Here is a 72,089-nt window from a genome sequence, read left to right on the forward strand (position 1 = left end):
TGAAGGAGGGGATGAGGAAGCTTCCGTGGGTCTGCAAGCCCAGACCAAGGCTGACTCGTCAAGGGTGTTAGAGGTCAGGACTGTGGTTACCCCGGGGGTGGGGTTACACAGAGCCATTCCCATTCTGAAAAAGTATCCATTCTGCTCTTGTTTGTATGTTTACCCCCCTCCCCCAAATCTTTTAAAAACAGATTCTCTTGGCTGCTGGGAGCACACACGGGGAAGTTGTGTGTGAGAGGGTGCAGTCCAGGGGACAGGGAGGATAAGACCCCCACCCTTAGCGCCAGGAGTGGCTCAGCTTTGTGAGCTAAGGATGGCCCGCGAGGTCCCAGAGAGAAGGGTCCCTACTCCGTCCCTGCTCCGTGCACCCCATTCCCAGCCTGAGAAGCCTAGAGCCACCCCCCACACACACACACCAGGGAGGAGAGCCAGTCACCCTGGCTCACAGGCTGCGGCTCCAAGACTCCTGGCACTAGGAGCTCAGCTTTCATGCCCTAGGACAGGGCCAGAGCTGTTGTCTCCGGAAACTCTCTGTCTCTCGCCCGCCCTCCCTCCCCCCCTCCTCCGCCTCTTCCCCTCCCGCTCCAGCTGGCCTGCCCTCCACCCTGCATTTCTACACAGGATGGCTCACAGACAGCTGCTCCCTGTGTCCACCCACCACCATTCGATGGATGTCAAAGCAAGCCCTGGGGACTTCCCTGGAGGTCCAGCGATTAAGACTCCGAGTTTCCACTGCAGGGGGCGCAGTTTTGATCCCTGGGCAGGGAAATAAAATCCCACATGCCGCACAGCACGGCCAAAAAAATAAATGAATAAAAAATAAAGTTATAGTGATGAAACAGCCCTAGTGGTGCTAGGATGGGACATATAGCTCTATGGTATAGAATAAAGGTCCAGAAACAGATATATGAGAACTTGATATGACAGAAAGTGGGGAAATTAAGGAGTTTTCAATAAATGGCATTAGGACAATTGCATATCCATGTGGGAAAAAGTAAATTAGAAAAAATAAAAGCAAGCCCTGGTCAGGTGTGACCTTGGGCCCAGGGCCATTGGCACACGTTGTCGTGTGGGATGTTCTTCCTTAGACTCCTCCCTCCCTCCTGTGCCACTTTCCCCGCCAGGTAAAGAACTCTGCCTGGTCAATAAGACCCTAGAGGTCCTTGGCCATTGCTATTGCAGTTGGAATTGTTACTGTGTTTACATAGGGTGACCAACACCCGCCTGCAGTTTGCCCAGGACCGCTCAGGTTTGAGCGCTGGAACTGTGGGGAAACCCTCATTCCCGGGGAACCCCAGAAGGCTGGTCAGCCTATTTAGGACGGATCTCTCACTTGATCTCCCAACCCCCGAGAGCCAGAAAGGGAATCTCGCCCCTCCTTCCATTGTAACCTTCATTCATTCATCCACTCATCCCTTTATTCAACTCCTTTATTCAGCAAGTATTTATGAAGCATCTACTACACATCAGACACTCTTCTAGGTGCTGGGGACAGTAAACTGAGAAGGTGTGATTTATTACATAGGGATGATGTCTCGGAGACCACTGCAGGGCAGGGGAGCTGGGAAAGGGAAGGGGCAGTTCTAAATGCAGGCTCTGACGGGATTGGGGCAGACCTTGCCCTGGGACAGGCTGGTTGCTTCAACACAGCTGTCCTCACCCAGGGCCATCCTGCCCCCGCCTCACCCAGTTCTTTGGTCATGTCTGGGGAAAATCTGTGGTGGTCACAACTGGGTGGGAGGGGCCCCTGGAATCAAATGGGTGGGGCCAGGGATGCTGCTGAACCCCACACAGTGCCCAGAAGAGGCCCCCAGCAGAGGATGACCCGCCCCAAATAACCCCAGTGCTGTGGGGGAGACCCTGCACTGATATTATTCAGACCCGCTGGTGCCCCTAGATTCCTGCACAGGCAGGGACTCTAACCAGGTCATCTCTGTATCACGAGGTGACCTAGAGTGGGGCAGCCAGGAGGGCTGAGTATCGGGGGTGAAATGACAAATCTCTGTGCCCACTCTCCCCGCCGCACCCCAGGGTCGATGGCCTCTATCTCCTCCCTGTGCAGGTAGCTTTTCCCTGAGCCATTTCTTCTTGTCAAGGTCCCTGTCGCAGGTTGGGTTCCCCAAAGATGACGTTGAGAGCAAGGATTGGAGTGCAGGTGGTTGATGTGAGACGTGCAGACAACAGATACAGCTGCCATAGGGTCCCGCAATTCCACTCCTGGGCATAGATCCGGAAAAAACTCTAATTCAAAAATATACGTACACCCCTGGGATTTCCCTGGTGGTCCAGTGGTTAAGACTCCGTGCTTCCAGTGCAGGGAGCATGGGTTCCATCTCTGGCCAGGGAACTAAGATCCCACATGCCGTGCGACAAAAAAAAAAAGAAAGAAAGAAAGAGAGAAAGAAAGAAAAAGAAAGAGAGAAAGAAAGAAAAGATACATGCACCCTAATGTTCATTGCAGCACTATTTACAATAGCCAAGATGGGGAAGCTACCTAAATGTTCACTGATGGATGAATGGATAAAGAAGATATGGTACATATATACAATGGAATATTATTCAGCCATAAAAAGAATGAAATAATGCTATTTGCAGCAATGTCGTGGATGGACCTCGAGATTATCATACTAAGCACTGTGAAGTGCCTGGGGCAGCCACTCAGAGCAAAGCGGCCACCAACCCTGCTGCAGCTGCCCAAAGAGAGAGTGGAGGGCGAGGGAAAAATACGTTGGCTTCTCCCATCCCCCTGCCCTCCAACCTCTGGCCAATGTTTTCCACTGGCTGAACCTACCTGGAAAAGAGTTGGCGAGGAAATCTGGGCGATGGGGTTTGCAGGATCAGCCCTGTGACACGGAGCAGAGCAGTGGAAAGACAGGGAGCTGGTCTGAGGCAAACAGGCCAATGGCAGCGCAGTACCCACTTCTCCCTACCTCTCCTGTGCCACTGAGTGGAACCATCTTCATGCGCGACCTTTCTCTTCCCTCATCTCCAACATCTACCCATCCATCCTCTCAGGAGCTCATCCATTCCTCTCTCTTCCTCACAGCCTCCGCCATCACTCACTATCGTTACTGCAGCAAGCACCGCTCTGCCTTCTCCTGTCTCCAGACTCCCTCTTCTAATCAGTCACTACACTCCAGCCAGAAGGATTTTTCTCAAATGCCTATCCTACGTCACTCTGCTGCTTCGAGTCCTACAATGGCTGGCCCGTTGTGCTTAGGATCCAGTCCACATTCCATGGCAGGACTTCATCACATCTCCAGTCTCTCCTCCCCTGACATACGCTTCCATCCTCCACACTCCCACATCCTGAACCTCAGGCCCCTGAATTTCCTGGGGCGGCTCTCAAGTCAGGGCCTTCACACGTGCTATTCGCTGTCTTCACAGAGCCCTCCCCTATCCTGCACCTCTTCTGACTTAAGCCCTCTCATGTTGGCCTCAATGGCAGTACTTCTAGGAAGACGTCCCTGGTCCTCCTCACCTGTGTTCCCTTGCACCCAAGACTTTCCCCGGTGGTAGGGGTATCAGATTTAACAAATAAACCATGCAAGTTTAACCGGGTGTCCTGTATTTTTATCTGCAACCCTACCTGATAGGCACTTGTTCCAGAGTATGACAATTGCATGTTGACATTTTAATTTCCCTACTAGGCTCCAAATCGCTTAAGGATAATGATCTTGTCAATACGATTCCCCATTTTGCTAACTAACTAGGTAAGGTTGGATGAATGGATCAGTGACTTGTGGATGGGAGTTTTTACTTGAAATCGTATAGAACTAGACTTCAGCCCTCAACAGGAGAGATGCTTAAGAGACTCAAGGGAGGCTAATGACAATTACTCACCCAAGTGGAGGCTCCTAGGTTGGTTCTGGGCCAGCCTCTCAGGGTGTAAGAGAAGAACTTGGAGGTGGAAACTGTACACTAAAGGGAAGTGACCAGAAGGTATGACTGGCAATGATTATGTAAAGCTTTCAGGCTGCACAAAGCTAACAGACTAACTTCAGCTGGTTTGGGGATTGCTCTGGCTCACACAGCTGGAAAGTTTATGCTCCTGCTGCTGGGGTTAAAACAGTGGAAAAGGCCAGAAGGGTGATGCCAAGGATCATCGTACTCTTTTGACCTCGCGATGGTTTTCTAATAGAAAGCTGAAATCTTGCTATTTTCAGACCTGGTACCCAAGGGCAAGTACGTCACAAATATGAAAAAAGTGAGAAAGGTGGAAGAAAGGCAAATTAGAGCCCACCATCTAAAGAGGCAGCCTCTACTGGCTGCAGACAAACCTCCATGCTGCAACGCAGGCCCAAATTTTCTCCCCCTTCAAGAAAAGACAGGAATCAAGATGTTAATGCTTCATCTCATGATTTTTTTTAACATGCCCATTAAGTCAATAAGTATTAAATGGTTCAAAAAGAACACAACTATAAGTTTATTACTCCGTGCGGGCTTCCAACCCTTTACGTGGAATCAACATGTGTCTCCAGGCTGAGATTCCCCTCAACTTGCAAACCTCAGGCAGATGCTGATTCAAATCCCAGAAGCCTCTAGTTGAAAATCAATGTCTGAGATGCTCTGCGGAATCTAGGGAAGCATTTGCTAATTTGCTCTGGGGCGAAATCTTCTATCAATATCAATCAAGCATGAATGTAGATAATTTTCCCACGCTACCAATATAGTCATCTATATGTTTAGTCAACATTTACTGACTATCGCATGGGGAGGTTTGGTGGTCAGTAAACAGTGGAAAGAGGCCCAGAAAAAAGGGGGTACACTCAGGCTTGAAATCCACCAGGTACACGCCTCTGCTGCCATACCAGTTATTTATATACTTATCTACTACTTCCATCCTAGTTGGTTAACAGTCTCTGCCCCAGCCCTAGCCCTGTGGGCCTCAGACCCCAGCAGTGGGCCACTCATCTGTGGCCACCTACGGCAAGGTGGTGCTTTCCTGGAGTCATCCTCCTTTGGCCACTTGTAATTTGGCCCTCTTTAGGGTACCATACTAGTTGTTCAATATTTTGAGCATCACACACCAACTCTCCAAAGAGAAAGTAAAGTGATAAAGGTTCCCCCAAATGCTCACGTGGCTTTTGTCTCTCCCTAACCTCTTTTCTTGATTAACTCCTGCGCAACCATTCAGATCTCAACTCAAATGTCACTTCCCATTTCGCCGTCTGGACCGTGTCTCCCTGACATTTATTCTCAGAGCTCTGTTCTTTCACTTCATAGCTTGTATCCATTTGCTTATTTGTTTGTCTGCCTCCCTGATGAAGCTGTAAACTCCATAAGGGCAACAAAAAGCAGAACTTATTTGGCAAACTGCACAGGCTTCTATATGGTTTACGTGGGACTGGCCACCTACCCAGCTCCAAAGATGGGTCCTGTTGTATTCCAGCCAGTTAGCATGTCCCTTCCTCCAGGTCCTACTCATTGGCACAGGAATGAGAACCTGATCTAAGGCAGCCCAAGCAGAGTGAGGCTGGACACTCTGGCGAGGAAAGCAGAGCTACAGACCCGTTCTGAAGAGGCAATGTCACCAATGTGGTTATCATGAAGCATGACACAAAGGAGGACAAAGACGCAGAGTCCCAGAAAGGTGGCTCCAAAGGATACACAACATGGGCCTCTCGAGTAAACCAGATCTGGGCTGGCCCTTGTGTTTGGACTGTTCAGTTACATCAACCAATAATTTTTTTCTTTTCTTTTTTTTGCTTTAGCCAGTTGGGACCAAGGTTTCTATGTATTGTGACCAACAAAATCCTAACTGATATATCTTGTCCCTGTATCCACAAGAACCTTGCTCATGGAAGACACCATATCTTGAACAATATGCCATTGGGAGAACTGGAGATGGTTTAATGGGGGAGGTGACTGGGTAACATCAGCTGGAGCCTTAATTTGAACATAGTTCTTTAGAAAATATGTTAGACTGCCCAAGATTTAAATTCATCAGAAATTCAGGAGTATTTGCCCCGGTGTGTTTTACAGCAGAATTGTTCCTACCTGAGGTTACTAACCTGCTCACCTGTCATTTCCTAAGAACTCCTAAAGATTTCTGCTTCAAATCCTGGACTTTCAACCTAAAGAACCTATGGTTTTAAATTGGGGGAAGGGAACAGGAAAGAATGATTCAGCCTCTAGCCGCTTTTTACTCTGCTGGATAAGATCATTAATTTTTTCCCCCAGAATGACCTGTGACTTCCTACATTTCTTACATTTCAACTTCAAGTTTCATTTCTCGGGATGCCTACAGCTTTTCACCTGGCTAGATGGAAGCCAAGATTTTACTTTTCTCTTGGGGGCTATTCTGCTGGGCTAGAGTCATTAGAAGCAACTTTAACTTCAGGTTATTATAAATATCACATCTTTTAAAGCATAATCAGGCTATGTGGTTCATGATCTGGTTCTTAGATTAAAGGTCTGTGTGGCCAAAGGGCTGTACTTCTACAACTACTGAGAAATAAACAACCTTGACTAGTCAGGGAAGGAAAAGTCTGCAAGTCGGTCCCCATAGCCTGATCAGGGGATTCTTTTCCTCCTTCCCTGATTCACCAGAAAGCACACTTGCTCATACTGTTCACATTCTCAAAATATGTTTGTTACTCTCAGAGCTCCTGGAATACATATCCTCCAATGGTTGCCTTTTGTCAATGAACTGTTCTGCACAGCTCCACTGCTTATATTTTAGCATTTTTTTTCCTTTGGGAGAGAGAAGAGTGGCTTGTAAAACTACTAGTGGAAAATAAGCATTAAGAATCACTTCACCTTCTTCATCAAATAAATCCACCTGAATTACTGGTTCTGTGAACCAGTATGTAATTCAAAAGTTTGATGAAGAACAGAATACTTTGAGTCTCAAAATATCTCTCCATAAATTACTTATTAACTACAAAGGGACAAATAATAACTTCACAGTGGAGAAAGTGCGGGGGCACCACCTTAACCAAGATGCTAATGAGACAGATGACCATCAAGGGGCTCCTGTAAGGATGCACAGAGAGACACACCGTCACCTCTGTGGAACCCCATCCAAAGCACAGAACATGAAAGAACCATGAGGAAACAGGACAAACCCAGAATCAGGATCATTCTACACAACAACCAGCCTATACTCGTCACAAACTCTCACAATATGAGGAACAAAGAGGCTGAAGAATTATTTCATACTTAGACCAAAGTGACATGAGAACTAAGTGCAATGCATGATTGTAGACTGGTTCCTGGCCTGAAAAATTTAGCCATTAAGGATGTTACTGGAATAACTGGCAAAATTTGAATATGCATGGTAGATCAGTCAACAGTATCAATGTTAAATTTCTGACTTAGACCACTGTGCTGTGGTTTGGTAAGAAAATGTTGTTTCGCTTAGGAAGTAATCACTATTTCCAGGGAAAAGGGCAAAATGTGTCCTTACCCTTAAGGGGTTCAGGAGAAAAAAACATGTATATATGGAAAAGACAGTGAATGCCAAAGCAAATAAAGCTAAATATTAATAATTGGTGAATCTAGGTAAAGCACATACAAGAGTTCTTTGTACTAATCTTGCAACTTTTCTTTAAGTTTGAAATTATATCTATAACTATATATCTACATCTATATAGATATATAAAAATCAACACACACAATTCAAAATAAAATGCATCAACCTAAAATCCAGCCTATTCTTCAGGTATTGTTGGCAATCTCAAGAGAAACAAAGGCTAGGATACCAAAAGGGATTGGGTCAGTAGATTCATTCATTAGGACCCTGAGTACATTTCTACTAACTTAAATTATGCTTTCATTTGAATCAAACATTTTGGACTGCCTTCAGCTTAGTGCCAATTACTTATACATTTAAACACTCAAAGGATGAATTCCATACTTTTCCCCAAGCGAGGCACAAGGCTGTCAGTATTCTCGTGCGCTAACAAGGAAGCAAGGCCAATTTCTATAACCTAACTATAGGACTTCTGGGTACGTAAACTTTTTCTCATATGCCCAGTTCCCTATTTTCTTAGAAAGTCCAATTTGCTCTGGGATTTCAAATACCACAGGCTCTTGTTTTTGTCACAACAAATGAACTATTTTATTCTGTAGATTCTTAAAAAGAAATTCAATGAATCTTTGCTCACTGCTAGCTTTTCGAGATCTCTCCCAATATCTCTTTGATCAAGCTTTTCCACCCACTCTGGAATAATCCAGGGGTAATTAGAACTTCTTACCTTCTTTAGCCCAAAAGGAGCCAATTCATCACAAGCTGTCATGGATTCTGATTCTAAATTACCAAGAGCCCCATTACTAACAGAGGCAGGGAATCTTCTTTGCAATTAAAGTGATTGATTTCTTTGCAGACGCAGTAGCATTTCACTTCTTAATTATGTTCATTCGGATCAAATGTGAGAAAATTCTTCCTCATTTTGTTTTCCATCCAAAGGACACGATACAACAAACATTAATCCCAGAGTGATACAAGGCCAGACCTGCAAGGGCCTTAGGCAGAGCTGGACATCTATCAATGGGTCTTGTCCATTTTACAGGGTCTTCGTGGCTCCTTAAGCTCTAAAGGGGAGAAAAGGGGCTAATTATTTGTTCCATCACATACTTCACCTAAGCGCTGGCCAAACCTTCCAGCATCCGCTAAGTTGTGATGAGACAGCATTAGACGTTTAGATAAACATAGACTAGCGCCGAACAGAACAACTTTGTTCCTCGTGCAGGCAAAGAACAGAGCCACCGTGCTGGGGATGAAGCAGTGTGTGCAGGGAAACATAAGCAACGAGGGAACAAATCTGTTTTTTCTCACTTAGGTGGTATTAACATGGTTATGTGTTGTCAAATTTTGAAAGAGAAAAATAAACAAAAACAGTTTGGGAGAAGGAGGAGGACACTCCGGAGGATCTGAAGGAACGTGAGGCCACCAAGGCTTACACAGATTTCCCGAGGCCTGAAAGACACCTGCCTGTCCACTTTGCTTTTAACCTTAAAGACTGGCCAGTTGTGGCTCCCGCAGCCTGTAGACCCGGGGCCTGCATCCTTAGCTCCCCTTCCCCACTCTCCACGTGGTCAGCAGACTGGCGTCCGTTCACTCACTTGAGACATTCAAAGGTCAAGGTTTTCGCTCAATGAGTATCTTCCAGCGATCTGTGCTCCAGACAACAGTGACTACCCTTTGTCCTGGTATGAATGCAGTTGCTCGCCGTTTTCCAAACACTTTCACACATATGTAAAGAAGAGTCTGGGAGCCCTCCAAGATTTTAAATTTTAGTTTAAAATGAAATTATATAGTAAGCTTTTGAAAAATTAAAACATCCACATATGTGAGATTGTACCTCTGCCTTTACTGCAGGCTGTTTGCAAAATTCAGGAAGCCCTGCCTTTCCATTCATTAAACACATAGTCGTTGAGCACCTCCTAAGGGCAAGGCAGGATGCCAGGTGATGGAGGTGGAGAAACAGGGCTTGTTCCTTGCTCCGATGGGGAAGGCACGTAAGCAGACACCCTCGGCACAGGAAAACACAGAATGGAGGTGCTGTGATGGGATAAAAGGGTCACGCTTATAAGAACAAAGGAAAAGCGCATCCTTCCAATGCAGGAGACACAAACAAGCTCAGGAGGTTGGCAGGTGTCTTGAAGGAACATCAGTCTTGCTGAGGGGGGGCAGAAACTCCAGGCTTACCCGACGTAGCACGGGCATATATGCTCGCCACATTCCAAGAACCAGAAACACAAGAAAGAAGAAGCCAGACCAGACACCACAAAGCTGTGACCGTTGGGCTCAGAAGTCTGGGATTTTTATGAACCAAGGAGGAGCATGAAGGGGAAGTGACGGTCCAACTGGCTGTGCTGGTAGGGGCAGGTGGGGGTAGATGAGGCTGCTGAAATGATCCACTGGGGGCTGACAGAGCTGGCTGTGGCAATGGGAATGGAAAGAAGTGGAGATTCAAGAGATTTGGGGCCGGTACAAACCACAGGGACTTGGAACCATCATATGAATGGATGAGGAAGTAGGCAAAATAGACTCTGAGCACTATTATATGTGAACACTTGGATGGCGCCCATGGACTGGCCGGCTTTTGCTGTTGAAACATTTCCTGTGTTTAAACAGTCACATCCTGCACTGAGCCCTTGTTTTAAGCTCTTCAAACATCCCTGAGAGAAGTGGGGGAGTTATTTCAATCCTCCTTTTTACAGATGAGAGAACCATGACTGGCAAGGTTTAGCCCTAAGCAGGAAACCCAACTAACCCAACTGATCGGTGCAGAGCTGGGACGAAAGAACAGTGTAGTCCTCATTACACAATCCAGCGAAACACAAAGATGGCTCAAAACTGTCCTAGTGGCATGTTTCCAGCCTAAGTGGGACAAAGTTCATACAACTTTATACCGTGAGCTGTGTTGTAAGGTGGTCTGTTGATAATGTCCATTCCAAAAGCCAACGGAAAGCTACCAGTACGCTGAATCATTAAAAACATGGAGGTACAGGACTCAAGTCTTACACGGTTCTGAAAAAAATACCCTTCACAGATGCTATCTTTAGACTCAAGTTTTCCCAGCATAAAGTTTTTAAAAGAACAATCCAAAGAAATTCATTGACAAAGGTTTAGATGTTTTAGGACTTTAATGTCCTTCACACGGTCAACATAAAACACTGACAATGGATGAACAATAGGGGAAAAGACTATTCAGCAAAGATCTTCCTTCTTCGGCATCACTGGTCAAACACCAGAAGGAGAACAATCACGTGAAGCAACAGTAAGGGAATTTAACACAGATTTTTAGTTTAACAGCATAACTGAAAAACAAAACCAACCAACCAACCAACCAACCGATCTTCTACCCACTGAAAGGAAAGGAAAAGTGAATCAGGGAGCTTCCAAATCTTGTGAAGCAGCTTAAAAAGGGAGAGGGGAGGGGGAAGGGAAGGCACACGACTGTTGAGAACCTAACACTCTAATGCACAAGGTCAAGGATCCTAACAAATTCTCAAAGTCTCAACATATACCAACAAGAACCGTATTATTAGAAATATAAAGGCACAGAGATATAAATGCATAGATATATAAACTATTTGGTAGTAAAAACAGACCTTGCTATACAAACATATAGTAAGTCACTTCTATCGCTTTATGAGAACAACCGTATAAAGAAAGGATCCAGAAGACCTCACTGCTGTCATCTTGCAAAGGATCAAAATTCAGCACCTAGAGGGCCCCACCCACCCTCCATGCTGTGTGTCTGTGTGTCTCTAAAAATAATAACCTGCAATTGGCATATAATTAAACCCATAGGCAGCTTTGAATATGAGATCTAGGCAGCAAAGACAGCAAAGACAACAGTAGCTGGAATTTGGTAGAAAAGTAAGAGAAGACTTTTTAAAAGCTTCCAGTTCAAGTCAGAATTAAGGTTAAGTTTCAACAGCTTGGCATAGCTGTGGATGCTTTTCTGTTCTCTGAAAAAAGAAGAAAATCTATCATAAGTATGTTCATTCGAAAAAAATACTGTGTTTCTTAGCCATGCCCAGGTGACTTTCAATTTTGTACACTGTTCAAGGGCAGAGTGTATATTAGTTAGGATGTGCTCATAGCTGGTGCATCTCCAAAAAATGCTTCATGAAGGCTGCCAGCTTCTGACATCTTCGATGGTGACAGCATTACACAGAGAGGCCTGAATGCCTCCCACGGACCCAGAAGAACCACCGATGCAGCCGTTAAGAACAGGAGCATCTGGTTGAGCATCAGGATGACCCTCCTTCCCGTCACCAGCTCCTGCGAGAGTCACGGCACCTGAGGCCGTCGTGTCCAACCTCCCACCTGAAAGCCCCTGCAGGTGGCCAGGAGCGTCACACATCTCAGTCATTAGAAAATTCCTTTCCAACGGCAGTGAAGGACGGTCATGCTCACAGGTAACCTAGGTTAGCTCAACTCTTCAATGAGCCTGCTGTGCAGGGGGCAGGGAGCGGGCAGCTATTCTCATGCGTGAAAACATACATCTTCCATGGAGCTCACAGAATTAACTACTCTCTCTGATGTTCAGGGGAGCAACAGTGTCTGTTCTTACACTGAACAGGCTTGTGCCAGCTGCACTACAGACGGGATGGCACCCTTTGTGCTGTCAGAGAAGAGACTTTCAAAGGAAATTTTGACCAAAGCTCCTAGAAGGTGTGCCCCCCCCCGCCCCATGCTCTCGGCCATGGAATCGTGCTATGGGGCCTGTAAGCAGCAGCAGGAGCACCCCCGTAACAAACGGTCTTTCCCAACTAGTTACAATACCTGCTACTCCAGGATGGACAGGGTCCTAGATGTGTTTCCTTCAGCGTCTGAAAACTAAACCAAGTCTCTGACAAGCTTCTGGATGGGACACGTACTCACCACCTATGCCCTTTCAGGGAGACCATACTGAGTTCAAGAGCTTTGTCGAGAAATCTTTTTTCTAAAGCATCATCTCCTTTGGTGTTGCCAATGCAGAATGGAATATTCATCTTGCTTCTATCCTGGGCCTGCACTGGACATCTGAAAAACATGTTTTTTCTTCCAGCTATTTTTCTGCAATGTGCAACTGCCATTAACAAAGCAACAGAAAAGTTTTAAAAACCATTTTCCAGATGCAAACAAGGGATGAAAAAAAAGATCTGTGCCAGGACATTTATCATTTACTTAGGGAGATCACTCTTGCATATGGAACAGTGAGTTAACATTCTCTTATACGACTCATACTTAATTTCCAAGAGCCTCAGTTTCCTCATCTGAATATTAGCAATAATAATAATATCTCCATTTCATACTAGTTATGACAGTTCAGTGGTACAACATAGATGAAGCTTTCAACCCATGGCAGCCACCCAGCAATGTGAATGACCCTTTCTCTACAAGGCTGCAGAGAAAAAAAATAAGTTGGTCCGAATAGTGGCGGTAAGATTTAAAAATAATGAGCAGCAGCTTTCAAAGCACTTAAAACACTGTATTGTCCCAAGCTGTGTGACCTTGAACAAGTTACTAAATCTCTCTGTTGTGCCTCTCTGATGTGAGGACTAAATGGCCACAAATTCTCTGCAGCCCTCTCAGCAAGAGGTGGGGTCTAGTGCTCCGCACCTTTTGAATCTGGGCTGGCCGTGTGGACTTGCTTTGACCAAGAGACTGCAACAAGAGTGATGCTGTGCAACTTCCAAGCTGAGGCCTCAAGGGGCATGAGGCTTCTATACCTGCCCTCTTAAAACATCACTGCCATGGAAGCAAGCCCGAGCTAGCCTGCTGGAAATAACAGGCCCAGCCCACAGTCAGCACCAGCTGCCAGACAGATGAGGGGGGCCATTTAGCCTCTAGGTGGATCACCAGATGACTTTGGTTGAATAAGTGATCTCAGATGAGACCAGCAGAAGAAACCACCCCACTGAGCCCAGCCCCACCTGCTGACTGAAAAGAATCCTGAGCAAAAGAAATGGCTGTGGTTTTCAGTCACAGTCTTGAAGTGTTCTATGATGCAAAAGTAGATAACTGATAGAATTTAGAACAGCATCTGGAACACATTCAATGCTATGTAAATATCGATTGAAGTCAACAGAGCTGTCTTTTCATTCTCCGCACCTTGCACAGGGATCATACAGACTCTCAAAAATGAATGGGTCAAGTTTCATCTAGGATACGTTAGTATTGGACTTCAGTTTCTGATTTGGAGAGTGAGCAAGCCAAAATTATCTTCCGCTGACAACCAAAGGAGACAAACAGAAGAAGAGCTGACATGCTATTCTGGATTACAAGGAAAATATGTCATAACTCTCTCAATTTTCTCAAGCACATCCTATTTTATTCTTCCACTTCTACAGGGTGGGATTCATTAAAAGTAAACAGCAAAGAAAAGCAGTGTGAGGAAGCCCCCATTAAAAGCTATGCTCGGCCCTCAGGGCACACACATAATTCCTGTTAAAGTTAATAGGAGTCAAGTGCACGTCGACAGACAGAAGAGACGCAAGCAGGGAAACCAAGTATCTGGTAACAGGCTTTGAGCCTGAATTCTGGGCCCCCCTTTGCACAGGTAGTAGGTATCCTGGTTGACGTTGACATTAAAAATGTAGTGTCTACCCTCTTTGATATTCTGCTGCCTCAGGCTCCCCAGGTGACAGTCCAATTATAGAGCTGGAGCAGCAAAAAGGACACGTGATTTAAGGGGAAAAAATATTAAAAGGGGGAAGAATTAAGAACCTGGATTTACAAAGAATCTGTATTTACAGTCGTCCCCCACACATTTACCCATCCTACTGTGAACGTAGGTGGTATCCTGACAGCAACAATGTCATAACAACTAGAAATTGAAGATTAAATTTGCACGGTGCCTGAGAGTGTCCCTGCTGTGGGGCTGAGGGAAGGAAGAAAAAGATGAAGGGGAATCAGCTGCTCCCAACCTAGCAAGACGGCTGTGGAGGGAATTCAGATTCCACAGGATAAGCGCTGTGGAAGCACAGAACTGAGCAAGTACCTCTGCCCAAGGGCAGGTTGAAGGTTTCAGCGGAAGGGAGGTGAGAAGGGTCAGGACACGGGGAGACGAAGGAAGGGCATCTGGCAGAGAGCTGTCTCTGCCAAGGCACAGGGGACCTCAGCAAGTTCTCTGCAGCACCTGGGGCGCTGGGTGTCTGGCTGGGGGCAGGACTGCAGACCGCAGAGGGCCCTGCAGACACGCTCTCCTGGGAACTGGATCCATCGGATCCTGGAGCATGAGGAGCAATCAGGTCTGCACAACAAGGAGTTCTGCGTTGTAGAAAAAGCACTATGACACAGGGGCTGGAGGGTGGGGACACTGGGGGAGAGGCCTGCTAGAAAGCTCCCACAAAGAACTTTCTAGGTCAACAGAATTAGGGCTCGTGATCAAGACAGGGACACTGGGGAGTTTCAAGCATGGACAGTAAATGAAAATGCCAATAAGGACCCAACAGTCATATAAATGAGTATAACAGGCCGAACATGACAGACTCAGCACAAACCCCCTACGTTACCTGTTAACTGTGAGGGCCCGTTCTTTACTTCCACAGAGAAACAGTCTCCCTTTTACTTGAAACATACGGCCCTCCCAGTCTGTTTCTCCCACTTTCAGAGACACGGGGATTATGAAATAAGACATCTGGATTTAAATCATCTTCCCATGTTCCAGTAAGGGCTCAAATTGTGTGTTTTAAACCCTGTGAGCCACACCGAGCACTGCCGTGGGCTGTGCTGGGCCACCGCTCCCAGGAGTTATCACTAAATCCCACAGCAGGGGCAGGGCCTGTGGTCGAATGAGTTGGGGGCAGGGAGAAGGTGCCAGGCTGACAGAGCGCTAGCAGGGGGCCGGGTGGGTGTGGAAGCAGCAGGTAATCCTGGGACTACAAAGCTTCCAGGACAGTCTGAGCAGCACTCCCCAGGGAGTCTAGGACGGAAGCTGATAAGGATGGTTGTGACTGGAAAAGCGGTGCCACAGTCAGTCATAGAAATTTAGGAAATCCTGAATTAACAGGGCTACACGTGTTTCTTGACTCAACTTCCTAGAGCGTCTCAAGAGCTCCGGTGAATCGTGAACTCCCAAGAGGATAATTCATACAGGAACAGAGTTTTCCCCAAATGCATGTGGCTGAAAAACCCACTGCATCTCTGGGATGAGTATTCTAGAATGCCCACTGAGAAACCCCTGGACTTCCCAAGGTACCAGAGGGGTGTGTGTGAGGGGAAAGGCACCACCTCAGCGCGAAACAGCATCTCACAAAGGTGGTGACGGTTAGTAGGGCGCAAGAAAACCGCAGGCAGCTGGCAAGTGATGACAAGATGCTCGTTTCAGTGGTGTCTGCTCCAAAAGACAAACCAGAAACAAGAAGGGCACGAAGACTGCATCCTGAGGTGAGAGAAGCCCACAAAACAGTCACTAGGCCTCTCCTGACTGCCTAACTTTTAAATAAAAAATTAACTCTAAATTTGCACACAATTAGGAAAACTAGAGTAAAAATATAAAGATCTATTCCCTTCCATAGAGGTGGCTGCCAATAACAGTCTTTTGTGCATTCTCAGGATCAGATACACAAATGTGTATACGTGTATATATGCGTGTTTCCGTATGTACATATATACATATATAGTATTTACAAATACAAACACTGTGGGTTTCTAAGTGGAATCATAGAAATGTCCTTTTCTACACCTGCTCTTTTTCCTTTTGACCTCATGACATATCAGGTCATCTTCCCAGTTTGCTCACAGACCTTCCCCGTTCTCCACACACACGTTACTCCATACCACGGATGGATCCTCATTTCCTTCATCAGACCCCTCCTGAAGGACATCCGGGTTGTCTCTACATTTTCCCCATTATGTAAGTATCCCTCATTGGACTTGCGGGTGCCTGATTTTATGCACACTTCTGTGCAAGGCAGAGTACTGGCAGAGGGCAGGTGCCTAGAAGTCAAAGTCTTTGGTCAAAGAGCAAGGGAGTTTTGAACTTTGATGGACGCTGCAAACCTCGCTCCAAAATTGAACACATTTATTATACTTAACATAGGCAAAGTGTGTTTGTTCCCTCGTCTACACCAGATGTTATCAGTCTTTAGAATTTCTGCCCATCAGAGGGGAAGAAAATCCCATGGTTTTAATCTGCATTTCCTAAAGAAGTTGGCCCCTCTTCAACTGTCTAGTAGCCAGCTGTGTTTCTTCTGAGTTGTTTGCTCATACAGGTAGAAACCACCCCCTGCCTTTTTAAAATTTGCTTATCCTTTTTCATTTATTTGTGGGTTCTTCTCTATATCAACAGTAACCTTTATATGTTAATACACTACCCAACTTTGGTGTCTGTCATTTTGTTTTGTTTACGTCTTGAACTGTAGAAAAGTTTTAAATTTTCATGGAATTAAATATCTTTTACTTTATGGCTTCTGAGTTTTATGGCTTACTTAGGAAGGCTTCTGTACTCCCTACACTTACACAGAAATTCTCTCCTGTATTTTATATTTGCTTCTTGCATCTAGTTGCCTTTGCATCTTTTCGACTGACTAGAAGTTGTGTATGCTATGATGCAAATATCTAATTTCTGTTTAAATGAATTATCAATGCTTCAATCAATCAATTAGACAAAAAGTCAAGTTAGACTGTAAAATTGTCTAAGTTAAAATACAACTCTCAAGTAAACAGGGACCTGTTTCTGGACTTCTCTTCCGATCTCTGTTTCCCTCTGCCAGTGGCTTTATATGTTAATAGATCGTATGTTAACATTACATTTTATTAATGTTAACATATATGTTTAAAATGTTTCATCTATCCTTTTGCACTAACTTTTTCAGGAGAACACTGAACTGGCTTCTAGATATTTACTAATTTTTGTGACTATTGCAAATGGGATCTTTCCTTGTTTTTCAGTGTTATTTCTGGCTGATGGGAAAGTAACTGACTTCTACATACTTAGACACAACTGATCACAATTCTGAACATGATCATTTCTAGTTTTTCCACTGATTCCTGCATTTTGAAAAAACAGTCATTATCATCTGTGATTTTTGTTGTTTCCTTAGTAAAGGCTCTGGAAACAGCCCCCCCCACCAATCTCCCCATGTTCTTATCCTGCCTGATCCCACTTCCCCACTGCACCTGACCCTAACCTGTCTGCACTGCTGTAAAACACTGTCTGTTCACAGGGTTCTGATGACAATAAAAGGTATTCATATCTGTAAAGTGCCAAGGGCTCTGCCTACTTTATTTTATTTTGGGGTTGTCAACAGACACATCACATGCTTCCCTCTTTCCTAAGGCCTGGACCCCACATGAAAGGGAGAAAAGGTGACCTCGTATCTGGATATGGATTTTGTCACTTCAAGAGCTTTATCATATTAAAATTAATATCTAATAAATATTAAACACTATGTGTCAGGAACATCCTAGGTACGTTCCATAAGAACCACAAATAATATTAACAGCTAACCGTTAAGGAAGTAATTAACTGTTAAGGAATAACCATTAAAGCTGTTTTAATTTTAGCACACCAGAAAATATAAGGGGTATAAATTCTAGTAGCATTAAAAAAAAGAAAGAGGGCCTCCATGGTGGCGCAGTGGTTGAGAGTCCGCCTGCCGATGCAGGGGACACGGGTTTGTGCCCCGGTCCGGGAGGATCCCACATGCCGCGGAGCTGCTGGGCTGGTGAGCCATGGCCGCTGAGCCTGTGCATCCGGAGCCTGTGCTCCACAACAGTAAGAGGCCTGCGTACCGCAAAAAAAAAAAAAAAAAAAAAAAAGTTACCAATTCTAATAGTAGCTTTTCCTTTTCGACCACTTTCCAAAATTATAGTTCTCTTTTTCTGTCTAGAAGCTTTGGATGGTTCCTTCACCGATGGAGAAGTTATCCATTGGTACTGAGAGAGAAATGATAAATATGCCATTTAAGTTACAGGTAATTTAGGAGGGTTTGATCTTCATTAGAAATTAAGTTATTTTAAGTTAATAAAAGGTCTTCAATCTGCATTTCTGGGAAGCTAAATTAAAGCATCACACAACATTTTCAAAAACAGAAAAGCCATTTCATTTGACTAAAAACTTAGTTTTAAGATGGCAGAAAGTACCTTGATAATTTTCTTTTAAGAAGGAAAGAAAAACAAGCCATTAAAGAGAAATTCTTCCGAGAGAATTAAAACATGTTATATACCTCTGACTTGGCACTCCTTCCATTCTGGAGACCTTTTTTGGTAACTGCTTTCAGCACAGAATGATTTAAAGTAAAATAAATTGAAATTAGAGTAATTATTTCCCAATGAGTGGCTATTTCCATTTAAAACCAAAAGCCAACTAATTATTGCTTTTCCCATAAAATTAAATATGAAATCTACATTATGTAATTATACACTTATTTCCCCCTTTGTGTATTCTAATTTCTTCCTCAAAAACCTAAGATGCCATCTTGCAGACTGCCCCCAGTGGCTACTATTTTGGCAGCAGCAAAGGTCAGCTTTAAACATTTTGCATCTAAAGTGGCTTTAGATACCTTTGGATAGAAAGTACAGTCTGAGTACCATCCAGACGCTTAGATACCTAAAGGGCATCCAAGATAACAAACCAAAGTCCTGATAGTCCCTCAAAAGCTGCTCCTCCCATCAGCCCCCTTCTTCTAAGTGATACCACCCAGTTGCACACATAATCATCAACGACTTGTCTCCTTGTTACTATTTCCTTCATACCCCACATCTAATCTATCTGCAGGTCTTGATAGCTACACCCTCAAAACACAACCTGAATTCAACCACTTTTCACTTGCTCCAAACTTCCAACCTAACCTAGGCCATAAACATCTCTTATTTGGAGCACTGTGACAGTCTCCTAACTGGTCTCCCTGTTTCTCTTCTTTATCCTCCCAAGTCCATTCTCTATACCAGGTCACCTTATTGAGATACTATTTGGATCATGCCTTTTTCCAGTTCAAACCCCTCTACTCATTTAGAATAATCCACATCTTTACGCTGGCCTTCAAGACTTTACAAGAGCAGACCCCTGGCTAGCTCCTTGACCTCATGTCATACGACACTCTTCTTCACTCGGTACTCTGGCCATGTTGGCCTCCTTGCTTTTCCTTAAATACCCCACCCACCTACATGCCTGCATACTCATTGCCTCCTTGTCCTGGAATGTGCTTACTCCAGTTCTTCCATGGCTTGCTCCTCTCTTCATTCAGGTCTCTGTTCAAATGCCACTTCTCCAGTGAAGCTGTCCCCTAACAAACCTATCCAATGGAGTCCTACCTGCTCTCCCTCACTCTCCTTACTTTAAGATATTTTTGCACTTCCTACCCTCTAAAATTATATTACTTATCTGTTTACTCATTTCTATCTGAACTCCCTCACTCTCCTTACTTTAAGATATTTTTGCACTTCCTACTCTCTAAAATTATATTACTTATCTGTTTACTCATTTCTATCTGAACTCCTTCACTAGAATGTAAGCTCCACGAGGGCAAGACTTTTGTCTGTCTGGTTCACTGCTTTATCCCTAGTGCCTAAACCCATATCTGGCACACAGAAGATATTTAAAAAATTGCTTGTGATTCTGACAAATGAATAAAGTGCTCCTGGCAAGAATTCAGAGGTTGCACAGGAAAGAAACAATGCTCTTGGTGGAAGCAGGCTTAGTATCTAGGTTCACCTCTATTCAGAGTAGGGATAAGAACAATTTACAAGTAAAATTCACTTTAATTAGTACATTATCTGCTAAAAACATAAGGGAAGTGCAACACTAGAAAAGTACAGTTGAAGCTTGAACAACATGGGTTTGAACCTCGCGGGTCCACTGACACACGCATATTTTTCAATAAATATGTACTATCGTCCTACACGATCCAAGGTTGGTTGAATCCACAGATGTGGAACCACTGACTATAAACTTATACTCAGATTTTCAACTGCGTAGGGGTCGGCACCCCTAACCCCACGTTGTTCAAGGGCCAACTGTGTGTGATGAGGAAAGCTAAACACATTCAATTTTACAAAACTGTCAATACGTGAACAAATTCTTTTTGTTTTGCTACGTGTTTATCAATTTCAAAAAAGTGACCACATACCAACAAGTGGATTTTTTCTTATATCCAGAACGAGCAGAGTTCTGTTGGTTTCAAGGGCCTTTAGTAAAGCCTTTGCTCCTTCACTGGTGAGGCCACACTGTTGCAGGTCAAGTGCTTTTGATGAAAGACAAAGGTCACTTCCTAACTCTACAGATTTAACATATAGACAACTCTCATTTTCTCACGTGTGGAAGAGTCCTGCACAAGACAAGTCATGGCAGGTTTGTAATTTTGGGTATGGAAAAAAACAGAAACGTATATGCACACACATAATGCATGATCCAATTTAAAAACCTCTTCTTGAATGTGCAATGATAACCCTGGCTTTAGTATCAATAAATCATCCAACATCTTTTACAATTACAGAACTGAAGAATAACTGTATATAATGTATGAGCAAAAAGCATCACAAAATGAATCTCAGTTCATAATTAGCAAGGGCGGCAGAGGCATGTAAACCTCACAAGCAAAACCTGGTGGAGCTCAGAAATGCACTGCATTCTTTTGATCATGATCTTCAGCTCCAAATCACACTTGAAACTAGCTAAAAGGGGAAAACAAAATAGAAGAAATGTAATAACTGTTAGTTTTAGAGGAAAAAAGGACAAGTCTAAGAGGATACAAATAATAACAAATTCAAACAATGTGTGAATAGAGAATACATAGTAAAAACCTATCATGAAAGTATGATGGTCAAGAACTCTCTCCATAAAAAGTCAGACAAAAACCAGAAACACTGAACATGAATTCTAGTAGTTCTGGGGCTGAACAACCTACTCATTTAAACCAAAGGGATCATCACCAAAGCACAGGTATTTAAAAAATATTACATGAAAGGAAACTATGATGAGTCTTTTTTTTAAGTGTGGTGTGGACCATCACATTAAAATAACTGGAGTCTTTCAACACCCCCATGACACACAGAAATAGCAAGTAAGACATACGGATCTGACAGGATATGATACAACCCTTACAAACTCTCACTACAGAAGAATGGACACAGGGTATAATTAACCAAATAGCCAAATTAATACAAACAGCCAGTAAACCTCACCAGTAAATCAAATGAATACAAAATAAAACAAAATGTAGTTATTTTCCTATCAGATTAAGCCAAGATTCTGTAAGAAAAGCCTTTAAATCATGTCTATACCCTTTTGATCCAACAACTCTCTTTCTAAGAATTTAACCAAAAGAAATAGTCAGAGATATAGGTAAGGATATATATCAGAGTACTATTTGTAACTGAAAAACTGGACAAAGCTTATATACAAGAATGGATAAGCTACGTGCACTGTGGCATATTCATATAATGAAATACTGAACAATCACAAAAAATGATGCAGGAGATGCAAATTTACTGACTTGCTAAAATGCTCATACTAAATTAATTGAAAAAAGTTATAAAATTTGGAGTAATCCCACTTGCATAGAAAATGGAGAGGTACTCATTTTTGTAGTTTTACATTTTTTTACAAGTGCTACAAGCCACTGTTTGTGAGAGGCAGGCTTCACATCTACTGTTGTGGTAGACTATAAATTGGCATAGCATTTCTGGGTGGTAATTTGGCCATGTGTATCAAAAGTCTTAAAAGTATGTCACACTTAGTCATTCCACTTGTAGTACCTTATTCTACAGAAGTAATCCCGATGGACACAGAGATGTATATACAACATATTCACATTGTTTCTGACAGGGAAAAGCAAACTGTCTAAATCGAATTGCAAAGAATTGATTAAACTATGGGACATCAATACGACGCAATACTACATGATACATCATTAAGTGAAAAAAGCAGGAATATGAAATAGCAAGTATACTACAATTCTATTTTTGTAATCCCTAAGTGTACAAATATATTTGTAGAAAAAAAAAGACTGAAAGTATATACACCAAAATGAACAGTGATTATGTCTGGGTATTAAAATTATAGGTAATTGTTCTCTTGTTACTCTGTATTTTCTATAAAGGATATATGCAACTCTTAGAGAAAGTTTAAAAGCAAAATAAAAGCTATCAGTAAAATGAGGCTTAAAAAAAATCCTATCACAATAGTATCATGCCAAAAGCTAAGCATATTTCATATTAAAAATTCAGTACTTTCAATTTTAGAATTTACCTCTAAGCCATAAATCCTCACTAAGAGATTCTGCCAAAGCACTTGCACCCAGGTCACCAATGAGCGTGGTGCAGTTCAGAGTGATGCGCCTCAAACCAGCCATACAGTCAAGATCAGGTCTCCTGGAACGAAGACTCTCAGCCCAGGTTTCTTCATGCTTTCTGGTAGTCTGATATGTCAAAGATTTAATGGGATGAAATTAAGATGCCTGAATAAGGAAACAGGGTGTGCCTACTGAGTATGGCTTATTATGTCAGAGATTTACACACACACACATATCAAGCATATATGCCAGGAGCATCAACCTGAGAAACTCAACAGTCACTTCTGGTTTACGAGTCCAGTGACCCAGATTCTACTCGGTCAGTGATTAGATTCTAGCCACTGGATAGACTGTTTCTGAACACTTACGTAAAGTTGGACAACTCAATTACAGTCTATGAATTATTTTCCTTATCTTCTAAGTCAGGGAATTGGTTCTAAATTCTATCATTGCTGAGGCTCTAAATTTCATCATTCTGTCCTCCAGTGGTCTCCAAACACCTGACTGGGCAAACCATAAGAAAACTTTTTAATATGCATCTTATTTATTATCAAATTATATACACAAAGTTCCATACATATAATTTATGTACATGATAAACTACACAGATTTTTTAAAATAATACAAAGGTAAAAATGTTCTAATATTTTCTTTTCCTAACTCCTAAGGCATTATTTTATTTTACTTATATTTTATAAATATTTATTTATTTGTTTGTTTGGCTGTGCCAGGTCTTTAGTTGCAGCATGCCGGATAGTTTAGTTGGGGCATGTGGGCTCTTAGTTATGGCAGGCACGTGGGATCTAGTTCCTCGAGCAGGGATCGAACCCAAGCCCCCGGCATTGGGAGCACATAGTGTTAACTGCTGGACCGCCAGGGAAGTCTCAAGCATTATTTTAAAAACTATATTTACAAAATGTATATCTCACATGCTACCTAGGGTATGCACACAAGCTTTAGAGGCCTGGACTATGCACAGCCAGTTTGATGTGCCTTGGAAAAATAATGGTTTGACATTTAAGCAAAAGTACTGTCTTAAAGACGTTCAGTTCTTTATATTCATAAAGTAAATTTTGGTAACAGGGAACACTGACTGTAAATGAAAAAAGTCTTATTACATTCTTGAAAAAATAAAAGACTCAAAGTGCCTTTGTTACTCTAAAAGGAAAATCATTAGTGTCATTTTTCTATTAACAATAACTTATCAAAGCTCCAAGGAGAAACAACAGCAATCACTTACACAGTGCTTAGTATGTGCCAGGCACTATTTATACAAATGAGTGCATTTACACCTCATAATGAGGCATAGAGGTTAAGTGATTTGCCCATGGTCACTAGCTATGAAATGGGAGAAAGGGAATTTGAACCTAGGCCACTTGGCTTCGGCACCCAAGTTCTTGACTGTTTTCTACCTCAGGGGTCAATGGACTTGCCCTGTATAGGCTCAAAGAATTTTTCAATTTTTAAAATCTAAATTTAAACATTTCCACATTTGTGGGCTATACAGTTTCTGTTGCAACTACTCTGCCCCACTGGCGTAGGGTGAAAGTAGCCATAACTACCATGTAAACAATGGGTGCGACTATGTTCCAAAAAAACTTCCTTTACAAAACCAGGCAACGGGCTGCATCTGGCCTACCAGCCAGAGTTTACCTATCCCTGAGCTGCATCATCAAACTATTAAAAAGCCTTCATATCAAATTATTAAATAACTTTAGGCCTAAATACAGTCATAATAACCACTGTAAAGTTTTAAGGTATTATTTTAAAAACTGTATTTACAAATTGCTGATGTACTGATTTTTATTAGTTTAAAAACTACAGCAGCTAATAAACACTTGATTCATTTAAGTCTTGAAGACTATAACGGCATAGTTTCTTCACAGTATTACAATAAATGTTTTCAGTAAAAAAATACATAAAAGTAATATTAGGTATTATATAGTAAATCTCTTATTTCTAAAATTAAGTGGACTATCTTTATTAAATGGTAGAATCCCAAACTGAAAAGTGGTCATATTCTTTCAGCAAAATGAAAGCTGCACTCACATGTATCAAAGGACAAAAATTAGGGCTTCCCTGGTGGCGCAGTGGTTGAGAGTCCGCCTGCCGATGCAGGGGACACGGGTTCGTGCCCCGGTCCGGGAAGATCCCACATGCCACGGAGGGGCTAGGCCCGTGAGCCATGGCTGCTGAGCCTGTGCGTCTGGAGCCTGTGCTCCGTGACGGGAGAGGCCACAACAGTACTGCAAAAAAAAAAAAATAAATAAAGGCAAAAATTAACTGCCCTCTGTATCAATATATTAATGTGTTTCAATCACATATGTTTTCATGAAAGTTTAAACATAAAATCACCTTTAAGATCTAGGCCATGTGATCTGCTCCCTGCCATGTCAGAATACACCCCGTGAAGTTTACTTGTCTTAAGTGTGATAGAATTCTTTATACCTTGACAAATAACTAAAAGGAAAAAAAACACACATACACAATAAGATGAAGAGCCTATACATTTGTCAGTCTTGACTTATTTGCTTTTCTTGAGTCAATTGGAGGTTTATAGCCACATTCTCAAAATCATTAACTACAATCTTCCCAAACAGGTCATTGACGAACAGATGCATTCTAAAACTTGTCAGTAACAAAGTGCTATTCCAGTTTACAGCAACAGTTTAATTCTATTTAGATACTAAAAGTGAATACACTGAATACTGCAAACTTTATTCCCAACCACTCAGCAAAGTACTACATACCTTTTCAGATATAGGGAAAAAAAGAAAAAAAGAAAAAGCATAAGGTTCTTCCTATTTTCATTTCCAAAGATACATCCCAATCTTAATGATCAATCAGTGATTTAAACGTCAACTATAAACCCAGTATTTTATTAGCTGCTATGCAGTATACTAGAGCAACAGAGCAAACCCTCTGTTCCCTCAAATTGAAAAGCAGGCTTCCTGACCCCTCCAGACCACTACTGGACACAGGGAAGGCACACTAATGTTTCAGGACCCAAACTAACAGTCACCTGCTTTGTGATTACTTCCATGACACACCCTCACCAACACCACTGAGTGTGCTGCACCTACGGGACGTTACATGTATTTACTATTTTAACACATACCACAGTGCATCCTAATTATGATTGCAGATAGATGTTCTAACAATTTAAAGAGAATGATGACCTTTTTGCTCTTTACATCTTGCTATTTCCCTTCCCATAATATTTCTTGAAGAGAAACCATAAAAATATAGACAAACACAAAACACAGAATATACAAAATGTGTGGTTTGTGGCTTAACACAAAGTTAAGTAAAATTAGTTCTGACAGTATCCAGAATGACAAAATTTCATGGTACAAATGAGAATGGACCAAGGTTTGAGCAGGTACAGGAGACAATCCAGGCATGAACAACACCAAGAAAAGGTAGACAGGAAGTAACATGGTGTGTAGGAAATCACGAGCCCAGTCTGATGGGAAGAGTCTTAAACAAGACTGAAACTCACTTTCTAAACCTCCATCTCCAACTGGACAATTCGCAAGACACAGGTGCACCAAAGTGGCCCAATATTCAATCACTTTAATGGCGAGGAACAGTTTAAAATTTTATGGCTTTAGTTTGCCCAAAAGCAACTATCAAATGTTGGCAGGACACAATGAAGGCTTACCTTTGTTAACATAGTTAAGCCTCTCTCTCTCACAACTAGCCCACTTAGCTCCACGTTCCTTAGCGCACCCGATGCACTTACACAGCGTTTAAGAGCTTTACACAATTGGAAGTTCACATCTTTATTTCTTTTCACAGGAACACGACTTCTGTAAACTTTATTTCTGCCAGAAGCTAAAGCAAAATTATTGTAAAATAAGTGATTTAAAACACACATTCTATCATTAAAAAGCATTTTTAAAAAAAGCATCTGCTCTGTGCTAAGGATTAGAAACAACTCCTGCCCTTAAAGCCTTCATTAAGGAGGGACATGTGTAAACTCAAAATTTCAATCACATGAGCTAAAGAAACATAACCTTTATGCACAGAGGTTCCTTTGGAGGCAGAATGTTATATCGAAGTGATGGCTTCATGATAACCCTGAAGCAGAATCTAGAAAGATGAGGCTATGCAGAGTTGGAGTAGGAGGTGCATTAACTGCAGAGGGAACATCTGTGAAAAGACACTCAAGCCTGACTCCTGATGGGCACTGTAAATACTGCAGGTGGGGATGACTAAAGGCCAGGGGTCCAAGTGTGAGAAGAGACAGAAATGAAAGAGATGTTGGCCCAAGCAAGCCTGGGAGAAAGCATGGCTTGTATCCCACAGGTGGTGAGACCTGGGGCTACCACTGGCTGAGTAAGGGTGCCTCTGCTGATTAGAAAAAGGCTCCCCGCTGCTGAAGGACCGACTAGATAAAGGGAGTGATCACAAAAAGCTCCCCTTCCTCAGGGCAAAGAGCCCTATGAGGCTTGGCCGAACACAGTTCAGACTACACGCCTCCGTGCAGAGCACACGCTGGGCGGCTACTATGCAGTAACTCTGTGTGGGCAAGCCATTAGCAGCATTATTTTAAGCACATCTTTTTATGTTAGAAGATCACTTAACCCGAGCAGGCGGATGAACTTAGAGGAACTGAATCCAGGGGCCGTGAACCACCCAGGAGTTTCTGCCATAGTCTGGGCCAAATGTAATATGGATGAAGAAGCAAATTTAGGAGGAGGCCAAAATTTACAAGATAGACCCACTGGATGCAAGACATAAAGAAAGTTCAGTGAAGGAACTCTGAAGAGAATGGGCTCTACAATAAATTTTTCTTACATTCAATGTAAAATATTAGGCAAAATTAAGTACAGTGGCCTTTAAGGTCCCTTCCAGCTCTAATTTCTTTTGATTTCTAATTTGTTACTCTGGTTAAGTAAAGTCCCTTCCGAGGTACAGAACAGTTCTTATACCTGAATGGGATGCAAAGAATAATCTGACTTCTCTTCACCAGGGGATGAGTTGAACCATCCTTGCAGAAGAGATAACAGAGGGTGTGAACCCCAGATCCTGGAAAAGGTCCAGGCACACGATGAGTATTCAGCTTTCTGAAAACAAATGAACAATCATTTCCTCTCCTACATCTTCACACCCTTACTCTGCTGGTTACTTTCTCACAGCTTATAAACATCCTCAAATATACCCACTTAAAAATCTCTCAGACCTATGATTCTTTGGATCTTCTTGTGGGTAACCTAAGGCTCTACCATGCTTTCAAAGACCTGTCCTCCCAAAAAGCCCAGATCTGTACCTTGGGTCCAGACCCGTCTACCAGGCCCCTCTAAAGCACTGAAGATGAAGTAAGATCCTCTTGCCACCCCCAATCCCTTTCTACTGTGCTCTGTATCTCTCAAAAAAGATGCAGCTGTAAACTGTCACCCACGCTTGCTGCCCTTCCTTTTCTAACTGGTCACCAGACCTCACCCATTCTCTCTCAGATCTGCAAAATCCAGTCCCACCTTTTATAACTTAAGTGGGACCCTCAGATTACAACTCAGCCTGCACCAAATCAACTGCCTTCCACATGGAGGTCCGAGTGAGCCTCTAAACCACAAGTCCATCTCACTCTTCTTTGGTGTTTCCCACAGCCTGCAGGATAAACACCCAAACTTCTGAAAGGACAAACAAGGCCCCCTTCTCTTGGGCCCCACTAACTTTCCAGTATCAACTCTCATTTCTTTCCCAAACCCTGAGTTCCAGTCCTGTACATTAGTTTTGCCATATTTTCTTATATTTCTCAAACTTCAACACACACTGCTCTCTCCTGCCACCCCAGGAGCTTCTACATATCCTTAGAAAGGATGGCACCTCCTCCAAGAAGCCTACCGTGAACTTTCCCTTCCAAGATTCTGTGCTCTGCAAAGGGGAAAGATCGGGGGGAGGGAGACATTAGGAGTTTGGCATTAACATAGACACACGACTCTATATAAAACAGATAATCCACAAGGATCTACTGCATAGCACAGGGAACTCTACTCCATATCCTGTAACAAACTCTACGGGAAAAGAATCTGAAAAAGAATGGATACATGAATAACTAAATCACTTTGCTGTACACCCAAAACTAACACAATATTGTACATCAACTAACCTCCAATATAAAATAATAATTAAATTTTAAAAAAAGATTCTGTGCTCTGTAGCACCAGAACTCACTTCTTCCAGAGCACTGACTACTGTGCTTGTGTTTACCTGACGCCCAGTAGAAGGGGAGATTACCTAGGGCAGAAGCATCGTCTCCAGCAGCCCTTGGTTCTGACAACTCATTCAAGTGCCAGGCTACTTTACACACATAACCTGCTAACTTAATTCTAAGAACCCACAGAAAGAGAGGTTATTAATGTCATTTTACAAGTGTGGGGAGTGTAGTCCAAAAGAAACCTGCCCACGCCACAGACAGCATAAGCCCTGGAATTCAAACCCTAAGCTGCCTTCACACCGGTGATCTTTGCACTATATGATACGATTATTGAAAAAAAAATTTTTTTTTCCTGAACCCTGTTTCAATGGAAAGGAAATGAAGCTGGGATATATCCATTTCCTAATCGCGTTGGTGTGTACCAGGCAAAGTCATTCAATAGACCAGGTAACATCTGTGGAACAATTAACGATGCTCCAAACTGTGCTAAGTGTTCTACTTTGTAGAGTCTAGAAGCATTAACACAGTGCATCCTTGTAACCACCACAGAGACTGGGACCTGTTAAGCCCACGCTACAGATGAGAACACTGAGACCTAGAAGCCTTAAGGCACTCGGCCGGGGTCACCGAGCTGGCAGGAGTCCTAGGCCGCACGCCCCATCTAGTGCACGCACATCCGGGCACTGGGCACTGCTTCTAGTGCCCACCCTCCACCTTGCACCATCGAAAACCCCGCTTCTCAGCGCCAACACGAGGGTCCCTGGAAGCGGGAAGTACAAACCTGTCTCGACAAGCCGTGGCTGGAAGAAGCTCTGGATACAGATCAGGGGCAGCGGGTGCTCAGGAGCGGCACCCAGTGCACCCCGCGGAGGCGGTCAGCCTTAAGTCCAGCGGGGCGTCCTGCAGGGAAGCACGCACGGAGGGCAGAGGCACCAAGTCCTGCAGCGCGCACAGGTCCTCAGAGCGCGGGAAGAAGTCGGCCGCGCTGTCCCGGCGCAGCTTCACCGAGTGATCAGGGCCCGAGCACGGCCTCGGGGACGCTGGCTGTGGACACGATGGCCACACCCGCCTGGGGGCCCCGGCCACTCGGGCGCCCACCGCCCGGTGGCTGCGGCCCCGCAGCGTGCGCAGGACCGGCGTCGCAGCCAGAAGACATAGGGCCACGGGCCCCAGCTACGCCAACCCCCCCATTCCGCGCTCCGGAGAACCCGCGCGGCCTGGTGTTGGCGCAGGAATCTAAGCCCTCCACGCCGCGGGGATGGGGTTTACGTCAGTGGGCGGGACCGTTGGGGCGGGGCTCGAGGACGTCAGCACGCTCGCCGTGCGTCCGCAGGCAGCCCTGTCTCCCACGGTGACGCGGCCTGAAAAGTAGGGGCTTGAGCTCTGAGACTTAAGGCAGCGCGAAACGTACGAGGTGTGGAGACTTTGGGGTTTCCAAAAAGCGTTTGCTGACTTATCCAAACAAAACTGAGACCTGGTTGTATCAACGCATTTTAAAAGTAAACTCCCGTAAGTGTCTGTGCTCCCCCCACCCAGGAGAGAGCCTGCACTCCGTGAGGGACACACGAAAGGCTGAGTGAACGTCTGTCTGTGGTCCTTTACCTGGTGCACGGGTGTGTGAATTTATGCGGAGAGCTCTTAATTTCTGTAGTTTCTGCTAACTTGACACGGTAGTTGGCAAATGGTGACGTGTTCCATGCATTCAGGACATGATCGTGGTTACTAATAATCACTTTGTTTGGTACTGACAACTCCACAGAGAATTTACTACTGAATATCCACTTTCCAGAAGAGAAACTGAGGCGTAGGAAGTGAAGTGACTGAGTAAGAGTAAGGACTCAGACAACTGGTGTTAGTAAATTAACCCTGCAAGGAGGCCGTTAGCCTGCGGTGGCTCTAGTGATGCGGCCGCCTGTGTAAACCAACAAAAATCTAAGCCTGTCAATGCCTCAGGGTGGCGAACACTGCTGAGGACAACGAGTCACAAACCACCAGCTAGGCTTTAAAGTTATAGCAAGTCAGTCATTTCCTTGCTTTGCTTCTGCCCTTTTAAAATAAACATCTCTGCAGCTCCTGTGGCTGGAGTGCTCCTCACCATTTCCGCTTTGGTGGTGCCTGAATTGAATCTATTTTTGCTCACGTAAAGTCTTATTTTCAATATGCCTCAGTTTGTCTTGTAACATTGGTCGTAGAAGTTGGATTTGTGTCCAGTTTCTAGAACAGTGGTCGTTCTCTGGTCAGGCCTTAGGCGTTATGCATACAACGTTCCTCTTCTACCACCACCTTCTGGATGCCTCCACCCACTACCAGCTCCCGCGTATCAGATCCCCTAGATGTGGTCAGAAATGGCTTTCACATGCAGCATGCTCACAGTATAATATCGCAGACACTCCTCCGTCCTCCAGCCAGCGTGTGAAGTGAAACATTACCATTCCTCTTGAAGAGCCTGCTGTGACCACTTTCCCAAACACAGCCACTCCCCAGCTGACCCTGGGTAACCACTCTTCTGAACTTGGTCTCCATCACTGCATGGATGTCTTTCTATTTAGGCTACATTTTTAAGTATTCTTCAACCTCATATAGTATTCTACTATGCTTTCTCTTCTTACTTGCTTTTCTTAGTGTTATCTTTGCTAGGTTCATCCATGCTGACACATAAAGATCTGTCTAGTTCATGTACTTCCCTCACTATGTAGGATTCCCATGTAGGGAAGTACAATAATTTATATGTGCATTTTCCTGTTGATGGACATTTAAATTGTTTCCAATTTTCAGTATGATTTCTGTTTTAAAAATTTTTTATATACTTTCTAAAGGTCACTTTACATTTACTGTTATTACAAAATATTGGCTATATTCCCTGTGTTGTACAATACATCTTTGAGCCTATCGTACACCCAGTAGTTTACATCTCTGACTTCCCCACCCCGTATTGCCCCCTCCTCCCCCTCCGCACTGGCAACCATTAGTTTGTTCTCTATATCTGTGTCTCCCCTTCTTTTTGTTATATTCGGTAGATTGCTGTATTTTTTAGATTCCATATATAGGTGATATCCTACAGTGTTTGTTTTTGTTTGACTTATTTCACTTACCACAATGTCCTCCAAGTCCATCTATGTTGCCGCAAATGGCAACATTTCTTTCTTTTTTAAGGCTGAGTAGTATGCCATTGGTTTTATGTACCGCATCTTCTTTATCCATTCATCAGTTGATGACACTTAGGTTGCTTCCATATCTTGGTAATTGTAAATACTGATGCTCCGAACATTGGGGTGCATGTATCTTTTCAAATACATGTCTTTGAAAACACGTGTTTTTGTTCTTTTTGGATTTATACCCAGGAGTGGAGTTGCGAGGTCATATGGTAGTTCTATTTTTAGTTTTTGAGGACCCTCCATACTGTTGTCCACAGTGGCTGCACCAGTTTACATTCCGACCAACAGTGTACCAGGGTTCCGTTTTCTCTAAAAATTGTAAATTTTCTTCCTGGGGTAATTGAGATGATAGTTGAATAATAACATAAGATCAGGCGAAGTCTAAAGGAATTTTAGACAAGCTGGATCGAGTAGGAAGACTTCTGTTCGCTGGCGTCTGAGTGTTAGAGAGACACCAAGACATGTGGGCCAAGTTGTGGAGAGAAGGGAAACACAGACGCAAGCTTGACACTTGGTGCAGCTTTTCTCCTTGGGGCATTTGCTGATTCAAACCTTACAGCGTAGGAGCTGAAAAGCCAAAGAGTTCAAAAGACTCTAACCACAGAAGCCAAACGGCAAGAACCGTTTTACATTGATAAACAGCATTTTAACTATGGAGAAGCAGAAAATGAAAAGAAAGAACTTTGCATTACATTTAATAAAAGTTTAGGGAGATCTTTGTGGTATATTAGTGAACTTATTTGTGGAAATTTAGCCATGTACATTGTGTTGGAGAGGCACCAAGAGTTCAAGAATTCTCACAATTTGAGTACACAGTTGCCTTACATGTAGGCATGGTGGCATCCATTTACATAACAATGATTTGGAGGATGTTGTGTTAGTCAGCTCTTGCTGTGATAATGCTTTGGAACAAATCACACCAAAGTCAGTTACATAAACAAGAATTTATTTCTCTTGGACCTATGGGCTAGCTGCAGTGGCTCTCTTTTAGACCTCTAGATGGCTAGTTTTGCTCCGTGTTTTGGGTCAGTTTGAGGTCTGTCACACACCTCTTCGTCTGGAGCCCAACTGTGAGGCTGCAGCTCCCAGGCCCTGTCTTCTCTAAAAGTTCACTGAAACATAAGAGGTGAGCCCAACCGCACAAGCCCATTTAAGGCCTCTTCTGCTCATTTAAGGCCATCATGTCTGCTCATACTTCAGTGGCCAAAACATGTCACAGATCTAAGCTGTATTTAGAATATGTGTATTTGTTTAAAGTTGGGTGCTCTCACAGAAGAATATTGCATTTTGGACAGTGTTAGCTTAGCATTTCCCTTGGCATTTGCAAACGTGATAAACGTCGTGTGCACTTTTTCACCTTTGAGAACTTTTTGAAATTGTGGGACAATTTCTATGGGAAAAGAGGAAGGTACATTTTAGAACTCAACTCTAGTTATAGCAGTGTTGGGAGAAGAATTAATGAGATAGGGTCACTACAAATGAAAGATTTGGGATTCACATATTCATAATTAACATTAGCATTCTTCAGAACATTCCTGGAGAATTGTGATGCTTGCTTTACATGATTTTATCATAAATCATTATAATCTGACCAAGCCACTTCAGTAAAACATACATCATACAGTACATCGCATTTTAGTTTTTCCTACCACTGCACAACTTATCATCAGGCAGGAAAGGCTACATATGATATGGTTCCATTTATGCGAAATGTCCAGCAGTGGCAGATCCATACACACGGCAAATATTATACATTAGTGGTTGCCAGGGGTTTGGAACAGAGGGAAATAGGGAATGGCTCCTTAAAATGGGTGTAGGTTTCCTCGTGGGGTGATGAAAATGTTTTTCAGCTGGACAGCGGTGATAGTTGCACAACATTGGGACAGTACTAAATTCCACTGAATGGTACAGTGAATTGTAAAATGATCAAAATGGTGAATTTTGTGTTCTGTTCATTTTACTACAATAAAAAGGAGAAAGAATTAGGGAAAGACTTAGAGTTTGGGAAAGTAAGGTGAACTGGTCAAGAAAAAGACAGCTCTACTGTTCAGTTTTCTCTCAGCTCTCCCAGTGCATTAATCCTCAGCAAAAAGTAGCCTGAACTTGTAGATGATAGTCATTCAACACAGTGCAGGGAAAAGTAAATAAAATAAAAGCCAACTCTTCTTCTTTAGCACATCTGTGAAAGGTTAACTTCCTGCTCAGCCACATGGACATTCATGAAGACATTTCACTTCAGGTGTCCTCTACTTCAGTACTTTACTCACAGCTCATTCACACATGTAGGCAACAGCGTTCCTTAATTCGATGGAATCTGCAGTGCTGGTTGTGACCAGTCTCATGAAAAGAAAAGGGAAAGAGGAAAAAGCCTCCACATTGACTTGGTGGTCTTGACAAAATGGATGCAGAAGACAGCTTGAGTGTCAAACTGGAAACTTATTTTCCTTTTCCTTTTCTTTTTATCTTTCCTATCAGGTCTTCTGCCCACTTCCCACCCCCTTCTTTCAAACAGGAGAGACACTAATTAGCTGCTTTGTTTTTGTTTGTGCTAAAACAACTATTGTTTTGGGTTTCTTGTTGTTCGGTGAACATTTTTGTTTTTACTGCCAAATGAGCTTCGGTGGTTGGTGTAGGGGGTCTCTTGGGAACTTAACTTTTTCCAGTTTAAGTGGGAAAGCTTTTTTGTTTGAATGGGCTTTTACTGGGTGCTTCAAGGTTTGCTCTTGGCTCTTTGATGGGGGACTGGATAGCACTGTGTTTCCTTTGAGGCTCCGATAAATAAAGGATCCTATGTCCTCCTGGGCACTTTGTGGTGATTTTGCTGTGTGTCCTCTCTAACAGCCAGATGCAGATTCCAGGAAAATGACATATAAATGAATAGAAGTAATCTAATATTTTTAGAATTTGCTTTGGCCATACTCCTGGTCTTATTCTACTTGTAGCAGATGGCTTTAAAGAGCATTAGCTATGTATATATTAAATATAATATAAATATACCGATATTAAATATTATATTGATATATAAATTTAATATGCTAATATTTATATTAATGTATAACAATTATGTATTATATTAATATATATTTTTGCCTAGCGTATATTATATACAAAATATATGGGTAATGAAATGTATTTATATGGTTAATATGTTCATAATATTAATAAGATATATCCTGTAATATTGATTATAAAACAATTATATCATAATATATAAATTATAAATATATATTTATATATATTATAAATATATAGTTATTATTATCTGATATAATACACTAGAGTTCATATATTCTATATAACACAATACGTAATGTATTAGTATAAGACAATTATATTATGTAATATAAATATAATACATCTATAAAACTATATATATTTTAATTATACATTACACATACAAGTATGTATTGCTATTTATAATTTTATTTACATAGGAATCTGTTCATCCTAACAATTGATGTAAAAATATGCAATATTTTCAATCAAATGGGCCTTAAGCTCACTACCTACACATAACTACTTTTATAATCGTGAGCCCTGTCTAACTCATGCTTCCATATCTCTCAACCTGCTTTTCTACACATGCACATAGACGACACACATTGATACACGATATATATGTATACTACCAGTTTTCAGTTCAATGTATATAACTATATAATATATATAATTATATTCCTGTGTATGTATACAAATATAAATCAAAGGTATGTGTATAGGTATGTATTTCATACGTTTATATAACTATATCATACAAATAATGTATGTGTATATAAATACCTGACTATATACATACATACACAGAAATATACTTATTTAAACAAAAGGGACCTAAATAAACATAGTTCTCTAAGAATAAAACTAGTTATGTCTCACTGTTTCAATAAGAGTTTATAGTTTTCTACTGTATGTGCTTCTATAATTGTTATGAACAATTCCCATTTGTTGAATGTTAAGTTGTTTTAATTTTTTGCCATTATTAATGAAGCTCTAAAGAATACGGTGGGCAAGATGACTTGAAAAACTCTCCTGAAGGAAAAGGGTTAGGTATGCTAGGTTAAATGTACACAACTTATTTTTAAGTGCGTGGTTGATTTTTGAAGTATGCAGTAGAAATTTCCAGGACCCATGAAAGAAGGGTGGTACATGTGTGAGAGTTATAGCTATATTAGGAGTGGGTTGAAGATCTTGATAGCTTAGAACAGAAGCTGGAAATCCTGTTTTTATGGAGCCAAGTGGCAAATATTTTAGGCTTTGTAGACCAAAGAGCAAAATTGAGGATATTATTTAGGTACTTAGGTAACCATTTAAAATGTTACCAGTTAAAATGTGAAAATTATTCATAGCTCACAGGCCATAGCAATAGGCTTGTGTCTGGATTTGTAATACAGGCCATAGTTTAGTGACACACCTGACATAGAGACTTGTTTATAAATGGCCATAACCACGTGAGAGGCAGGAGGTAAGACTCCATCCCTACTAGATGGGAAGTTAGAACTAAACCTATCTATCCCTAGTTTCACCTTCAATGAAAGGGTGTGCCAGGAGAAAAAAATATCTGTTGGCAAAGGGAGACTAAGAACAAATTCTCTTGGCCTCTGCTCTGGGTAGGAAACAGGTAGGAAATCTTGAGAATTCTGAACCCCAGATCTGTGTTCCCAGTGTTTGGGTTGCAAATTTATGTGCGGTCTTGCAAACAGAAGCTAAGAAATTAACTTAAAATGCTCCCAAATCGGTGGTATTCCAAACACAAAACTAAACCCTTTCTGGAGTGGTAGACCTTCAACACAGGCCTATAGCATTCCCACAGATAAAGTTTAGCTAAACATGAGCTCATGATCTAAATTTACACAATAATGAAGAAATCAGCTAGAAGTGGAGAGAATCAGCAAAAAACAATCAATTCCAGAATTATATTCCCAAGGCCATCCATCAGATGTTGGAATAATCAGGTGCAAGGCAGAAAATACACATAAAACTAGAACTGAAACAAGGAACAAGGATGTTTTAAAAGACTGGGTAGGATCTTTAAAACATTTTTCAAGTACATGTCATTGATAAAGCTAAAAACTCGAAGGTTGTGTAATACAGCAGATTAATCATGGAGAAGTGTGAATTTATGCTGTTTTTAAAAATATGGCAGGTCAGATTTTCTGCCTAATTATATAAGTAGATTTATCTTTAAAAAATACACATTACTTTAAAGACTTATTGGCTGTAAAATAAGTTAAGGTTATGTCAAAGGGCTTCTCTCCAAAGAAAAGTGAGAAGTAGCAAAACACAGAAAGTCGAGGGGAAAACATGTCAATATATACATTGCGGTAGGGTGAACTAAGCCTTAGGCTAGCAACAGTGTGGACGAGCTGACCCTTAGATACTTACAACTAATCTGGAATCTTCAAAAAGTTCAACTATTTATAACTAAAAAGATTTCTTAAAATTAATAACCAAGTGTTTTAATTGACATCAGAAGAGTAAAACAATAAACCCTGAGAACATAGAAAAATAGATAATAAATATATGAGCAGAACTTAATAAAACAGAAAAAAGTATAAAATTGAGGTGATTTAGTAAGTCAAAAGAATATTCTTTGAAAAGATTTAAAAAACACACTTTGATTAAGCAAAACAAAAACATAAGTAAATAATATACAGAAAGAATCAGGACAATGTTAGAGCAGAGAATATATGAAATGCCAGTAAATTTGAACATTTCTGTAAAGTGGACAATTTCCTAGCTCCTAAAGTTTACCAAAACTGACACAAGAGGAAATTTATAGCTGGAGTTCTTTCACCAGTAAAGGAATTATGTCAATAGTTTACAATCTTTCACCAAGAAAATACCAGACCCAGCCAGATCATTTGGGAGGTGAATTCTATGGAACTTCTATTAAACAGATAACATCAATATGAACAAAGAAAAACTTCTAGAGATAGCGAAGGAAGAATTCTCCTTTATTCATCTTATGAAGTCTATAAAATCCTAATACTGAAACTAGATTAGGACTGTAAGGAAAAAGAAATTTACAGGTCAAATTTACTTGTAAATATAAAAGCAAAAATTTTAAACTATGATATTAGCTACCCAAGTTCACTAGAGTAAGAAAAAGCATGAGCAAGTTAGGTAATCCAATGAATGAAAAGGTAGTTTAATGTCAAGGATATATATCAATAGATTGAAAACACCACATTTTATTTCTTTCATCTGTCTCTTTAAAAAATGATAAGTACTTATATTGATCTCTCTTGTACTAGGCACTGTGCTAAGTCACTTACATATTTACTCCTTTAAACTTTCTATCATCCCTGCGGGAAAGTTCTATTTTGCTTCCATTTCTTAGCTAAGACTCTAACCCTCAGGAAAGTGAAGCAACATTTGTAAGTTTTTGTGGATGGTCAGTGATGGGACCAGTACAGGAACATCCAAAGTCTGTGCTTGGAAACAGTGCCCCATGTTGACACTCACATTACAGATGAAAGGAAAGGAACCATGCACTTACCATATAGATTAAGTCTCACATTACAGGTTAAAGGAAAGGAACCATGCACTTACATTATAGATTAATACCCCCATAACAGGTTAAAGGAAAAAGAAACATGTGCTTCCTCAAAAGTTGTAAAGAAAGCATATCCATTTCTTAATATATTTCCCAATTTCTTTTGCTTGTTTTCTGACCTTTGTAGTGCATTTTGCCATGAGGCAAATTTTATTTCTTATATCATTAAATGTATCCTTTTTTCTTTGTATCTGAGAAAGGTATTCCTCATGAATACTTTATTTCATGTCTCCCAGGTTTCTGATACTTTTACAGTTTCATTATTTTTTAACTTTTAACTACTTGCTGTATCTAGAATTTAGTAATGATAGCCATATTTTCCCACTTTTGTTGAATAATTTTTGCTACTGATCCAAAATGTGAATTTTATTTTAAACTCAATTCCCTTATGCTCTTGCATCTAATTTTAAGATGCTTCCTATTCCACTGGTTGTTTTGCCTATCTAAAACAAAATGCTACCTTAGTTATAATGTAATTATAATATAATAAATGTAATTAGTAAACATAATACGACATATAATAAATAGCATATATAAAATAACAAAATATAATTTACCATATAACAAGGTCCAAGGAGAGCAATACTATACAATCACTTGAAATATCCCGCAAAAGATAGTTTATAAAATTCAATATTCATTTGTAATTTAAAAGAAAGAGTAAAATAGGGATTGATGAATGCTTCCAAAATAAGAAGAAATTATATGTCTACAAGAGAAAGAGGTAAATGATAAACTTTAGTAACACTGGCAATAAATGCAGGACAAGATGAGGATGCCTGATATAATGTTAAAGAAAAAGTATTATGTAACATTGTTTTTGCAGCACTGATGAGTTCAGTGAAAAGAGAATCTCATAGAAAAGAGTATCTCGTTCTTCTTAATGTCTGTACACTTGTCCATTGCATGAACATAACAGCTTATTTAGCCACTATGTTACTGATCTGCATCTGGATTTCTAGGTTTTCATGGAGTATTTTATTATGCACAATTGTTTCAAACACTAGGACTTCCTCTTATGTTTATATCTTTTGAAAGAAACAATATCTCCACAGATGATTTATCTGTGCTGGCTGCTAGCTGACTTTGGGTACTTCTCAGTTCTTCCCTTTACCTTCCTTGTCAATATGAAAACGGAAGGCAAGAAGGTCTCCTGTTTAGAGGCTGTCAAGATAGATCTTGGTGATAAAGTCTTGGTGGTAAAGGCTAAAAGTATCAACCCAGAACAAACGTTTTTCCAGCTGTAACTATGTGTGATTTCCTTGGCTTGATTCCGTAGAGGATGTCAGACCAGACTGTAGAATCTGCCGTCAAAGTGCTTCCAGTAGGATGAGCTAAGTCAAGTATGGTGGCATATGTAATTCAAGATAAAATATAATGTCTCCTTTTCTCTCCTAGCAAAACTTGGTGGAGTGAATGTAGAAGTCACTGTATGCTTTGAATTAAAGGAACACAATAAATCTTGTTTTGGAAGGTAAGTATTCTGGTCTCTTTGTGGAGATGAATTGGAAATTGTCTAGAAGAAGGAAAATGAGGTTAACCAAAGTTAAACTCATAAATAATTGAGCATTAATTAGATATCTGTGGTCTATGTTTGTCTTTGATCATAATTTCTCCCAATTTATAGACCTCTTTGATACTTGATGAATCCTTGTCAAAGATGCACTTAACAATGGTTATCACTTGTGTATTAGGTTTTGCCTGGGCCCTGAAGAAACTATCCTAAATTACCAGCTATGATTGTCACTTGATTTCCTCACAGAGAACAATCAGAACTCCTTGTCTTAAGTGGCTTGGAATGTGAAACTAGTTAGTCTCTTAGATATTGTTAGAGGACCCTACAGAGCCCATTGGTGAAAGTTTGGAAAACATGGGGCTTCTTAAAATTGATTCTTGTAGTGCTATAGGAAAGATCACTGAACCAAAAGGATAACGGTGTTTCTGGTTCTGTTGTTAGCATTCTCCATGGAAACACTGCTGAAGCTTCTGGACTCAATTTCCTTCCCCATATGTGAATGTCACTGAAAATATCCAACTCCATTCTATCCCCATATAACTTCAGGAACTAAGCAAAATGAAGACTCAAAATTCATTTCAAATAATGAAATGAATATATAACGTAGAATGGAACTGGGAAAATACCTGGTTTAAATTCTGGAAAGTACCAACTATACAATTCTGGATAAGTTGCTTACTCTTGCTTAGTCTAATTTAATGCCCATCTCACAGGATGTTATGATGATTAATTTAATATCTTTGTATAACACAGAGTGTTATGTAATTTCTTCTTGTTTTTCTTGAGTAAATACATATCCTTAAGCAACTCACTGTAAACAATAGTTACTTACTTGCTTAAATTACTCTTATCTTCTATTATCACCTGAACTGTGTCCTGCTCAAGTTAATATGTGGAAGTCTTAACCCCCAATACCTCGTAATCTAACTGTATTTGGAGATAAGGCCCTTAAATAGGTAACTGAGTTCAAATGAGGTCAAATGGGTGGGCTCTAATTCAATATGACTGGTGTCCTTATAAAAAGAAAATATTAGGACACAGACATGCACAGAGAGAAGACCATGTGAAGACCAAAGGAAAACATGGCATCTACAAACCAAGAAGAGATACCTCAGAAGAAATCAATCCTGTTGACACCTTATCTCAGATTTCTAGCCTCTACACCCGTGAGTGAGTAAATTTCTGTTGTTTAACCTCCTCAGTCTCTGGTACTTTGTCATGGCAGCTCTAGGAAACTAATACAACTTTTTATGGCCTCCTTGTCTCAAGTTGAAAGTTCAATATTTGGCATCATAGCTAAGAAACAAAAATATCATCTACATTCCTTGTTGTAGTCTTTCTTCCCCATTCTCATTGCTAGTAATTTCCATATTTGGGTCTGTTTTCTGTATCTTGTAAACAGAGCATTATGCTCATTTCTTGTCTTACTGCTAATATACAATAAATGTGCAGATACGAAATAGATTTTGGAGGAGTGCAACATATAGTTGGTACATGTGTGATATGTGTGTATTCATATAATTTATACTTTTTCTCTATTTTCTTCCTTTGGTGTGAGCTAAGATTCTCTGCTTTTGTGACTAGCGCTCCTGAATACTAATCCCTGAATTTAATTCACCAAAAATTGTCAAAAATAATAATCATAGGGGGAAAGAGAGAGTGATAGAGGGAGAAGAACAAACAATCAGGCAAGGGCAGTACTGTGAATTATTAGGCTCTTATTAATAAGATTATTTTAGTCTAGAGGAAATGACCGTAAGTACCATGAGTGAGCCCAGTTGGTCTTTACTGAGTGCTAGACACATCCCTGAGTTCTGTTCTTAGTCTCCAACTGTATGATGACTACTGTCTGGAAGTATTATCTGAACAACTAAAGTCACTTAATGGAAAAGGAATATGTCTTTAGAGAAGCAACAGTAATTTTTCTATCTGATTAAAAAGCAATGTTGACTGTCTGGAAACCTCAGTCATATTTGTAAGCAGAAAAGCATTGGCTATTCAAAGTGGATGACGTAAAGAGATGAGCAGAAACTTTGGCGATAGGTATACCTGGATTTAATTCTCACTTCTACCACTTGGCAGCTGGATAGCCTTAGGCAAGTTTCATACCTCCCTGAAATTCACTTAATTCAGTCTGTAAAATGGCATAATAACTTATTATAGCATCCTTTTAGGAATTTTAAATCAGTTATTGAAATAAAAGTACACACTATATAGACAAGTATGGATTCCTCAATAGGTGTTTGACCTTTCATTTCTCCAGTATCCCACCCCCATCAAATAAAGAAAAATACTTTTTTAAATTTACAAATATTTCATTATTCTAAAGTTAAAGCCATAAAAATAAAAATAATCAAATGGCCTACGATCATACCATTAGAAGAACAAAAGAATAGGTGTTCATGAGAGTTCCAAATTAGAATACAAGTTTTCATTAGGCACCTGTTTATGTATGCTATTCTGCTCTTTAAAATAAATAATTAAATTTGAAAGACTTATTTCCTCACTTTTAAGACTTTATTAGTTTACAAATTACATATCGACCTATGCTAAATATTATACCAACCCATGCTAATGAATTCAGTACAGAAAACAAAAAACACTGCACTCAAGCAAACTACATATATATGTGTGTGTGTGTGTATATATATATATATATATATATATATATATATATATATATATATATTACTTAAATGCATTTATATCCTAGCGTGTCTCATAAAGCATTGTGGTAACTCACCGGAATACAAACAATCAAATATAATGGCAAAAGCACTTAATATAAACAGGGCCAAGGAAACATAGACAGAAGATGAAGAAAAGATGAGGGAAATGTGAACAGGAGGAAGTGTAGTTAATCGAGTTGTATGTTTTGACCTTAAGATTCTCTGTGCGGGGACTTCCCTGGTGGCACAGTGGTTGGGAATCCACCTGCCAGTGCAGGGAACATGGGTTTGAGCCCTGGTCAGGGAAGATCCCACCTGCCGCAGAGCAAATAAGCCCGTGTGCCACAACTACTGAAGTCCCAGCGCCTAGCCCGTGCTCCACAACAAGAGAAGCCACAGCAATGAGGAGCCTGCACACCACAACGAAGAGTAGCCCCCACTCGCCCCAACTAGAGACAGCCTGTGTGCCACAACAAAGACCCAACACGGCCAAAAATAAATAATAAATAAATTTATTTAAAAAAAAGATTCTCTGTGGATAAAACAACATGTAAATAATTGGTTACAAAGCCACATTATTTGAAGGTGCCAGACTGCATATTAACAGTCTGACACAAAGGGACAGCACAGGAAAACGATTCAAAGATAGAGATTTTTAAATATTTGCAGTTTGAAACCTTTTAGAGCACGTGTAATGAGCTCGACACACATTTCAACACTCAACATGTTAATCACATGTTCAAAGTATGTCTCAAAGTCATTGGAAATAGCTGTTGTCTCTGTCCCTGGTATCCAAAACTGATCTGTGATGTGTAAAACTCAGGAGGTATTGATATCCACTTTTTGGCATCTGAACAGGAAACAAAGTTGTTTCGCAGTGATAATAAAGAATGAAGTAAATGCAAAAGGATACAAAAGACAAAGTACTGAGGGAATGTATTAACAGAATGAGTCAAACTAAATTGTGGTGAACTGGGGCCTACGATTGTACACACTCCATGGAAATACCCCAGCCTAAATACTGGCATAGGAGGAAGGGTACTGCGAAGCCCATCACAGTATAATCCTTTAAAATGTCCCTTTCAAGGTTGGCTCCACTCAACACTGAGTATAGGAAATCTTCCCATCAGGCAGAAACACTGGCTGCCCAATGATTGACCAAGAAATTAACACACTAATGAATAAACGATGCTAATTTATTTCTATCCCTGACAATGGGAAACAGCACACACTCTGTGTCAATGGTATGTCCTCCTTCCCACTTTTCTAAGTGGTAAATTATGTTTTTCCCTTCATTGCTTTATATCATGTGTGGCAGGCATGATGGGAAATGGCTATCAATGGTTCTGTTATTGATTTCTACCTTCCTTTCACTGTGGCTAAAGAAGATACTTTGTATGATTTCAATTTCTTAAAAATGTATTGGTACTTGTATTGTGGCCTAACATATGGTCTTTCCCGGAGAGTGTTCCATGTGTACTTGAGAAAAAGGTGTATTCTGCTGTTGTTGAGTGGAGTGATCTATATACAGCTGTTAGGTTTAGTTGGTTAAATGTGTTATTCAGTCCCCCTACCTCTCTACTGATCTTCTGTCTAGATGTGTTTTCCATTATTGAAAGCAAGGTATTGATCTCCAACTATTATTTTAGAACTATCTATTTCTTCCTTCAATTCTGTCAATGTTTGCTTCACATATTTGGGGGTTGTTTGGTACATATATGTTTATAGTTGTTCTATGTTCTTGATAGATTGAACTTGTTATCAACATATAGTGGCCTCCTTTTCCTCTTGTGATAGTTTTTGATTTAAAGTTTATTTTGTGTGATAGTAACATAGCCATCCCAGATCTATCTTCCTTCCTTCCTTCCTTCCTTTCTTTTTCTGTCTCTCTTTCCTTCTTTTTTGTTACTATTTGCATGGGATATTTTATTCTATGCTTTAACTTTCAAGCAACTTGTGTCTTTTGAAATCAAGTGAGATTTTTGCGGACAGCATATACTTGGATTATGGTTGTTTTTAAAGTCCATTCTGCCAATGTTTATCTTTTCATTGGAGAGCTTAATCCACTTACTTTTTCAAAAATTACTGATGAGGAAGAACTTAATTCTGTCTATTTCCTGCTTGTTTTCTGTATGTCTTATGCATTTTTTGCCCCTCATTTACTCCATTACTGACTTCTGTGCTTAGCCGATTTTCTTGTGGTGAACTCTTGATTCCCTTTTCATTTCTTTTTGCATATGGTCTATTGATATTTTCTTTGTGGTTATCAAGAAGATGACATTTACCATTCTAAAATTAAAACAATATAATTTCAATTGAAACCAACTTCAGTAGCACACAGAAACTCTGTTCCTCTACAGTTCTGTTCCTCCTCTTTACATTATTATTGTCACAAATTACACCTTTTTACTTTGTGAGCCCAATAACATGGATTTATGATTATTTTATACATTTGTTTTTTCAATCATGTAAGAAATAAAAAGTAGAGCTACAAGCCAATAACACAATACTGGCTTTAGTATTTGCCCATGTATTTATCTTTACTGGAGATTTCTATTTCTTTCTACAGCTTCGAGATGCTGTCTAGTGTCCTTTCATTTCAACCTGAAGGTTCAATTTAGCATTTCTCATAGGGCAGTGGTAGGAAGTTGTAAAATAAATGCCCTCAGCCTTTGTTCATCTGGGAATGCGTTAATTTCTCCCTACGTTTTGAAACCAGTTTGGCCAAATATAGAATTCTTGGTGGACAATTTTTTTTCTTTCAGCACTTTAAATATGGCTGGCCTCTTGCTTCCGTGGTTTCATATAGGAAATTAGCTCTAATCTTTTTGAGGATCCCTGCTTTGTAACAAATTTCTTTTTTCTTTCTCCTTTGGGAGAAAAGATTCTTTCTGTGTCATTTGGCTTCTGAGAGTTTGATTATACTGGTTTTTGCTGTGGGGTTCTTTGAGTTTCTCTTAGTCCTGAAATCAGCCAAAGATTTATAGCAACCAAACACATAGTGAACCAGGGAAGAGGCAATTTGAAAATGGCAGGAAAGCTTTGTGGCATTTTTACTTGCCCTTGCCCCATCCACTGTTAGTGTAGTGATGGTCTTAAAGTGGTGGAGTCTTAATGCAGTGATAGTCTTAAAGTAACAGCAGACCATTCCTAGAATGGGACCCTCAATCCTGCTTCAGGAGGGAGCAGAAGAGACTGTACTCTCAGATTATTATGTGTATCTGTTCTAACCTGTCTGGGAGCTACCTGAAGGACTGACACAAGATGCTTATCTCTGTCTTAGCTAACTTGGAACACAGTCTGGAAAAGCAGCGGTCAATGCTCAAAAAAGTGCAAGTTGAACTAACAAAGCACAGATGGCTGGGGCAGAAGACTGTGCATTGAAATACAGTAGACCACAGAAGATGCAGGAGCCAAAGTTGGGGGAGATTCTTTGGGAAATTAGAACCTACAAAAAGTACACATGTGTCCAGAGAAATTAGGAAAGCCACATGCATACTCGAGATAAGATGCATGTTCTGAAAACACCAGAGGAGTCTCTAAGCTTTTACCATGGGCTGAGCCCTGAACTCAATGCAGGTCAGCTAAATGTTGAAGGAGTGATCCAGCAATCTGCACAATGGGCAGAGCTGTGTGGTTTTGGGTGTGCATGTGGATGTGCTTGTGTGTATTTATTTTTGTTTGTTTTAGGTGCAGGAATTCAAGGAAATCTCTGTCAAAACATTAGCTAAACATGAACTAAAGGAACAGAGACTTCGGTGCATACATACGATAAGGAAAACAGTCATTGCAAAAATAGTTTGGAAAGGTCCCTAAACAAACAGACTACTACAGCCTCCAACAATCAAAAGCCCAGGAAACCCTGGGAAAGTGGGAGAATCTGATTTCCATAGATACCACATTATAATATTTGAAAGACAAATTTTCAACCAAAAAAATCACAAGGTATACAAAGACATGGAAAAGTATGGTCCATTTAAGAAAACAAATTAATTGATGAAACCATCCCTAATGAAGCCCAGACATTTCTCCACTGCATATTCTTGCCTCCTTTGTCATAGATTCATTGACCATAAGTGCATGGGTTTCTTTCTGGGCTCTCTATTCTGTTCCAGTGATCGATGTTTTTGTGCCAGTACCATGCTGTTTTGATTACTGTAGGTTTGTAGCATAGTCTGAAGCCAGGGAGCATGATTCCTCCAGTTGTGTTCTTCTTTCTCAAGACTGTTTTAACTATTCAGGATCTTTTGTGTTTCCATACAAACTTTAAAATTATTTGTTCTAGGTCTGTGGAAAATGCCCTTGCTATGTTGATACAGACTGCATTGAATCCGTCGATTTCCTTGGGTATGATGGTCACTTTAACAATATTAATTCTTCCAATCTGTGACCATGGTATATCTTTCCAGCTGTTTGTGTCATCTTTAATTTCTTGTATCAGTGTCATATAGTTCCCTGGGTACAGGTCTTTTACCTCCTTAGGCAGATTTATTCTTCTGTATTTTATTCTTTTTTACGCGATTGTAAATGGGATTGTTTCCTTAATTTCTCTTTCTGATAGTTCACTGTTAGTGTATAGAAATACAGTAGATTTCTAGATATAAATTCTGTATCCTGCAAATTTACCAAGTTCATTTTTGAGCTCTAATAATTTTTGGATGGTGTCTTTCAGATTTTCTATGGATCATGCCATCTGCAAACAGTGACAGTTTTACTTTTTCCTTTCCATTTTGGAGTCCTTTTATTTATTTACTTTTCTTGTCTGATTGCTGTGGCTAGGACTTCCAAAAGTACCTTCAATAAAAGTGGTGAGAGTGGGCATCCTTGTCTTGTTCCTGATCTTAGGGGAAATGCTTTCAGCTTTTCACCATTGAGTATGTTAGCTATGAGCTTGTCGTATATGGCCTTTATTATGTTGAGGTATGTGTTCCCTCTATGCCCACTTTCTGGAGAGTTTTTACCATGAATGGATATTGAATTTTTTTCAAAAGCTTTTTTTTCATCTATTGAGATAATCATATGGTTTTTAGTCTTCAATTTGTTACTGTGATGATAAGAGACCTAAGAGAGCTACAGAGGCTAAGTGACCTATCCTTCCCTGAATGGGTAGGTATCCTTGTTCTGCCTTCTAATTGAGTTAGTATCTGAGTAAAGAACTGCCAGGTGTCATTTAGTTCACAATACACTGTTGTGGCAATATAGAAATGAATTTGTCTAAATCATTTGGCTTTTCTAAATTATAGTAAATGAATATACTGAATGAATACTTCAACTTAAGGAAATGCTCTTAAAGATATATTAATGTAGGCACTTCAGCGGAGAATTGAAAACAAAACAAATAATTCAGGTAAAATTAAAGTACACTCAGTTGTATCCAGTTTCCTCTTGTAAATCTCTCTTTTTCATTTGAGTGGACAGTCACTGGAGAATATCTGACTTGGGGCTAAGGAAATCTAAGCCTTCTTGGCCACACTGTATTCTCTTATGTCGTTTAATAAAGACACCAGTTGGGTTGCTGAAAAAATAGTGGGAAAAATCAATGCCTCACATCCAAAGGGCAGCTCTTGAAAATATGTGGATTGTTGTAGTCATTTTGCTCTTCTGGCCTCAGAAGTTCTAATCTTAACCTTAGCCCCTCATGCAGAGAGACTTTTTAAACCAATTCACACATTACTCATTATGTGACTGTTGAATAAGAGAAACCCAGCTCTTTTCCTGTGCTTTCAAGCAGTTATCTTCTTCAAAACTTTGTTTGGATTGTTATACCTTAACCTTGCCTGGCAAGGGACTTATGGGAAGGTTGTTATTGTTTGAAAGTTTGGTGCCAGTATCTGCAAAGAAAGAAGAAAGTAAAGAAGGAAAGGTGTGTTTATCAAACATCCCAATAGTGAAAGTGTGTGAAAGCAACTTTTGAAAAAGTGAATCTGTCAGAGTTCAGCCGTATTATTACATTTTATTTTATTCATTGAACATAAATAATTATCAGTGAATCCTTTCTAGATTTTCTAGTTTCCCAAAGTTCCCTGTATTCACATTCTAAGGTGAAAAATGGTATTTTAAGTCACTGCTCTCCACCTTATATTATTTATAATCACTCCTCATGACCTCTTCCTTCAAAGAAACGTGATCCTGAGAAGTGTCCTTTGTTTGTCTTTGTGGAATAAGTGATGGGGATGCATCCTGGAGACCTGTGAGATGTTTAAATTGTGGCCTAATGAAACTAGGATGGAGAGTTCTGGAAAGATCTGGAAAGATGGCTGGTAGAGTGTGGTCAGATGTGGGAGAAGAGACGCGTACCGAGAGAGGGAGAGGAAATTTTCAGAGGGAGACAATTAAACAAATAATTCAATAAGTTTTGTTGTGTGGTGTGGGATGCAAGCCTTTCTCTCCCCCTTTCCTTCACAATCTCTTTGTTAAAGACTGTGTTTTTCATTAGTTTTACTAAGATAGGATTTGCCGTTTTCTTTGGATACTGAGAATGGACCCATGGAAACAGTTACATTTGGGTTATCTCTGACTATCTTTAATGAAGAACATAAATATTGGCCACACTATCTATGCACATGCTATCACCATGCCTTTTTTGTTCTCTGTTCATATATCTAAGTCCTCTTCTTTGAGGTCAATCTCAAATCTCATCTGAAATGTACATTTATTGATAGATTCAAGCCATAATGAACTGTCCCTTCTTTGTGCTCCTTAGGCTCTGATTATTTATAAAAACTCATTTTTGAACTTAGACCCTGTCCAATATGATATATTACTTATTTCATCAGCATATGTTATATCCTCAACACAGTTATAAGCTTTTGTGGGGCTGGGATCATACATTCTGTAATTTTTCTCAGTACTTACACTTACTTTGATAGAAAGCGCATTCATTCATCTAAACATCATTTATTGAGTGTTAATTAAATGTCTCAACTCAGTCAATATTGTTTGAGTGAATGCATGCATGAATGAGGGAGTATGCAATAGGTAGCCTAATGTACCGCCCGATGTGAAAAAACCAAAAGCATAAACACAAAAGCAAGCCGAAAAGTGGCCCAGGACTTTCTGTAAAATATCCTGCTTTTGTTGGATGAGGCCATGAAAATCAAGATGCTCCTGAAAGGTCTTAAGAGCTGACCAAGAATAGTAAACAATTGAAATTCTCTCAGGCTTATTCAACCCTATCACTGGACACATTTATACCTCTCAGGAATGTTATTAAAAGAAGAGATTAATAAAGCTTTTATAGATGAGTTGATAAATCTCTAAACATTTAAATCTTCATTTCCTCCTAGGTTTCTCTAGTTTGGGTTTCCAAAAGATTTCAAGAAACCACAGGATAATTAAAAAATTAGACATTATCTTTCTTACCTTCATGTTTTTTGATGGTAAACACATTTTATTTTCTCCATAGTGCTGCCCAATTTCCACCAGTACAGTTCTTAAGTGAATTTTGCTCTGGATGGTGGGATATATAAGATGTAAATGAATTGTTTGTATATGTTTTAGAATTCTTCTAAAGGGCCTGGCCATGGAAATGCATTGAATCTTACTTAAATAAGTAAAGGAACTTCCTCAGAATTATTATTTTATTCTGGTTAGGATACTCTCTGCCCTGGTTTGTTAAAATTTCCCTCTAGAGTGGTTTTAATTTTGTTTCTGATAGGGTCCTAGGATTTATTGCCACACCCATCCTGCATCTGGTTTTCTTTGAATTCCTCTCCTTGCAGTTTCTGATTCATACAGGGCCTTACAGGTTAGTGACAACCTGGCCATCACAACTCTGGGAAGGACAGGCCTACTTTTCAGAGGTGCTGATGTTTTCTGTACCTGAAGGTTTTCAAGAGATATCAATCTTCCTCACCACCTCCCTTGGCCCTCTTAATGGACTAAGCAGTTCCTCATGAAAGTTCTGTAGGATATCTGTACTAACTTCTCCATATTGTTCCATCCTGAGTCTAAATTCCTGGCCTCAAGGTAATGTTAGATTTCTAGCTCCAGCCCCTATGTACATAAGGCCTCTACTAAGGAACAGAACGCATACACATCAGTCTGCTCTTATTTCTCTGGATTTAATTTCTCTGTTACTTTCTGAAACATGCAGGTGCTCCTTTCTTTCTTTTAATCTCAGCTATGTGCTTTTTTTTTTTTTTTTTTTTTTTTTTTTATATATTGGTTTAATTTTTTTTTTTTTTTTTTTTTTTTTTTTTTTTTTTTTTTTTTTTTTTTTTTTTTTTTGCTGTACGCAGGCCTCTCACTGTTGTGGCCTCTCCCACTGCAGAGCACAGGCTCCGGACGTGTAGGCTCAGCGGCCATGACTCACGGACCCAGCCGCTCCGCGGCATGTGGGATCCTCCCGGACCGGGGCACGAACCCGTGTCCCCTGCATCGGCAGGGAGACTCCCAACCACTGCACCACCAGGGAAGCCCGCTATGTGCTTTTAACATTTTGAAAACTGACCCAGAATTTACATGTGTCTCCAGTAAGAGTACATTAAATTGAGCTTAGTCTGCTCTTCTACTGGCATATTTGAGATCCAAATAATTTGCTACTTAACTGGATTCAGTTACCTGTATATTTCAGGCACCTAAAACTCACCATGTTCCAAATTTCCCCCTTTATAGTTAGTAATTTTCTTGGGAATCTGGATAACATTAGATGGAATAAAGTTAGTGAGTGGCCCAGGATTGCCTGAAATTTTGTTTGTCAGAGTGGCCAGGGAAAGTTAAGCAAAGAAGCAAACCAAATGAAAAACAGAATCACATTATTATGGCTGAGACAAGATTCCATGCAGAACTCTCTGTAGAGCTGGGTTGGGTCATAACTTATGCCAGAGCTCTAGGTGGGGTTGACACCATCTCATGCCAAGCTCTCAGTTCTGGGCTAATGTCATCTCTGGTCCACTCTATGGAGTGGAAACTTTGGAGGAATGGCCAATGTGTTCCACAGTGTAGGAAGAGGGAAATTGTGAACGTTACTTTCTAAATTGTGGAGGAACTAACCACTGTAAATGTGCCTTGAACTATGGTGTTTAATTTGACCAGTCAGATCAATGACTTTCCCCTTGAATGAAATGCTGCTACGTATATGAGCAGAAAAACAAAACTGGTATAAGGAATAGATAGCTAGTGGGAAGCAGCCGCATAGCCCAGGAAGATCAGCTCTGTGCTTTGTGACCACCTAGAGGGGTGACATAGGGCGGGTGGGAGGGAGGGAGTTGCAAGAGGGAAGAGATATGGGGACATATGTATATGTATAACTGATTTACTTTGTTAGAAAGTGGAAACTAACACACCATTGTAAAGCAATTATACTCCAATGAAGATGTTTAAAAAAAAACTAGTGTAAGGAGCTGGAGAGACTGGGAGTCTTATTTTCCCAGCAATTAACTTTTCCTCGACCATGACCTTCCTTTTGAGTCTCCTAGACCTTGGGGATGATAGCAACCCCTTGGGTTGGGTGATGGCAACCCCATCTTCACTAGAACCTCTATAGTTAACTTTGATTTTTCCCACACCGTCTATCCATCCCATGTATGCAGTCAGACATTTGATCTTGGACTTTTACTGACAAAATATCCTTGAATATAACCATTTCTTTTCACTGCCACTGCTACTGCTTTTGTCACTGCCTTAACTAGAGCTTTAACTTTAAGTTCTTTATATAAATATCTAAATATCTATATATAAATAAAATATACAAATAAATAAAATGTAATATTAATTTTGATGATTTAAAAGTCTTTTCTTGATAAAGACTTTTCCTGATAAATATACACAATATCTTATATAAATATTTGTGTATTATCTGTTCTTTTCTTAGAATTTTAGTCATATGATTCTATCTCTTGGTATGTCTAGAACTTTTTGATTGAATGCTGACTATTTTATTTGGCTTTTAAAATTTTTCTCAGTGGAAATGTTGTTTTGCTTCAAAATATTTTACTCTACCTGGAAGTAGCAAATCTTCAAATTACAATTTGTTAAATGCTTTGAAATATCAATACTATAGGTGTCACAAAATCTAGAAAAATGACATTTGAAAATTAACTACTGCCAGATGTGTCTCTATAAAACTTTTTCCCCACTCTTGTAGCTATATATTCTTTAACTGCCTCCTGTTTTAGAAATAAAATTGTAAGAAATAAACTTTGTAGTTTATAGACATAGATTTCTTTTCACATGGTTGATTAGAGTTTGCTTTTAGTTATTAATAGTTTAGAAAAGTTTATTTCAGCATCACAATTTATTATTGATAATGTCGCATTAATGTTCATTGTTAACTTTGAGAAAACCTCTATGGATTACTTCCTCATAAATATTTACTATTATAAATGCATTACTGATTTCAGTACTGCTATAGGTTTGTGCATTACAGGAATTCTGATAAAATACTCATTGACACCATTCCATTACACACATTATTGATGGGGTATATTCTTTTATTTCTTTCTTTATTTATTTTTGACTGTGTTGTGTCTTCGTTGCTGTGCGCAGGCTTTCTCTAGTTGCAGCGACTGGGGGATACTCTTTGTTGCGGTGTGCAGGCTTCTTATTGTGGTGGCTTCTCTTGTTGCAAAGCACAGGCTCTAGGCACACAAGCTTCAGTAGTTGTGGCTCGCAGGCTCAGTAGTTGTGGCTCACGGGCTCTAGAGCGAAGGCCCCATAGTCGTGGCACACGGTCTTAGTTGTTCCGCGGCATGTGGGATCTTCCCGGACCAGGGCTCGAACCCGTGTCCCCTGCATTGGCAGGTGACTTCCTAACCACTGTGCCATCAGGGAAGCCCCTGGAGTATATTGGTTATTTTTTTTTTTGCGGTATGCTGGCCTCTCACTGTTGTGGCCTCTCCCCGTTGTGGGGCACAGGCTCCGGACATGCAGGCTCAGTGGCCATGGCTCACGGGCCTAGCTGCTACGTGGCATATGGGATCTTCCCGGACTGGGGCACGAACCCGTGTCCCCTGCATCGGCAGGCAGACTCTCAACCACTGCACCACCAGGGAAGCCCTGGGGTATATTCTTGACAGAAGGAAATTTCCGTTTTGACTAAGCATTGAAGAAAACTGAATCTTTGACTTATCCTTCACATGCCTGATGATTGAAATAATTTTCCACAGAATAACTTCTGGTTTTATACTTTTCAGTTCTTTTTTTCTTCTTCAAACGCACATGCTTTGAGAGCTGTGAAGTGCAAGACATGGCTATATTGTAAGGTGGTTTTTGTCCTTACGCTTCTGTGTCTTGTGCTAGTTAAGTCAGTAGAGTAGTCAGTAAGAGTACTGGAAGTTATTCCTGTAATGGGATATTATATAGTCAGTTACATATGGTGGTGTCTGAAAATCACATAATAGCCTCACTTAAAACATCTCCTTAGCCAGATTTCAAGAAAGCCTGTGACCAATCCAATATGATCCAACATAGCAGAATATGATAGAAGGAAAATTGACAAAGAAATAGACGCTGGACTTACCTGATGGAAATTAAAATATCTCACTTTTGACAATTTTCCAAAAACCTATAATTACATGAACTAATTTCTAGGGTTCTTCGTAGGACCTAAAAAGGAACCCATAGAGTTGTGGAACAACAATAGAAGCTACTGTGATGAGAAGCCCGGACACCGCAACAAAGAGTAGCCCCCGCTCGCCGCAACTAGAGAAAGCCTGCACGCAGCACTGAAGACCCAACGCAGCCAAGATAAAAATAAATAAATAAATAAAAATAAATTTATCTTTTAAAAAGTGATACTCAGGTTTGAGGCATGAGAAATTTGATGAGGAGAAATTAGCTCATGTTTGCAGAACTTTTAAAATATCAAACTCAGTCTCTAAGATTTTAGCATTCTATACAACATCGGTTACTTATTAGTGGTTTGGGAAGGCCAATTTAAAAGTTTCTCATCTTACTGTATTGAAATTCACGGCCCTAATGTTCTCCACGCTGACTATATGAATGATGAAGAAAAGTCAATCATGTATTTCATTTCCAACTGGACAGAAAACAATATTTTGAAAAGTGTTTGGCCTACTGACTTTTGATTTCTTCTAAGGCAAATGGATAGGTAATTTTTATTCCCTGATTAGGAGAAAAATGGGGGAAGAGGGCAGGGTTAAGAATTAAGATTTCAAGAGCATGAGAGGTAGATGGCCAACCATAGTTCCTAAGGTTCGGTGCCTGTAACTGTTGCCGCTGCTTAAGCGTGCCAAAGCAGTGGTACGGCTGCTGCGCTCGTGTTTGCTGCCACTAGAAACATTCTTGCCAGTAGTGGCGGCAGCGGGACTCAATTACTCCCTTTTTTCACTCTCTCCAGAAGCTCCAGATGGCGTCTTCCATGGGCAACATGGCCGACAGCACAGAACCAACGAAACGTATGCTTTCCTTCCAAGGGTTAGCTGAGCTGGCACATCGAGAATATCAGGCAGGAGATTTTGAGACAGCTGAGAGACACTGCATGCAGCTCTGGAGACAAGAGCCAGGCAATACTGGTGTACTTTTATTACTTTCATCTATACACTTCCAGTGTCGAAGGCTGGACAGATCTGCCCACTTTAGTACTCTGGCAATTAAACAGAACCCTCTTCTGGCAGAAGCCTATTCGAATTTGGGGAATGTGTACAAGGAAAGAGGGCAGTTGCAGGAAGCAACTGAGCATTACCGGCATGCATTGCGTCTCAAACCAGATTTCATCGATGGTTATATTAACCTGGCAGCCGCTTTGGTAGCAGCAGGCGACATGGAAGGAGCAGTACAAGCTTACGTCTCTGCTCTTCAGTACAATCCTTCTTTGTACTGTGTTCGCAGTGACCTGGGGAACCTGCTCAAAGCCCTGGGTGGCTTAGAAGAAGCCAAGGCATGTTATTTGAAAGCAATTGAGATGCAACCGAACTTTGCAGTAGCTTGGAGTAATCTTGGCTGTGTTTTCAATGCACAAGGGGAGATTTGGCTTGCAATTCATCACTTTGAAAAGGCTGTCACCCTTGACCCCAATTTTCTGGATGCTTATATCAATTTAGGAAATGTCTTCAATGAGGCACGGATTTTTGACAGAGCTGTGGCAGCTTACCTTCGTGCCCTAAGCTTGAGTCCAAATCATGCAGTGGTACATGGCAACCTGGCTTGTGTATACTATGAGCAAGGCCTGATGGATCTGGCAATAGACACCTACAGGCGAGCTATTGAATTGCAACCACATTTCCCTGATGCTTACTGCAACTTAGCCAACGCTCTCAAAGAGAAGGGCAGTGTTGCTGAAGCAGAAGATTGTTATCGTACAGCTCTCCGGCTGTGTCCCACCCATGCAGACTCTCTGAATAACCTAGCCAATATCAAAGGAGAACAGGGAAACAGTGAAGACGCGGTTCACTTGTATCGTAAAGCATTAGAGCTCTGCCCAGACTTTGCTGATGCCCATTCAAATTTAGCAAGTGTATTGAAGCAGCAGGGAAAACTGCACGAAGCTCTGATGCATTATAAGGAGGCTATTCGAATCAGTCCTACCTTTGCTGATGCGTACTGTAATATGGGAAACACTCTATGGGAGATGCAGGATGTTCAGGGAGCCTTAGAGTGTTATACTCGTGCCGTGCAGATCAACCCTGCATTTGCGGATGCCCACAGCAATCTGGCTTCCATTCACCAGGATTCAGGGAATATTCCAGAAGCAATTGCTTCTTATCGCACTGTTCTGAAGCTTCAACCTGATTTTCCTGACGCTTATTGTAATTTGGCTCATTGCCTGCAGGTTGTCTGTGATTGGACAGACTATGATGAGCGAATGAAGAAGTTGGTCAGCATTGTGGCTGACCAGTTGGAGAAGAATAGGTTGCCTTCTGTGCAGCCTCATCATAGTATGCTCTATCCTCTTCCTCATGGCTTCAGGAAGGCTATTGCTGAGAGGCATGGGAACCTCTGCTTGGCTAATATAAGTGCCCTTCATAAACCACCGTATGAACATATAACAGACTTGAAGCTCAGTGATGGTCGACTGCGTGTAGGATACGTGAGTTCTGACTTTGGGAACCATCCTACTTCTCACCTTATGCAGTCTATTCCAGGCATGCACAGTCCTGATAAATTTGAGATATTCTGTTATGCCCTGAGCCCACATGATGGCACAAACTTCCGAGTGAAGGTGATGGCAGAAGCCAATCATTTCACTGATCTTTCTCAGATTCCATGCAATGGGAAAGCAGCTGATCGCATCCATCAAGATGGTATACACATCCTTGTAAATATGAATGGTTATACCAGGGGTGCTCGAAATGAACTCTTTGCTCTCAGGCCAGCTCCTATTCAGGCAATGTGGCTGGGGTACCCTGGGACTAGTGGCGTGCTTTTCATGGATTATATCATCACTGATCAGGAAACGTCACCTGCTGAAGTTGCTGAGCAGTATTCTGAGAAACTGGCTTATATGCCCCATACGTTCTTTATTGGTGATCATGCTAATATGTTCCCTCACCTGAAGAAAAAAGCCGTCATCGATTTTAAGTCCAATGGGCACATTTATGACAATCGGATTGTGCTGAATGGCATCGACCTCCAAGCATTTCTTGATAGTCTATCAGATGTGCAAATAGTCAAGATGAAATGTCCTGATGGAGAAGACAACGCAGACAGCAGTAATACAGCTCTTAATATGCCTGTCATTCCTATGAATACTGTTGCAGAAGCAGTTATTGAAATGATTAACAGAGGACAAATTCAGATTACAATGAATGGATTCAGTATTAGCAATGGCCTGGCAACTACCCTGATCAACAATAAGGCTGCCACTGGAGAGGAGGTTCCCCGTACCATTATTGTAACCACACGTTCTCAGTACGGGTTACCGGAAGATGCCATTGTGTACTGTAACTTTAATCAGTTATACAAAATTGACCCATCTACTTTGCAGATGTGGGCAAATATTCTGAAGCGTGTTCCCAATAGTGTACTGTGGCTGTTGCGTTTTCCAGCAGCAGGAGAAGCTAATATTCAACAGTACGCACAAAATATGGGCCTTCCCCCAAACCGTATCATTTTTTCCCCTGTTGCTCCTAAAGAGGAACATGTTCGGAGAGGCCAGCTGGCTGATGTCTGCTTGGACACTCCACTCTGTAATGGCCACACCACAGGGATGGATGTCCTTTGGGCAGGGACCCCCATGGTGACTATGCCAGGAGAGACTCTTGCTTCCCGAGTTGCAGGTTCCCAGCTCACTTGTTTAGGCTGTCTTGAGCTGATTGCTAAAAATCGGCAAGAATATGAAGAGATAGCTGTGAAACTGGGAACTGATCTCGAATACCTGAAGAAAATTCGTGGCAAAGTCTGGAAGCAGAGAACATCTAGCCCTCTGTTCAACACCAAACAATATACAATGGAACTAGAGCGGCTCTACCTACAGATGTGGGAGCATTATGCAGCCGGCAACAAACCTGATCACATGATTAAGCCGGTTGAAGTCACTGAGTCGGCCTAAATAATGACTGTGTGCCCAGGAGAATTACCCCTGTAGCTGAGCCTCAACCTTCTGGGGGAAAGGGAACTACTTTTTCAATATCATGGTGCAGATGGGTGACAGACAATGATAAGAAATAGCACAGCCAGACTTGCTTCCTGCATGGTCACGATAGGGAGAAACCCAAGAGATGCGAAACTGCTGTTCCACAAGGAGTCTCCATCGAATTTTGCAGCAGCCAGGTGTCTGGAAGGTCTGGAAGGTGAGTCTGGAAGGTAAGTCTGGAAGGTCTGATCTCCCTTGGTCTTCCAGGGGATGGATGGTTAATGTGGAAGGGAGATAGAGATTGCCCGGCCGTTTTGTGATTATCACGGATTGATTGAGTCTTCTGAATTAATTTTTTTCTTTATATTTTGGGTATTGGAGCTTTTAAAAATGTTTGGTTTCAGGTATTTTTATTCATGTGAAGTGTATATGATTCTCTTGAGATAAGGTTTTAAGCTAAAATATTCCTTGTTTTAGTTTCTGAACTCTACCGATAAATGGGGACTTTGCTGGTGTAGTCTTTTTATAGGTTTTATAAACCACTTGAGCCTCTATCAGTCACTTTAGTGTCTGACATAACGTTTGGAACTCTCAGTGCTTTGTTGGTCTGTAGATGATGGCTTCAATTCTTTTTCTGGTCCGTTTCCTTCTTCCCTTCCCCCCACTTTAAAAATTCTCCTGTAACTTGGCTAACAAAATACCAAGTGTGATTCAAAACCTCCCAGAGTGTTTCTCTTCAACACATCATCTGGTGCCAAATGAAGATTGTTAGGAGTGCTTATTAATTATGAAGGGCACAGTTGTGGTACTGTCACTGACGATAATAATAATGGATTTTTGGCCTAGAGTTTTGACCTATTTCACCAGTGTTTTACCATTGACTGCCCCTCTATGCTGCTTCCAAAAGTGAGAGTGTGTGATAAGATTTTTACTTTCATTTCTAAAGTTTGTTTTTTTTAGGTGAGTCCTGTTTTTCCTTTTTCTTTCAGCAGAAATGAAATCCCAGGTAAGTATAAGTATTCAAATATTTGATCAGTAAGTCACAGTTATCTCCAGTACATTAAATAACTTTCATCAAAAAACATGTTATAGGTGAAAAGCTCTGAAGGACCAGCTATGTATATGATAATTATGTTTCAGGCCTTCTAGGGTATTATATATAATAACTTGTCTTCTGGTCGTGGTCTTGAAGTCTTTATGGATTCAGCCTCAGTAGTAGCGAACTGCACTGCTACTTGGTTTGGAGTACAAATTAGACTTTAGCCCTCCTGGAGGTTGAGTTTTTGGTATTGAAAACCATAGGAATGAAATTATTGTATTTCATCAAAGGATCGAGGGCTTGAGGCTTAAACAAGCCAACATATGTGTGGGAAGCAGTCAGCCTTGAGAGCAGGCTACGGACATGCCAGGCATGCCGCCGCTGCTCGAAGGGACTGTCCCTACTTGTTCCCCTCCTTGTTCCATTCCACGGGAGATAAATCACCAGGGCCCAGAAATCAGAAAGAATGTAAAATGAGACAAGCCAATCTGTCTCCACCCTGCACGTGCAGGTTATTTTGGATGATTCTGGGTTTATGGGTTTTCTCCCAGGGAAGTTATCCTTGAGCCGAGACAGTCATTAGATGATGTAAACCACCGTCTGGCAACCTTCCCTTTTCTAGTCGATATAATCTGCAACTGTAGCATAATAAAACTTGCCTTGCAACCGTCAGTTGTCTTGGTCCTTCTGACCCCATTTGTCGGTGCTACTTCAGTTCCTTACCCCGTCCCTTCTGACCCTGGGCGGTGAAATCCTCTTTCTGAGGCTGGTCCGCGGCAAGTGGCGCCTGAACAGGGACCTGAAGCGTGAAGCCAATGAAAAGAAAAAGAAAGTGCAGGTAAGAGAACCCTTATGCAAAATATGTGTGGACACGAGTAAAAGTGAAACTAACAGAGGCATAAGGCAACAGTCAGAAGTAAAATAAGATGGGGCAAAAGGGCTCAAAGGAGCGTGAATTATTTGCTCCGGTTTTACTTTCGATGCTTAAAGCTCGGGGTAATAAAGTTTCTACCTCACAGTTGACTGAATTTTTGCAGCATATCCATGATGTATCTCCCTGGTTTCCTGATGGCGGCTCTGTGACATAGAAATCTGGCAGAAAGTTGGAGAAGATTTTAAAAATTATTATGAGTCTCGAGGGCCTACTCATACTGCCGTTGTTACATTTAGTTTGTGGAATCTGATAAAAATATGTTTAGGTTCTTCTCATGATAGTGTTGATTTGAATGTAAAGTCAGAAAAACATAAGCCTCTGACAGAAGAAACGACTGTATTATCAGCTACTGTGTCGCCACTTCCTAAACCAAAAGAGCTAATCAATTTAAATATTTCAGATGAAGAGGAACATTTTGACTTAACAGATGAGGCTTTTAAACATAAAAGAGAGAAGTATCCTGAAGATGATTTTCTAATGGCTATAATAGATAAGTCAGTGAAAAAGCTGCAAATTAGTAAGGACTGTCTTCCTCAAAATTCTCCATCTGTAAAACTGCTCAGTCCCTTGCAACGTGCTGTACAAGCAGCAATAAAACGAGGAGAAGATCCTATTTTCTGTTGTCCTGTCACGGAAAGACCTGATCCTAATAATCCTCAACAGGCTATTAGGGAGCATCAGGCTCTTCCTTTTAAAGTTTTGAAAGATTTAAAATCTGCTTGTGCTCAATATGGGCCCACTGCTCCTTTTACTACTGCTATGGTTGACACTATTACAGGAGAAGCTCTTCCCCCTGCTGATTGGCAGTCTATTGCACGAGCTTGTTTAAATGGTGGAGATTATTTAATATGGAAGTTTGATTTTTATGAACGGGCTGCTGAACAAGCAGAAAAGAATGCTACCCATGATATTCCAGTTGATTATCATATGCTGATTGGGGAAGGACCATATATTTCTTTACAAGTTCGATTAACTTATCCCTTTGTTGCTTATCCTCAAATAAATCATTTGGCATTACAAGCCTGGAGGAAATTATCTTCTACACACAAAACTGAGGATCTTTCAAAAATTAGACAGGGACCTGATGAACCATATGCTGATTTTGTAGATAGATTGTTACAGCCGGTGGGGAGACTCATTGTGGATGGACTCACTGGTACAATTGTAGTTAAGCAACTTGCTTTTGAAAATGCTAATAATGCATGTCAGGCTGCGATTCGACCTTGGAGAAAACGGGGAACATTGGAGGATTATATTCGCCTTTGTGCAGACATTGGGCCTGCTTATATACAGGGTGCTGCTATGGCTGCAGCATCAACTAAAGTGGGGTTTAAAAACAATCCAAAGAGAACAAAGACTAGTTTTAAATGCGGAAAGGCAGGTCATTTTGCTGGAGAATGTAGATCTTTTCACTGTAACCCTGGTCCTTCCTTCCCTACTCAAAACCCTCCAGATGGTCAGAAAATCCCTGGTTTATGCCCTAAATGCAATAGGGGAAAACGTTGGGCACGCGATTGTTGGTCGCTCAGTGGCCCACAAGGATGGAACACCACTGTCGGGAAACTCCTCCCGGGGCCTTCCCCGGCCCCAACAGATAATAGGGGCAATGTCTGTGTATCCTCCTCAAACTATCAATCAGACATTAACCAAAAACAAAAACATACAATATCTTTGCTCTCCAGAGAAACAGCAGGAAGCGCAGGACTGGACCACAGTACCTCCGCCCGATATGTATTAACTCCTGAAATGGGTCCTCAGGCCTTCTCTACGGGCATCTATGGACCTTTACCCAAGGGTTTGATGGGACTACTATTGGGAAGAAGTAGTGTCACCATGAAGGGTTTAACTATTATGCCAGGAGTCATAGATTGTGACTACGAAGGAGAAATAAAAATCATGGCACAAACTATTAAAAATATAATAATGATTTCTCCTGGGGATAAAATTGCACAATTGCTACTTTTGCCCTTTGTACCTCATGGACAAATTTTACAACATCAAAAGAGAGACACAAAGGCTTTTGGATCATCTAATGCTGCCTACTGGATTCAGAAGATAGGGAAAGAACATCCAGAAAGGAAATGAACCATTAATGGAAAGGTTTTTTCAGGTTTGTTAGACACTGGAGCTGATGTCTCTGTTATGACACAGATTCACTGGCATAAACATTGGCCCGTTAGTCCTACTATTACAGAACTTCAAGGAATAGGACAGAGTTCTTCTCCTATGCAAAGTAGTCAGTTATTATGGCAAGATAGTGAGGGCCATTCAGGATACTTCCAGCCTTATGTTTTGCCTAGGCTGCCTTTAAACCTCTGGGGCCGAGATATATTAAAAGAAATGGGAGTATTACTTTATAGTCCAAATTCTCAAGTCTCTAATATGATGTTGGATCAAGGATTTCTTCCCACAAAAGGGCTGGGAACAAATCAACAAGGACCTGTCTATCCTATTGATGTGAAAATAAAATATGATAGACAAGGTTTGTGTTTTTCTTAGGGGCCTTGGATTCTCCTCCACTCACTGCCGATCCAATTACTTGGCTGAGTGATGACCCTGTATGGGTGGACCAATGGCCCCTCACAAAGGAGAAATTAGAAGCTGCAGAACAATTAGTACTGAAACAATTAGGGCATTTAGAAATTTCCAATAGTCCTTGGAATACTCCTATTTTTATTACCAAGAAAAAATCTGGAAAATATAGGTTATTACCGGATCTAAGAGCTGTTAATAAAACTATGCTAATAATGGGAGCTCTTCAAGCAGGCCTACCCTCTCCAACAGCCATACCACACGATTATCATCTTTTAGTTATAGATTTAAAAGATTGTTTTTTTCACTATTCCTTTGTTTCCTGAAGATAGAAAACATTTTGCTTTTAGCTTGCCTTCCTTAAATTTTAAGGAGCCCATGAGGAGCTTTCAATGGAAAGTATTGCCTCAGGGCATGGCAAATAGTCCTACATTATGCCAAAACTATGTGGCTCAGGCCTTAACTCCTGTGAGAAAAAGGTTTCCAACGTTATATCTCATACATTATATGGATGATATACTTTTAGCCACTGATAATATTTCTTTATTAGAGACTGCTTTTCAATTTTTACAACAATCCTTACAATCATTTGGCTTGGTCATTGCCTCAGAAAAAATTCAAAGACAATCTCCATTTTTCTATTTGGGAAAATATATTGATAACACTACCATTAGGCCTCAGAAACTGCAAATTCGAGTTGATAATTTAAAAACATTAAAGGATTTTCAAAAATTACTTGGAGACATTAATTGGCCAAGGCCTTCCTTAAAACTTACTACTGCTCAATTAGAGCCTTTGTTTGATATTCTTAAAGGTGACTCAGCTCCTTCTACTTCACGCTCTATGACTCCAGAAGCACTTCAAGCTTTACAAGTAGTTAATAGAGCTATCAGCTCTGCACAGTTAACTCGAATGCATACTCACCTGCCAATTTCTTTAATTGCTTGTCCAACACCTCATGTGCCTACTGCCATCTTATGGCAAACTGTTGGCATTATTGAATGGATTCATATGAAAACTACATCCTCTAAGGTTATTAACCCTTATTTTGAACTTAGTAGTAAGCTAATAATGCAAGGTAGAACTAGATGCTTACAACTTCTGGGTATAGAACCTTCTCAAATTATTATCCCTTATTCAGTTAGTCAACAAAATTGGCTTTTTCAACATAGTAATGAATGGGGTCTTGCTCTTGCAGGATTTTCAGGTGCCTTGGAATGCCATTACCCTGCTGATAAATTGATCCAATTCGACAAAGTTAACTGTTATATCTTTCCTTCTATAATTAGGCAACAGCCTATTCCTCATGTACCTTTGGTTTTTACAGACGGTTCTTCTTCAGGAGGGGCTACTGTAATCACTGACGACGGAACAAAACTCATTAAACAAACTTCCTTGACTTCAGCTCAACGTGTTGAACTGTATGCTGTCATGATGGCTTTTAAACATTTGCCTTCTATATCTTTTAATTTGTTTTCTGATAGTAAATATCTTATCAGCTTATTATTTCTTCTGGAGACTGTGACCAGAGGACATACTAATGACCCTGAATTATCATCCTCTTTTCGTTTGCTTCAACAGCTTATTCGTTCCCACGATGGCCGTGTTGCAGCTCTGCATATCCGTGCTCATTCTAACTTGCCTGGTCCATTGTCTAAACTTAATGTGACTGCAGATGTTTTAACTCGATCTAAACGTGATCTTTATCCTGTGCGTTTTCCTCCCAAAAATAAAGTTAAAGTTACTCTTCCTCCTCAATCTCTTTTCCCTAAAGCAGGACATATCCCAAATTACCGTCCTCCTCCTTTCCGTTCGTCATGCTGTCAAGAATGGCTAAGGTATTGCATTCATTATCTTCATACTGTTGATACTCATGGTCCATGTCCTGGACACCCTCATATTATGGTAAGTTATGATCAAACTGCTTCACAAGCAGCACAGCAGTCGCATGCTTTACACCATCAGTCGGCGGCTACGTTACGCAAAGAATTTTCCCTTACTCGTGAAGCCACCCGACAAATTGTTAAGCAATGCCCACAGTGCTTACCTCACCTTCCTGTTCCACATTATGGTGTTAATCCTCGTGGATTATTACCTAGTTATTTATGGCAAATGGATGTTACTCATATCCCGTCTTTTGGGAAATTACAATTTGTTCATGTCACTATTGATACTTATTCTGGTTTCCTCTGTGCTACAGCACAGACCCGAGAAGCTACTAAACATGTTATCACTCATTTATTACACTGTTTTGCTTTTGTGAACCTTCATTTTACAGGAACCAACATTACTCTTACAGGCCCGGCTACCAGCCGACGAGAGGATCTTAAGGATACCATCATTTGGTATAAAAATGGGCAAGCTATTAATATTAGAGGTCGAATCTCATATGCCTCGCCACTTTGGGATTCCGCTATTACTATAGCCAAGGTTCCAGGTGAAGATTCAGGAAATTATTTCTGTATGAAGCATTTACTTGGAGGACAAGGGATACTTATAGTTGGACATAAGGTTACTATTCTTAACAGAAAATCAAAACCTCAATTTCCTCCTTTTATGACCATTAACTTTGCTGGATCCAATTTTGAATGTTGCAATGCATCTTGGAATAATAACCAAATATGGTGTACTACAGATCATACCAAGGGGTCAATTCTTCTCTCTTCTATTCCCATCATAGATAGGTTTATCACATTTCAAAAGAACTGGGATATATGGAAACTAGCTCTAACTTATTCCAATACACCTGTTATAACTTGTGTTGCTCCTCCATATACACTTTTGATTGGTTCTATTAACATTGGTAATTCTTCCAAAGGAGGATATAATATTAGCTGTGTTCATTGTATTTTTAGCAGTTGTATGTTCCCTTCTGCAGGAACACAATCTGTGCTTATACTAAGGCAACCCATATATGTTATGGTGCCTGTACATCTGAGAGAACCTTGGTATGAAGATACTGGAGTACAGGCATGGGTGGAACTCTCTAAAGCCTTGCAGAGAAGGAGACGCTTTATTGGGTGGCTAATAGTAAGTTTACTTGCCTTGGCTGCTCTGTCTGCTACCGCGGCTACTGCCCGTCTTGCTCTTTCACAGAGTATTAATCATGCTCACTTTGCTAATCAATTATCTCAAAATACCAGTCTTGCTTAATCTTTACAAAGTCACATAGATTTACAGATTAATAACAAGTTAGATGAATTTAAAAACGCAATTTTGAGGATTGGAGATCAGATGGCAGCATTAAAATTGAGGATGCGTTTAGCTTGTCATGCAAAGTATACGTGGATTTGTGTTATTCCTTACAAGTACAATGACTGTATTTGGGAATGGGAAAAAGTAAAAATGCATCTGCTGAGTGTTTGGTCAGATAATAATATTAGTCTTGATCTTAAGAAATTAAATGCTGAAATTCAGGATATACAACATGCACATCTTGATGATATTTCACCAGAAGATGTAATTCAAACTTTACTGGATCATTTAAAGTGGTTAAACCCTTAGTCGTGGATTACTAGAGGGTTGTCAGGAGTTATTACCCTGGCCATAATTTGCCTATTATTGATAATAATCTTCTCATGTCTGTTTCGTATCCTCATGCTTCAGTATACTACTCTCGGCACTAAGCTTCATGGAATTATTTTGCAGCAAAAATTAAAAAATAAAGAAGGGGGACCTGTGGGAAGCAATCAGCCTTGAGAGCAGGCTACAGACATGCCAGGCATGCCGCTGCTGCTCGAAGGGACTGTCCCTACTTGTTCCCCTCCTTGTTCCATTCCACGGGAGATAAATCACCAGGGTCCAGAAATCAGAAAGTATGTAAAATGAGACAAGCCAATCTGTCTCCACCCTGCACGTGCAGGTTATTTTGGATGATTCTGGGTTTATGGGTTTTCTCCCAGGGAAGTTAACCTTGAGCCGAGACAGTCATTAGATAATGTAAACCACCGTCTGGCAACCTTCCCTTTTCTAGTCTATATAATCTGCAACTGTAGCATAATAAAACTTGCCTTGCAACCGTCAGTTGTCTTGGTCCTTCTGACCCCATTCGTCGGTGCTACTTCAGTTCCTTACCCCGTCCCTTCTGACCCTGGGCGGTGAAATCCTCTTTCTGAGGCTGGTCCGTGGCACATATGAATATGTTTTTGTCTTGCTGTACTGCACATATGCTGTCTAGTAACAGATATTTTGTCTGCTATTAGTGTTTTAGATTATGTCTTTCCAAAGCGCTGAGGCAGTGCACCTATTTTGATGTTGCAGCTGATGCCTGAACGTATCCTAGCTGACAAATTATTGATTAATAAAAACATGAATTTCTGAAAGATTTGTACTGTTAACCAAAATCTGAGCAAGGAGTCTCAAATGTAATTCTTAGCCAGAATTACATGTTAATGAACCATTTAACAGTGTAAATCAAGGAACATCAATGTAGGGATTTCTTTTCATTTATTTCTTACCTGCTTGAAATATCAGTTAAAGGTTGCCAGCTTGGTTGCAGATGAACAGACATTTGAAGTTCCCTGAACTACGTAATGTGGAATAGGATAGTAGACTTCCAACGCCCTCAAGGCTGTGACCTTGCAGCCATTTTACATAGCACATCATCCTCCTATAGGGATGAACCTTTCCCTGGCCCAAAAAGTAGCCACTCCGTTGAAGCTTTGCTTATTGTAACAGGCTTTTGTTTCCAGGTTACATGTCTGTGGAAGACTTAATTCTGAATAGAGATATAGATATTACTGGAAACTAATTGTTTTTGCTATTATACTCTGCTTTATCAAAAAAGTAAAACATTTAAATTGTGCTACAAAAATTCAGATGTCTTACAATCTTTAAACAATAAATGAATGAATTGCCCTTAAAAAAAAGAATTAAGCAGTTAGTTAAGCTGTTGGTCCCACATCAGACAAATTATCCTTATACCTCCTGTCAATATTGTTAACAGAGACTGTTATTTTATTAATCCTTATGATCCCATGATTCTTTCTTTCATGTTTCGGGGCACAGCAGGTGAGAGAGTGGGTTTGTTAAGCTGGGTGGGTTTATCCTTCTTTTATGCGTTCATTCAATTTTCTGTTCATTTACTTATTGTATACATATGGCAATAGAAGCTGCTAAGGCAATCATTGCTATTCTGCAAAACAACAAGGCACAGAAGCAGATGTCTTATTTCCGAGATTTCTCCCCCCAGGATTATTATGATTAAAGATCCTTTCCCCCCACTCCCTGGAGAGGACAAGGGGCTGCTCGCTGGAGGATTTTTAATGACTTGGGGAAAGGCTCAAATATCCCCCCATTATGGTAATCCACCCCAGGGGCAAACCACACAAGAATATTATGAATTTATTTTATTTTTCTATCCTTGCAAAGGTAATACTCAGCTCATTAGAATATGAAAACTATACTGTCAAATTTCAGAATTACATGGATGAAGAAAATCACCAAAGTGGCATCATATCATGTGTGTTATAGCTGTATTTACTATATTGACTATATTAAATATGTTGTGTTATCAATGTATTGTATAACTATATATTGAAAAGGCAAAATGCTGTAACGTATTTCAGAGAAAATAATTATGTTGGCCAACCCCAAATTGTACATTGTAGACGGGTCCTAGGAAAAGAAGATTCAATTCATAGTGAACAAGAGGTTAGCTTCTGTTTTCAGCCATGTGCTATTTCAAGAATTAAACATCATGAATAATACAGGATATAAGAGGAATAGTCTAAAGATGGAAAAGCACATTTTGATTAGGAAAGAGAATTTAAGTCTTTTTTTTTTTAAGGAAAACTGCCTTATTACTATGAGATAAGAAAATTGTTTCCTTCTTTTCTTCCTTGCTTTCTTCTTCTTTTTTTTAACCTTTTTAATTTTGGATATTTGACCTCTAAGCTGAGATGACTGAAAATGCCTCCTCTGGGCATCAACCTTTTTGAAAGACTTTTTCCCCCTCCCTGAGGGCTATTTGTCTCTTGGAGGCTTTGTCTACATTACTCCTCAAGAGGCAAGCATTTGTCCTTGCACTAAATGCTGACATCTCCTGATAAGAGGGAAGCTGCAGAGTAGAAGAATTGAAGGTCAGTATGTTGATATTGGTCTCAAGCGCATTGATGTACATTTGTGTATTGGGGAAGGGGAGTGAAGCTTGAGAGTGGGCCAGTGGGGAGGGGTAAATATTTTGTGATGCTGTCTACCTATGGGCTTATAAAGTTTATGGCTGCATTAGGAGGACAAGCATTACCATTAGCATGAAAAGTAGGGCAGACCTCAGTTGCAAAAGCTTCTAGCCATACACATAGGGCAATACGTAAATGATACACCTTATTGCATTCACCCATTCACCCTCCCCTGTTCACGCTAATTGGAAATTTCCATCCATTTCAGAGAAGTAACACAACTATCAATCATTTTCCCTGGCACGAATCTTCCAGGAGAAAGAAAATGGAATACACCTAGCGACAGAGCTCACGCACTAGTAGTCCATGTGTCTTAGATTTAATATCTGATGACTAGCTGCATTGAAGCCAAGAGGTGGTTCACAAAGTTGCTGCACATTAGAATCACCTGGGGAACTCTGAGACCTTCCCGTGCCCAGGCTCCTCCCTAGACCTACTGAATCAAAATCTCTGGGGCTGGGACCCAGACACCAATGTTTTTCTTCAAAGCTCTTTAGGTAATTCAAACGAGCAGCAAAGCTTGAGAACCAGCCCAATAATGGGAACAAACTTATTTCACACAGATAAAGTGGGGCAATTCATATGTTAAAAGAACGTGAATATATGTATATATTTCTTTTTTTCACTTTATTCTGTTTGTATTTCAAATAGGCTTTTTTTTTTCCTTCTGCAAAAAACATTATTGTTTCCATTTGGTCCAAGGCTTGGGAGAGGGCTCCAGGGCGGTTACAAAGCTGCCTAGTGGCTGCAGAGCGGGGCTTCAGGCAGAAGCTCTGACGCCAGAGGGTCTCCTCAGACGCGGCTGGACTTCAGAGACTCCTGTTTGGCTCGAGGGTGAGCCTTTCAAAGAGATACTCGCCCAGCACAGCCTGCAGACCAGCCAGCCTGCGGAGGTTGGTCAGGTGGTCTCCCATCTTCTGGATGAGTTTTACCTGCTCCTCCAGGAAGCGGCTCTCCAGGAAATCACAGAACTGGGAGTCTGCACGGGCAGGACCCAGGGCGCGCAGATCCGTTAGTGCCTGGTTCAGATTCTTCTCCCTAAGAATGGCGGCTTCCACAGCATCCTGGGTTTTACCCCACTCATCCTGAGAAGGCTTCTGCGCATCCTGGAAGAGGGCGCGGCCGCAGCACTGGTTTTGCATTTTCAAGAGGCGCTGGGCGCCCTCACACTTCTCCTCAGCCAGTTGGCGAAAAATGTGGCCCATACTGTCCAGAGTCCCATTGTTGCTGTCGAAATAGATGCTCAGAGAGAGGTAAGTGTCCACAGATGCATGTTGAACAGGCGGTGGACGGCGGCCTCCACCTCGGTGGAATAATTCTGACGAACCTGTGAACTCGTGGTTGATCAGTGATAAGGAGCTAAGCTCAAAAACTGGTGTTGGCCTGTCCTGGAGGCTGAGGATAGCTGAGTGTCTGATTCCAAAGGTTGCGAAAGGAAGAAAGGTTGGAAGGTGGTCGGGGGCTGGAGCAAGGAGCGTCCCTGGGTCTGTTCATTCCAAACACTGTTGAAGCAAAAGACAGATCTGCAGGACTGCCGAACGCACTGCCTCAAATAGGCTTTGATATAAATGAACAAGAAGTCCAAGCAAGGACAAAACTTACCCTTCCTCCCACCAAAATAGCTGGTGATACTAGAATCTAGATCTGGGAAGGGATTCTTCCATTGCTTTCTTAACATTCCAAGCCACTAGAGCAGTGGTTCTCAAAGTATGGTCACCTTGTAACCAAGCAGTACCCTATGGGGCCTTCCTAGGACAGACCCATCCCCCATATCCTCTATTGTAGTTTCTCTCTGAAGTACTCAGATAATAGTATCTCAGGCATATTTCTTGAGTTTTCAGATGCTAAAAACCACCACCCAATGGAAGAAATGAACTCCTTGATGATCATGAGCACGTAGCCCTCAGACCTCCTGGCACCTAAGGATGGATAATGTTACCTGCCTTGTGGCCTCAACATCAGCCAATCAGAGGATTGTGCACCAGCTGATCACATGCCCTGGGATGTCCCTCCCTCACCTGGCCTTTAAAAATGCTTTGCTGAAATCCTTTGGAGATTTCAGGGGTTTTGGAACACGGACCACCCCTCTCCTTGCTCGATCCTGCAATAAACCTTTCTCTTCTCCAGACTCCAACCTTTAGGTTTGTTTGGCCTCACTGTGCTTCAGACACATGAACCTGCATTCAGTAACAACTTGACCAGCTTTACCAGCGTCCCCTGATAATGTGTCAGATATTCAAGTTTTAGGGCCCTATCCCAGCCCTATGGAATCAGCAACTCTAGTGGGGCTCAGTGATCTCTGTTATAACAGGCCCTCCATATGATTTTTATTCACCTTAAAGTTTGAAAATATCTGCATTGTCAGCTGGCCAAAGTGTCCACCAGCAGGTGAAGGGGAGTGATGCCTGGAAAAGATAGGGAGTAGCCAAGGCAAGTACAGCAGCATTTGCCGTGGTAGTAATGGAGAATGCCTTTTCTCCACTGGTTGGCACAGACTAGTATCTGGGAGCAGTGGCAGGGTTATTTAGGATGCTTTACAATTCAATGTAGTGACCGCTGTCCTGGTTTGCCAGGGACTTCCCCTGTGTGAACACTTAAAACCTCATCCTGGCAAACCCCTTAGCCCTGGATTTGAAAAACTTAGGGAATAACATGAAATTTAGGGGAAACATGATCTAGGATTTGGGCGAGTCACAAGTGCTAATTAAAGCTAAGCAAGTATGGTCAGCATCTAGCCTTCTTTACCCCTTTGTGGGAAGGTAAATCTGATTGGGTGAAAGGACTTATTGTTAAGAAATCTTTGTAGAAACATCCCCTTCTGCTTAGTCTGCTGGTTCTCAGTTCTGGCTAGACACTGGCATCGTCTGAGGAGATTTAAAGTTATTTTATTGGTCTAGGATGACCAACAGTCAGTGTGAGGGTTTTTAAAAAGTGCTTCAGATGATTCTAATATGCAGCCAAATTTAGGTGCCACTGCTTAAGCTTTTGAACCACTGCTACATATTTTCACCTCATCTTCCTATGAGAATATCCAACTGTAGTTGAGGTTTGTTTGTTTTTCTTTTTCTTTTTTTAACTCTCTTATTATAAGATTTACTGTCTTAAATAAGATTGAATGTACAGAAAATCCTGCTAGTCCATCTGGTACAGCTAGATACTTAGAATAATATCGTTAAGATATATACCAT

General features: G+C 40.9%; 1 protein-coding gene and 1 pseudogene across 2 annotated transcripts in view; one reads left to right on the forward strand and one right to left on the reverse strand.

Moving 5' to 3' along the window:
* Positions 1-30,318: 30,318 nt before the first annotated feature.
* On the forward strand, positions 30,319-58,193 carry LOC308610725 (UDP-N-acetylglucosamine--peptide N-acetylglucosaminyltransferase 110 kDa subunit-like; the record flags this gene model as incomplete). Its single annotated transcript, XM_081259755.1, has 2 exons — positions 30,319-30,355; positions 55,044-58,193. The coding sequence occupies exon 2, from the start codon at positions 55,053-55,055 to the stop codon at positions 58,191-58,193; it is 3,141 nt and encodes a 1,046-aa protein (XP_081115881.1). The 5' UTR covers positions 30,319-30,355; positions 55,044-55,052.
* Positions 58,194-69,710: 11,517 nt separating this feature from the next.
* Positions 69,711-72,089, reverse strand: part of LOC308610728 (ferritin light chain-like) — a 4,639-nt pseudogene continuing 2,260 nt past the window's right edge. The window contains exon 2 of the transcript in view: positions 69,711-70,228. The product of the transcript in view is annotated as a ferritin light chain-like (transcript). The remainder of the gene's footprint in view (positions 70,229-72,089) is intronic.

The sequence above is a fragment of the Mesoplodon bidens genome, assembly GCF_964165515.1.
Source record: "Mesoplodon bidens genome assembly, contig: HAP1_SCAFFOLD_407, whole genome shotgun sequence".
In the NCBI taxonomy this organism is placed as follows: domain Eukaryota; kingdom Metazoa; phylum Chordata; class Mammalia; order Artiodactyla; family Ziphiidae; genus Mesoplodon; species Mesoplodon bidens.